This window comes from Platichthys flesus, chromosome 10, assembly GCF_949316205.1.
Source record: "Platichthys flesus chromosome 10, fPlaFle2.1, whole genome shotgun sequence".
Taxonomy (NCBI): domain Eukaryota; kingdom Metazoa; phylum Chordata; class Actinopteri; order Pleuronectiformes; family Pleuronectidae; genus Platichthys; species Platichthys flesus.
This window is the reverse complement of record NC_084954.1, coordinates 20,829,161-20,900,961: the sequence shown is the minus strand read 5'-3', so window position 1 is coordinate 20,900,961 and position 71,801 is coordinate 20,829,161. Positions and strand designations below refer to the sequence as shown.

General features: G+C 40.3%; 4 protein-coding genes and 1 pseudogene across 4 annotated transcripts; 1 reads left to right on the top strand and 4 right to left on the bottom strand.

Annotated features, from left to right (window-relative positions):
* Positions 1–12,943: 12,943 nt before the first annotated feature.
* eif4eb (eukaryotic translation initiation factor 4eb) lies at positions 12,944–21,752 on the bottom strand. The gene is given in 8 exon segments (XM_062396611.1): positions 12,944–13,577; positions 13,669–13,808; positions 15,229–15,342; positions 17,517–17,580; positions 17,744–17,839; positions 20,337–20,440; positions 21,577–21,606; positions 21,609–21,752. Coding segments are annotated over 8 exon segments (792 nt in total). The 5' UTR covers positions 21,738–21,752; the 3' UTR covers positions 12,944–13,462.
* metap1 (methionyl aminopeptidase 1) lies at positions 21,719–36,786 on the top strand. Its single transcript, XM_062396609.1, has 11 exons — positions 21,719–21,852; positions 23,321–23,372; positions 24,097–24,206; positions 24,548–24,608; positions 30,827–30,918; positions 31,008–31,091; positions 31,925–32,063; positions 33,681–33,812; positions 34,285–34,428; positions 34,524–34,589; positions 35,072–36,786. Exons 1-11 carry the CDS (start codon positions 21,736–21,738, stop codon positions 35,236–35,238), a joined length of 1,164 nt encoding a protein of 387 aa, XP_062252593.1. The 5' UTR covers positions 21,719–21,735; the 3' UTR covers positions 35,239–36,786.
* Positions 36,787–39,109: 2,323 nt separating this feature from the next.
* LOC133961487 (alcohol dehydrogenase class-3 chain L) lies at positions 39,110–49,480 on the bottom strand. Its single transcript, XM_062396610.1, has 9 exons — positions 48,349–49,480; positions 47,705–47,806; positions 46,414–46,555; positions 46,089–46,176; positions 45,769–45,988; positions 42,987–43,247; positions 42,141–42,276; positions 41,242–41,380; positions 39,110–39,205 (listed from the first exon to the last, which is right to left on the bottom strand). The coding sequence occupies exons 1-9, from the start codon at positions 48,364–48,366 to the stop codon at positions 39,181–39,183; spliced, it is 1,131 nt and encodes a 376-aa protein (XP_062252594.1). The 5' UTR covers positions 48,367–49,480; the 3' UTR covers positions 39,110–39,180.
* A 5,232-nt stretch (positions 49,481–54,712) lies between these two features.
* LOC133961643 (alcohol dehydrogenase 1-like) lies at positions 54,713–62,153 on the bottom strand (annotated as a pseudogene).
* Positions 62,154–63,780: 1,627 nt separating this feature from the next.
* Positions 63,781–69,817, bottom strand: LOC133961941 (alcohol dehydrogenase 1-like). Its single transcript, XM_062397354.1, has 9 exons — positions 69,663–69,817; positions 68,569–68,670; positions 67,922–68,063; positions 67,336–67,423; positions 66,370–66,589; positions 65,700–65,960; positions 65,381–65,513; positions 64,027–64,165; positions 63,781–63,945 (listed from the first exon to the last, which is right to left on the bottom strand). Exons 1-9 carry the CDS (start codon positions 69,678–69,680, stop codon positions 63,915–63,917), a joined length of 1,134 nt encoding a protein of 377 aa, XP_062253338.1. The 5' UTR covers positions 69,681–69,817; the 3' UTR covers positions 63,781–63,914.
* Positions 69,818–71,801: the final 1,984 nt, after the last annotated feature.

The following is a 71,801-nucleotide window of genomic DNA, read 5'->3' as shown; positions in this document are numbered from 1 at the left end:
TATTGGAAATTGATGCGCTTTGGAGAAGATTACTTATGTTCAGAAAAGAAAGAGTGAAATGGTTTGATCTGGGCTCCCTTTATACACTTTTTAAGTTCTGTTGATATCCCCTATGCATTATGGGAGGTCGACAGTGGGATATGAGGTTGCCTTTAAGGCCTGTTTTGAGGCCCCAGGCCTGTTTTGAGTGCCCCAGCTCCCCAGCGCTGCCCTGCAGTGGGAGCCGTGGGAGCTTGAGCTGGCGCAGCAGCAGCATCCTTCCACACTATTGAACCAACGTTTAGAGGTGTCCCGGGGGTCCCTTGTTTATGTGGCCACTTAAATGTCTGACGGTTAACGCTAGCCGGGCTCCACCTAGCTTGGGAGCTGGGCTCCCCTAGCCGGGGGTAGCCCCTAGGTAGGGGCTATCGTTAGCTTGCTCGTCCAAGGCCATGTAGCGAGACTCCCTACATGGGCATGGTGTTACTATGACGTTTATTTTGGTTGTAAACCTTTGACACACTCTAGCGTATCGTTTCTGACAAAGAGGAACCACAACAAATCGCGGGAGTTGTTTTTTTCCAGAGTTTTGGGGATGGTAGACATGCCTGATACCCAAATTAACGTGTAGAAGCACTACAAAAGTGGAATTTTCATAATATGTCCCCTTTAAGTGTACTTTATCCTGATGAATTTATTTATTATTATCAGGATTTTCATTTGCTGCTTTGCCTCATTTGTTCTTTCTTTTTTGTGTATATGTATGTTTGTGCATGTACAGGTATGTGTGTATATATATGTATGTGACTATATCTACATATGTATGTATATATATATATATATATACATATATATATGTGTGTGTCTGTCTGTGAATAAGTGTGATGTTTGCAGATGTCTACATGTATAGGTCTGTTGGTGTGTATATGAATATAGGTGTAGGTATATATACAGATTGGTGTATGTATATTATGTTCCTCCATGTAATACATTTTGACATTATGGTGAAAAAAAGTGGATGCTTTATATATGAAGAGCCATTTTAACAATGAGGCTATGTATGTTTAAATACATAGTAGTCTCCTGGTTGGGAAAACTGTGGGTGCTAACGTTGCTTTTGTTATAGTTCATGTGTTCTCTGTACATGTGTTTGGGGCTAGATTAACAGCATGATGTGCAGTGTCTGATAAACAGAAGGCGAAGATAACAGCGGAAGCACTTATTCAAATCCAAAGTTCTTACTGACTGAGGATGGAAAGAGAGCAAGGGCAAGGGCGAGATTAGCTAATCCTGGAATTCTTGAGAGAAGGGACGATACTAACAATGCAATGGATACTCCATTCACATTGGAGGAAATGAGGAGAGCAATGGAAAGATCTGGGCCAACATCTACAGGGAAGGATGAAATCTGTTATGCAATGCTAAATAAGTTAGGTATGGTAGCATCGCTGAAGCTGTTAGGTTTGTATAATAATGTATGGGAAGTAGGGAAGTTGCCAGTTGCTTAGCGAGAGGCAGTGAATGTTCCTATCAGGAACCATGGGAAGGATCCATGCAATCCAATGAACCGTAGGCCTAAAGCACTGACATCTAATTTAGGGGATATTATGGAATATATGTTTACGAAGAGATTAGAATTTTCTATGCAGAGCAGAGAATTCGTATCTCGCCGTAGGCATTGACTAATGAGGGGAAGAGGGACCATGATCATTTAATCCATCAGCATGGTGGGTCAAAGGTCACAACGTCATCGTCACAGTCACAGTCAACAAACCTTAATAAATGGTTCAACACTTCCACTTGCTCTTATACTGTACAATACAAACAAGACATTTGCATTGACAAAATTTCAACTTTAAGATAGTACAGTCTATCGTACTCTTTAATATCAAACCTGGGACCGTTCTTGTGGATGAGCTGATTACACCCCTTGGTCGTCACTGCTTTAACTGAGATGATGTCTTGTGGGAAGCATGGGATTTACAGCGCCTTCTTCATCCTTGTTTACACCTGACAACCCTTGCTGTCTGTCAGGCAGACCCCTGCATCACCTCTCCTCAATGCAACAGCACTCGTTCTTTTAATTGAAAAGTCTCATCACAACTCTGAAACTTGTCAATGTCTGTAATTATGTGTGGCTTTGGTCCCGTGTCAACCATAAGCCTCTTCATTTACAATCCATGGTCATGGGAGTCACTGGCCTTGAATGCAAACATGTGGACTTCAGCATCAGGGCGGTGGACTATTGGCGAGGCGGTGGATTAGTGATAGAACAATGTATCTATGGGCAGAAAATCCGACTGGATGGTCACTAGTTCGACTCCACAGAGGGTCAACAAAAACTTACCTGGATGGACAACAACTGGATCTGTTCAAAAGTCCAAGAGGACTCTCCCTACCCCACTGTCTAAGTGCCCCTGAGAAAGGCACCTGCTCCACGGGCGCCGTGCATGGCTGCCCACTGCTCTGTGTGTCCTCCTGTGTTCACCAGATGGGTCATAACCCATGTGGTAGTCTCTCAGTATCCGCAACAGCTTCCCCCCATCATCTGCTGCCTCCCTCATAATTAGCGAGAGACTTTTGTCTCACTTGAATTTATTCAGTGTAAGCTTGCTAGGTTTTTTTCATCATCGTCACTTTCCCCCTCCTTGCTGGGTTCAGGTGGCTCACACAGGATTGACTTTTTTAGACTCAGCAGCCGCAGCTGGCTGAGAAACTTTCACCCGAACTGTCTCGTACAACTCGTAGTTTTTCTCTTCTCCAATGAAACATAACCGGTACCATCGGCCTCTTGACACCCAGGACATAGTAAGGGTAGAAAAACACCTTACCTCACTTAACTAATGGAGAAAAAGAAACAAACACATCGGTGCCATTTGAACCGGTAGAGTACACTTTTATTTTGTGCATGCTCATTTAATACATGAGCGTGGTGGGTAAAAGGTCATGAGGTCATTATCCCAGTTAAGAGCGCATCCCAAACAAAATTGTTTCTTAATATAATATCGACAAACTTTCTCTTTTCTTCTATTTCAGAATAAGATCAGCGTAAACACTCAAATGTAACGTCATATTATTATTATATACTCACATGATCATACATGTATATAAAATTACATATAATGAAAAATACAAAAATATCATGGTAAAAGGCAGATATATTTCCAGTGTTTTTCCATTTTTCAGGTAAATAAGGGTTTGGCTTTTAACACGTTACATTTATGGCTAAAAGTAGCAGAAAACTAAATCTGAATTTTTAGAATTGACAAGACGTCTCAGTGTAGCCTTCGGCCAATCAGACTAGAGTTTTGACGTCACAGAAGTGTCAGCCCCAGGGTGCTCCAGGTGGAAGAGAGCAACTGCACGTTCTGACTGTGATCGGTTGTTTTCCTCTAAATCTCAGCCCTGGGATACGCTAGCAACATGCTAATTTCCAACGTGTGAAAGAGGCATCGATGACATGCTTCAACATGTTCCTATGATTTGCCAGAATGTGAAAAAAAATCACCTCCTGTAATTGTGTCAACAAGATGTGGTTATTGGCACCTCCTCACACCTCCTGTTAACAGAACAAACACGTTTCCCAACAATAGACACTTGGCCCCTCTGAACAGTAATACTTTACAATAGCACAGCACTGCCATTGAAACATGTAGGCAAAAAAAAGCCGATTTAAACAAGGCAAAGTTATCAATCAATCAATCACTTTATTTGTATAGCCCAAATTAACAAATCACAATTCATAGGGCTTAAAAATGTTCGACATCCTCTGCCCTACACCCTCAACAAGAGAAAGGCAAAGATTTAAATTAACAGGGGGAAAAACCAGTAGAAACCTCAAAGAGAAAAGCATGCAAGGATCCATCCTCCAAGACCCATAGAAGTCAGAAATGCAATAGATAAATAGCAATAACCATATTTAAAAAGTTCAGTAGAAAAGTCAGTGTCTAAAATACATGGAGAGGTAAATCATTATCTAACATATTGGTAAGGATGCTATTTGAGGCGGGGTGTAGAGGGTGGGCCCCCTCCTTCATGTGTTTATCAATGATATGTCAACAGCGACTCCAAAAGGCTCACCTGCAACATCTGACAGCCACGTTTTGCCCCCATCACTCTATGATGTGGACAGTGGGACGTGAGGAAGACTATAACTCGAGGTCTGGTCTGAGATGTTTTGTGCAGATCTCTCCTGGTAAGCATTGCATCTTGCTCCTTTCCACAGACAGCTTCCTTGTATCCCCCCCTCACTTGCCTGTTTGTGGCTTGGATGTATGGGCTTTGCTTTGCCTTGCATCTGCACTGACAAACTCTATTGCAGGTAGATCAACATGGTGGTAATGTTATTATTTGACCTAGACCTTGACATATACTTAATTATGTTAAGCTCTTCAGAGCTTACTCACAAGTGTTCAAACGTGTTCAACAAAGTCATCACTCGTCCGGTCATCACATATTTCTACATACAAGTAGTTCACTCACTAAAACCGTATAATTTTCTCGCCAAATATAGCTGCAGCCATTGGGGAAATAGCTAGCATGCAATCCTCTACTAAATTCAACTCATTAATTTCCCTCTGAAATATTTAAAACGTCTATTAACCCTATATACGAAATATGATTGACTAGCCGGTTGTTAATTAGTATTACCTTGCTAATGTTATCTGCAAAATAATCTGTCATCAGCTAAGTATGAAAATAAAGTAGCCAGTAGGAAAAAAACTGTTTGAAAGTTACTGACAATTATTTACTTTCTGGCCCCTCAGTTGTTGCTGTTTACACTCTCCCTCTTCTCCCCCTTTGTCCTTTGCGCACATAGTTTGGCATGGACAGATATAGTCAAGTTACAATAAAATAGTATTTGATTGCTTTACACCACAATCTTTTAATGTTTTTGCTGGTCATCAACAGTTAGTTACCCACATAATAGCTCCAGCTTATGTGAAAGTGAAATGAGACTAAATTAAAAGCTATGCTTACTGGATGCCATTCTGACAACTTGACTCACAACCCACATTGTGTTTTTCGCATATACTGCAGCTGGACTCTGAAGCACAGATAAAGAATAGACATTTTGGAGAATCTCTTATACTCTACAACACAGGTCAAATAAAATATTAAAGAGTTGGCTCTATGTTATATTAATGGCAGTATTTGCAACGACCCTAAAGCTTAACTATTTCTATGTTGCTCACTGTGATGAGTGTGTTTTTTCCTTCAGGGATGCAGTAAGAGATGCTGTACATTGGACAGTGGAGGATAAAGTGTGTGGTGGGCTCTGGAGGCAGCAGTATTAGTGAACCATTTTATCACTGGTCCAGAGCCCTGTGACTTGCAGCACCTGCAAAGAACACCACGGCCTCTCTTCATCTTCACTGAGCAGTGGGAGGAAAATTTGTCGGGAGACAACATAACCTAGTGAGTCAATATGTGTTATGAATTTATTTTGCCACCACCTGGTAAATGAGAACCCACAGAGAGGGATCAGAAGATGAGGATTACAGAGCTAAATAGTGGTCATTATCGTCATGGAGCTAGATGAAGCGAGTTTCACGTTAATAGACTTTCAAGGAATTTTGTGATTGTGTCTTTATAATTGCCACATTTTAAAAACAACCCTTGTTAATAGCCTTTTAATTCCTGAACAGTTTGTTATCCCGATTTATGCTCAAGAATAATGTATAATTTGAGCTCTAGCCATGTAACTCAAGCAAAATTCTGTACTGTAAACATCTTAGAGGCGCAATTAAATAGAAAATAAAGCCAATTTATTGTGCTCATTGAGTTCAAACAACCGGGTTCTTCATAAAGCCATGCTCAAATGCACTGGGAAATAACAACCATGGAAACGTGACGTGAACGATATCTCTTAGGTGGGTGAGGCTGCATCAGCGGTGAAAACTAGTTTAATAAGATAGCAACAGACTGCAAAGTACTTGAGGCAATAAAAACATGGAGCAAAACATCATCAAAACAGCACGTCTACAAGCATTATGAATAAAATGCCAATATAAATTCTCTTTCACTTATGCCAATAAGGGCAAACAAAGCTCGGTGTAACACTACCAGTGTGTCACAGAGAGGGCTTCCCCCTGGGGACACCCATTCTAAATATGTAGTCTGTGCACTCATGCAATGGTAAAAGCCTTCATTGACATACTGGTACTGGGGAGAAAACAAGCATCTACAAACAGAAAGGAAATGTTTTGAAAGCATATTCATGAGAGCAGCAATAATGTTGCTTCAGTCCTTATAAAGGACCAAGAGGTTAAATAATGCCTACAACTGTTCATGCAGCGTCGTCTTAATGACAGAAGAGGGCCTCTTCTTTTCTTTTTCAACCAAATGGAACATCTTTCTGTTTCTCTCAATGTTTTATTCACCAGAAGGAGGGGATCATTAGTAGAGGATTTATTCTGCTGGTTTAAAGGTCCAGTGAGACGAATGTCAGAAATGGAAAATATTATTTAAGTCCATTAGTGTACCTGAAACTAAGAATCCCTATGTGTCTGTTACGTCAGAACAGTGGTGTCAAACTCAATCACAGAGAGGGCCTAAATTAAAAAGTTGGACTACTTCGAGGGACAAACAGGGTCAACATTTAATAAACAGGCTGGACAGGTTGTTAGATAAAGAACAAAAAGAAAACATATTTAGGTGGGCTACAGCCTTCTTTTGTGTACATGTGCCAGAGCTAGATGTTTGGCGTCTTTTCTAGGCTGCCTGTTCGTAAGTTTGGGGTTAGATTCTGTGCTGTGGAAACTTGAGGCGACTCCTGTGTGGGTTTTTGTTCATCTTCATCACAGAGAAAAGCTGCTCACACAGTTATGCAGTGTTGTGCCAGTTCACACTTAAAATTAATTAGTTGTTCCATTTTTTTATAGGGATGATTTAGGTGACAAAACTTATGATTATGTGGTTGGTTATGAATCAATGGTGTTGGATCATGTCTGTGTCGCTCTACTCATTTTAACACTGAGTCCTGACTGTGAGCGTCACGTCTAGTGTTGGAAGATGTTAAATGTTGATGAGTCCTTTTTCATGATGTTTAAATACAGTCTCATAAACTCTGGAACAATTCAAACCAACACCAAGTTACTTCATATACTGATCAGGTCCTGATAACTAGTGATGAGTGTTTATTAGTTCAATTGAGAGCAGGTCAGAGTGGAGGAGGAAACAGAAACTCCAGCTCAGCTTCTGCTCTGATCACTGAGCAGCTGTGCCTGTGTGTTGTGCCAGTACGTGCCAATGTCTGGGAGCACACACACACACAGTACGTGCACGCTGCTGGTATTTCACATGATGGCCTGATACGATGATGATTTAAAAAATGAAAGTGAACGCTGGAGTGAACCACACTCACGTTCACGTTCATCATCTGTAAATGAGAGTCTGCCATGTTGCACCGCCATGTTTCTGTGTAAGCCCAGAGCGGAGAAACCAAGCAAACTGCCTGCTTTTATTCACACCAATTCTATACTGTAAACTAACTTTATACAGAATGCATGATAAATGAATTGTCATTGTATACTGTCTTTACTGGTTTCATACCAAAGAAGAAAAAAACATTTATTTATCATATCTCAGTTCACTGGAATCTTTCAACAATTATTACATATTTCTTTATTCCCAGATAACACATTTCTGCAGCTTTGTCATGACAACCCTTCATTTATTTCATCTCACTGAGCTGTGAGTGGCTACTCAAGCGGCTGTATTAATCAATATGTTCATATCAGCAAAGGATCAAATGAAGATGTGTTCACTGTGTTTACTGCTGCCAACTGGCCCAAACCACCTGCTGATTACAGCTTTAAGTCTTTGGGATTCGTAAAAACGTGCAGACCCTTATCAGTTATATATTGGAAGTGGAGTGTGGGTGTGGGATAACAAAATATTCACCTCAGTGAATCCAGATGACAAATTCAATGTGACTGCTGAGTCTCCCAAGCTCATTTGTCACAGCTGGATGACACAGGGGGAGCAGAGGGGCCTATTATTACCAGCCAGTTTAATACATAGCTGCAAGTGCAAACACCACGAAACTTCCCAAAAGGCTAAAAGCTAATTATCTCCAGTTTGTATAAACATGACTTCTAATGACCTCACCATCCGTTGAAAGTTAGTTGGAGGCAAAGTCGATGTTAATTGGAAATTCTGCTGATTGGAAATCTTCAAAATATGCTGAAAATGCTTGAATGAATTGATTGATGCCCTTGGTTTTGCAGAAAGAAGCTTTTAAGCTTAACTTTCTGGTCCAAGCAGTGGTCACCTACTGGTTTTCACTCCTTCTAATGAAGGGCTTAACTACCTGCCATGGTGAGTGTAATTTATCGTAATGAAGCACTTGGTAAGATAGATAATCAGCATCGTGGGTCCTGAGGACAGGAGTCAGAGCCACTGTATTAAAGAAACAAATCACTGTGGCCATTAAGACAATGCAAACTAAATGTCAATTTTTCAATTAGCAAAGGGAAGAAGAAAAGGGCAAAGTGATTTGTAGCAATGAGTTAATGAGTAAAAGTCAGAAAAGTGACCAGATACCAAAGGACAGCTCAGCAAAGGGAAATTACAAATGGCTTTTTCAAAGTCTGAGATTATGGACCTTCCCTCAGACGAAGGTTTGGTAAAGGTCCCTCCTCAACCTTCCCTTGTTTACTGTCCTCCAGTTTCACCCACATTTCTGGATGCCTATATTATCGTCCATCCATCCATTGGCTACACCACTTATCTGTTTGAGGGTAGCAGGGGGATGCAGGAGCCAATCCCAGCTGACATTGGGGGACTGTTGGGTAAACCTTTGACAGATCACCAGAGTCACACAGGGCTAACATGAAGAGACAACCATTCATGCTCACATTCAAACCTATGGTCAATTCAGACACCGGTGTGCATTTCTATGGACAGTGGGAGGAAGACTTCGGTAGAACCGCGGATTCAAAACTTCTTGCTGTGAGGCAACAGTGCTAACCACCACCACACCACTGTGCTATCCCCTGTGCCATCTTGACAATGTACTTTCGCTAGCTTACATTAGGCCCTCATACTGCTTTCTGACATATTTCTGATAGCACAAAAAACAAGTTTTGCCCGAAGGCATTTATTTCTTTCAGTCTCAAAGAAAGTGGCAAAACAAAAACTGTAAAAACTCCCCCGACAGACTTATTACTGACTTCAAACCAAATCTGATCTCCTTTTGATGACTAATGTAAAAGACCAAACAGATATTGTTATATATAGAATTTTCCTTGATAATGTTTGGAGCCTCGATCCCTGGGGAGACCCACCACGCCCTTTGAAAACATCCAGGAATCTTATGGCTTGACATTTTATACATTTTATCAAAAGATCAACGTTACCCTCCTTGTCATTAAATATGGTGAATGGTTTGTATTTATATACTGCTTTTTTAGTCTTGATGACCACTCAAAGTGCTTTACATTACAGTTTCCCATTCACCCAGTGCAGCTCTTTTTTGCAGATAACGAAGACTGGGGATCGAACTGCCCATCTGCTGGTTGGAGGACAAACACTCTACCACAACTGCCTCATTAGTGAGTCCTTCGCAAACAGTCTGACAACAAACTGTCACTTTTTATCGTTTGTGTGCTGGACGTTGTGTGCAGAGCTTTTTATAAGGAATGGAGCAAAGGGTTAGGGAACTATTTGTTCCTCCTACCTGGTTTAACTGCACTGAAGACTTTATTGTCAATGTTTTTCATAAACAAATGTGTGGCTTACATGAATGATTAACCTAACTGTTGTTATTTTTGTATACATTGCGTGTTGGTTATTTCAGAGGTCGGTTAAGCAACTGACACAATCTTCAGAGCCAAGTTCACAACTTTAACTTTAGCTCAAAATAAAAGTGCTGTAATTCCTCTCACTATATAGCAATACTGCAACAAAATGAACATGTCGGTTCACTTTGAAGACAGCTTGCTAAAGAAGAAGGGATTCTGTGTTGTTGAATGTTGATGCCATTAAGAAAGATCAGCATCCGCTACCCCTTGTGCATGTCTGTCTCAGTCCAACATGGTGAAATACAAATAATGAAATCATCAAAATGATCCGGCGTGATCCTGACCGGGGTTTTGACCCAGTTGCCAACCGCTTCTGCTGTAGTTTATCCAATGTCAAGTTTAACTCACGGACAAACGGCTGGCACACTGCCTCAACCCCAATGACCGAAGAGAAATAATAATAATAATAAATAGGTCCTCGTCTAAGATGTGCCTTAAATGTCATCAATACAATGTTCCAGTCAGTCGTCCTGCGTACTAGGAGCCCACAATGTTAAGCTAACACGGGAGCAATACGCTGTTTCTTCTTAGTTGGCTGTCAGGAGTCGGCTGAAGGCAGAGAAGGGTGCACAGGGAGTTTGGATCAATAATGGAGACACCACTATGTTTGCAATGACTGCTTTACGCTCCATGGATGGTGATCTGTGTTGATGTGCAGATGGAGTCTCAAGGGTCCCTCTGTATACATGTTAAGCATATGCAACTGGGCCGCAAAATGTAATCCAAGGATTCTAAGTTACAAAGCCACAAAGTAAGCTAATTGCGTCTCTCATTACCTCCTTCATACATTTAATCTGGGTTAACAAATCCTGCCATTGATCTCTGCGCTGGTGGGAGAGAAAAGAGCAACCGAGTGGGCCCTGGGGAAATTGATCAGCCATCTACCGAACGGAAAACTGATAAAGCATTAAGCTTCACAAATAGCCACGGCTTAGATGCTTCAGTTGTAATGGTATGACACATTGTAATGTCCTTATTATAACTGCTGGGAACGTACACTGTATGTTATAAAGATTTATTTGATGGCAAATGTGTAATTTCATTCCTGGGATTCACAACACCAAAGAGGTACACAAAAGAGAGAAAAGGTTCCTCTGATGTGTCACGCTTCTGATCATTTTTCTGGAATTTCCTCGTCACCTCTGTACACACAAGACATTTTCAGTTTATATTGCTGCCTTGGTTAATTACTTTTCCTGTTAATTGTGCGCTGCCACCATCAAAAGCACCTGACAGGAAACAGACGTCAGTGTAATCCACACCACACTGAGCTGTTAAATTGGTTAATCACGGCCTTTCGAAGATGAGAGCCTGCATCACACAGATTTATGGCAGTAAACAAATCCCTCCCTGGACTTTTTACTGGCCTAAGAAACACCAGTTTAAGGTTGAATGGGGTTGCAGCTCTCTCCAGTGTACACTGAAGGGCACCAATGAAATCATCACCTATTAAAAGCTGTCTGGAGCCACAGCATCAACAGAAATACCCAGAGCTGCTGAGTAAATATTCCACAGTAATAACATTTTATGTTTTTGCTCTTTGCGCTTTTTTGCTCAATTCAATAAGCTCTAAAACAAATTGCCTCAGCAAAAAAAAAAAATCCTGTTCGAAGGCTATTCTGATTTTGGACTTTATTTCGTATATTCCCCTGCTGCATTATCACCTTTCTGTCCCAATGATTCAACCCATTGTCTCGCGCTGGAGGCATTGGGGTTTTTTGAGAACTGCCTCTGATTGGAAAACAAGGAGGCCCTGCAGCTACAGGGGAGCCAACTGGAGACTGAGAAGCTGTTCTGAATTCAATTTGCCACATTGATTGCGTTCATTGCTGCCAAGGTTAGTCCGTAACCCCATTTAATAAAGTGCCCATGTCAGTGGCCGTGTGTTAACCTGTCTGCACACACTGGCACATTTGGTTTTATTACAATGCACAACAGACAGACTAAAAAATAACTGTCAACTGTGGACAGATTTCAATAGACGCATGTGGGAGAAAAAACTGGATTTAATTTTGATGGCAGTTGCAGAACAGATTTAATTAACACACCCTACTGAGGTTTTCAGGTGTTTGACTACTGTATTTATATTACATGATATTACCTCTATATCAAAGAGGTTAGGCTTTGGATGCTGTCTGCCTTGCAGCAGCTTTACTAAAAAAACACGGACTGGTTTCCCATATTGTGTGGAGGGTTGGGGCCTGCCCTAATGAGGAACTCATATTTAGGAGCAGATTTGGATTTTTTGTTCACATTCTTTCGGGCGTCTGCCCTGGCAGAGGTATGGCCTCCCTTTAGGTTCAAGGAATTTGCTGAGCGGTTGTTTGGGTTTTTCACAGTGCTGTGGATGTGGCACGCTCCCGTCAGTTACACTGGTGGGATTTGCCTGATTACAATCTGAAGTGACTGATTGATTGGACTTTTGGTCAGTGGAACGCTCATCGTGTGGTTTTTGTGCAGCTATCTTGTCTGCTTAGTGTCATTTTGGGGCACTTTATGATTTCTTCAGTGGAACGGGACAACAAAGACATATTTTACATTTGGCTTGCAAATGGTCCCACAAGATACATCAGCTGCCCTTTAACGGTTTCTACCACAACTATGTCGGAAACGTCCACAGGGACCTAATGAAGCTTCTCCACTCACTTAACGCTTCATCAGCTCAAGGAGGCTCCGGTTGTAGACGCTTCGCCTGCTGGCTTAAAGAATGCCAAACCTTGAGTATGTGATGACATTTGTCATGTGGAAGTGACATTTTTAAAGCCGCCCTGATGGCATGAAGTGAGATGGGAAGCCGTGTTGCCTAAAGTAACCTTTTCTTTCCAAGATCTATTCATTCTGACATTTTAAAGGATCTTGGGATGAGGTAGAGGGTGGAGTGGGGGGGTTGACTTTGTAGTTCCACACCAGCTCGGGCTAACAGTGAATGCTAAGATGCTATGGAAGCTTTGGGAAGGATTTTCATCTGTTTTGAGTTCCAATAACTCAGTTCAGAGTTATTGGATTATACAGTCAGAAGATGGGTTGGTTTTCAATCCAACCACCAAAAGTCTATATCCTACAATACAGCACCAATGCAAGTGTAAAAGCATTTCATTCATAACAGGAAATGTGCCGATGACAGGTTGCAAAAAAGCTTTCCACAATTTAAGAGTTAATAACTGCAAAACCAATGTTTTAATTATATTAACACTCCAATGAGTCATGATATACTTTAAAAGGTTGATTATGTTCAACAGTTCAAGGCAAAAAAGCAGAAAACAAAGGTCTAAAAATCTAATAATATGCAGGCAAATTAATAGAATAAATTAAAAGGGTTTAATGTCATTAAGGATTACAGCACACAACAATGCTGTAGAATATTTTTTTTTGCATTTTCAGGGTTCCCTGCCATAAAAAAAAAAAACTTTAGTAGAGTTTGCAGTACTCTAGTTACCATCGACTATTAATACCTCTCATGGTTAGTGTTTTGGAAGATTCATGTTTGTCATGTTTCTCTCCGTGGGTGTTTTTCCTGTGATTCACGTTCTGGGCAGTTGATGGAAACATTTGGCTTGTAGACATGGATTGAGTTTCCTTTCCTCATGATTGCATTCCGCACAGTCTTTGCAGCAAAGTAAACATATGCACCAATAACAAATAAGACAAGAAAATGTGAGAGGCACATAGGGCATTTCTCAAACAACAAATTTGTTCTTGGTGGTTGAGCCGCTCTTGGTGGCTGTGTCTGCGTGGGACTGGTAGCCAATGGTCATCTTCGTGGGCAGCCCCAGGCGCTCCTTGTACACTCTCCTGTTATGGAAAATGGCAGAATATGAGAATTTAGAGATCATCACCACCTGTGGGTGAAATACTTTCAACTGACACCAAACAGCCGTCTCACCCTATGTGTGTTACAGCTTCCCGGTTGTCATAGTCTGCGGTCCACACAGCTATTTTGTCTCCTTTTGTGCGGATGTTGACCACGGCTCCGCAGACATGATCGCTGTAGTCGTCAAAGGCCTCTCCGACTAAACACAGCAGCTGACGAAGGGACAGAGGGAAGAAAAGGGCTATTGAGATAACCTGATGAGTCACATCGTGACTTTAAATATAACTGCAAATCCACCACATTCTCACAAAAGAGGAAGGCCACAGACATTGTTGGATTTGTCACTGGGGGACTCCTGCACTCTTTCATTCAGGTCTACACAAATCCTTTTTCAGAGTGAGATGGGATTTTTTACAGTTCATGTTTGACCTTTCTAAGATCAGTGAGGGAGAAAGAGTATTTCCCAATGACATACATTTTTCGTTAATGAAAACTATCTCAGTTTGAGCTATAACATTTAAATACTATACTCGAAACACCGTATCCTTCAAGGGATGAGATGAATGGTTTGCATTAGTGTGTAGGTGTATTCGCAGCCCTTCTGCCTACAGTCTGTTAACATGTCCGTGACTTTTTACAATTAAAATATTGTCATGTCAGATATTCCGAATATCTCCTATTAATTTTTTTATAAGCTCCAAAATGTCAGCATTCTTCTCAAAGAGGGTTTTTCTCATTTAAGATTATAATTCGACAGCTTTATATCCATTTTTCTGGTAGGTGTGGTTTCAAGTATGTATTTGATCCTATAAACACAGGCTGCGACAACATGATTTAAGACAGAATTGTGATTGGCAGAGCATGTGAATCAGCAGAACCCTGATACCACTTCTCCACTCGACACTCAATAATGCCCAGACTCAGGCTTCAGATGATTTCTAAAGTGAAAGATGGCAGCACCCATGTCTGGGATATTTTCTGCAACGTAGCTTCTGGCAACTGGTGGCAGCACACCGCCTAGCATCAATCTTCGTATTATCTGCAAAGTATATTCAAAAAAATGTCCCATAACACCTTTTATGATCAGATCTGTGAGGGAAACGTCCAAGTTGTGGCAGCTCCGAGATCAGGACTAAGCGTCCCTCCACGACTCAATACGAGAGCCTAATAGGAGCTTATTTAAAACTGTCTGCAATCTTTATAGGTCTTGCTTCAAGCTCAACATATAGTCAAACATTTAGTGTGAACGTCATTAGAAAAATGTAGGTGATCCCTTTCAGCCCTCAAGAGTCTCAGTATTGACAGTACAGTAAGGGCTGGCGAGCTCAGGAGAGCTCACTACACTGTGTGGACTGGAGATTTAGCAGCGAGCAAGTCAAATTTCAATTGCACTCATCTGACCGCTCTGTGACTCATCATCAGCTCAGCTCATATCAGTATGGAAAGTTATAAAAGGAGGTAATAACCTGTATGAACATTGTTACAGATGTAAAGATAGAGTGGTCGACGAATAACATCTGACAGCAGGTAAAAAAGGCTCAGAGGAGCCACAAGGAAGGATTTAATTTATCACTTGTTTGAGTAACAGCACTGAAGACTTGACAAAGCACGACTGAAACACCCAAATCTTACTGTTTCCAGCCAGAAGCGGTCCAGGTCTGATCTCCTCATCTGCTTGTTGAGTGTCATCAGCCAGCGGCCGCCGCGCTTGTTCCTCTCGTCTTCCCACATGGGTTCAATGCCATCCTGCAGCGAGGGTTCAAACTGTCAATGCACATCCCACACCACTGCACCACAACTTCAACACAGCCTTAAAGAGTGAGGTAGGGACAGGATTCCCACATTGGTTGCAGGAAAAATATCTTTTGCAACCTTCAAACTATGACAGTGGAAAATGGCCTTAACCTCCTCAATTTTTTTTTCTTGTCTTTGATCTTAAAGTTTCAGATTTTGTACTGGTTTAACTCGAAACACTAGGCTCGCACTCAGACTCTGCGTGTGCTTTGATTGGCCCTGCTTGTGCTCAAACTGTGCGCTCGTACTCCGATATTTTGTTGCTTGGAAAGATTTCTTCTTCTCACCCTCTTGCTGCTTCACTATATGAGTGAAATACGTTTCCTTTGCTCTTGAATTTTAACTCCTGCAGCTGTAGAGATAATAAATGATATTGTCCCGCCCTTGTTGTGGCCGTGCTAGCTTTACTTTTGGAAAGTCCCAGGTCAACAATTAGGGGCAAATTGAAGGATCTTAAATAAGTGTTTCTATATTATATTACACTGTCAATGATAAAAAACTGAATCGACCTCGCCTTGTTTCTTTGTTTTCTTTGTATTCTACAGGAATAGTGCCAACAGCAGAAGTAACCAGATAGGCAATACACACCCCCCCCACAGGGGCACAGGGTTTTGTATTACAATATCTGAACGTGATATCAATACTGCTCTCAAACCAAAAGACCACGCTCATGAATTTAGATAAAGGAAAAAGATTGTGTAACTTTGTAAAAAGTTACACACTATGATTTCATATGTGAAATTTGTTCAACTTTAATTTTACAGGTGCTGATAAACCAGCTCCCCCGCAATGAAAACCGGTTCACTAATTAATCTTTGCCACAGGTGATACTGCCAGGGATTTACATAAAAAGCTTGCTGATCAAAGAGCGCAGCAATATTTGATGACTGCCTTTTCCATTTATTATTATTATCACCTACCTCAAATGCAGTATAATTAGTGGCTGCTCCTGCTTTTCCACCTACAAGAAACTTCCACCCACGCTTCTTATTTTCTATCAGCACTGTGGCTAAATGAGCTCTTTTAATCGGATGAGTTCTGAGACAGATTAAGTCAGACCAAAAAAAAAAAAAAAGCAAAACCTGCCCACTTCAGTCTTTGTTTGCCTACCCTCCTGTAATGATGCTGCCATTTGACTGGAATTCTTTGTGTCAACAATCATAATTTGAACATGCTGTCATAAAGAAATCTTGCAATTAGGCATTATTGGTATGCCAGCGATAGAAATAATTTGAATATGTTTCAGTTCAGAAACCTAGCTGTAGCATGACAGTTTATAGCTGCCTATCTAATGTCTACAAAAATAAATGCACAAAGTAAAAGCAAGATATTTCATGTCCATTTAAATGTGAACCAGCACCACTTTAGAAGAAATGGTTTTATAGTTATTAAAATGGTATCTCGGACAGAAAACACTGTAGTTCATTTTGATGAACACACAATACAGCAAGTGCAGACACTGGTGTATCTTACAAGAAGCCCTTTTCTCCGCACCAGGGAGAATAGAGCTCAATAGCCTGGTTTGAGTAGTAAAAATCCCATTCATTTACTAAAAGGTATTTTGATTATTAGAAATAATATTTAACCATACATGGCAGACTGCGCACATCCAATGAGACTGTGAAACAATGTTTTATGTTCCTGTAGAAGCCACAATACTGTATATCAACTAAATTGGAAGAAAAACCTGTCTTATTTGAAATGTCAAAGAGAATACTACACTATCGACAATGTGATGCATAGTTCCTTACTCTTAAAATAATTCAATTGAATTTGTATAACGACAAATCCTAACAGACATTATCTCAGGACACTAAATTCAATAATAAAGTACAAAATCTTCCACCTTTTACCTTTATTTTCGAATCCTTTTTTGCACAAAAATGTGTCTGCATCGAATCAAATATTTGATGGTCACAATTCAGCTGGTCGGCCTTAAAACTCTTTAAATTAAGATTTTCTGAAACTTCAATGGAGAAAACAAAAGGGAAATTTACTTCGGAAACCAGAGCTGTTCTAAACAGGGGTGGTCACTTTTACGCTTTAATACTGAGGAAGAAGGATTTTAAGATTTTCTCTGCACATTTACACAAATACAATTTTTTTATAAATGAACACAAACTTACCTTAAAAAGTGAGTAGTCGCAGCCTGACATGAGGTTGCTTGACACCTGGATGTGATTGTAGAGACTAGAAGTGACGAGAGCACAGCATTAACGAAACAAGCTAATTCATCGCTAACGCATGTAATGGTTATTCAAAAATGCAGTATCTGCTCAGAACATTTTACTGCTCCCTCCATAGTGGTGCAGAAAAACTAAAAGAAGACTCAGGGAAATGTGTAGCTCCTTACGCCCAGAAATCTTCAACCGTGTCAAATTTGGAGATGAGTCGCAGGTTGGCCTGCCACGTCTTGCTCTTGTCATTCTTGAAGAACCACAGAGACCAGCTGTTGGGCGAAATACAGACAAGGTGGAAATTTGAATATATGTCTCAAGCCCCTAATTAAACATGAGGTAAACAGCACTAACCAAAAGCCATTGAGCTGTGGAGCAACGTGTGGATGCACCTGGAGGCTGCTGACAACACCGCCCAACTGGTAAGTATGTCCCACGGTCACTCGCGTTGTCAAATTAATTGTGACACAGTGTCATATGTGTTCAACGCTAAATCCTCTCACAGCTCAGCAACTGCCTTAACCTCTCTAGGTTCAAGAAGAATAAATAATTGTGTGGCTGTTGACGCTACAATAAAACCATTAATGCCTATAGTCGGTCGGGGGCCACAGGTTCAACTGTATTTGCATACATACATAAATACATAAATATAAGTGGAGGCTTCGCCATATGTCACATCTGTGTATTCCTTGTTAAATTGTCCAGTACAATAATTCATTGTTTGACTATAGGTCATAATAGGAGGCGGTTTATATATTCCTCAGTCTTTTTGACTGGCAGGTTTAAAATGCATGATGGGATAACCTCCAGCACCCTATGAACCCTGTATCAAAACACAGGGATTGATAAAATGAATGAAAGCCAGACAGAAGGCTTGCCTATGTTGTGCTCTGTCATGACTGTAAATAAAGATGGACTACGCGTCTACAATTCCTCACGCCTTTTAACATTTAGCACGTTTGAAGCCACAGTCTGTATGGTAGTGATCAGGCGATGCAGCTGCTTCTCAAGGCCTCACCGATACATTCACACCAGTCATGAGTCTGTCTCAGCTGTTAAACATGACGTTTCACCCTGTTTTAATAATGTCAAATAACAAATTAAAACAAGCTCACTGGAAATTTTTACCTCGATCATTCAGATTGATAACAATAACCTAAAATATCGGAAAACCATCGTTGGCAAAAATGCATTTGATGACTTTGACTCTTCAGTTTTGTCCATGTCTCATGAACTGACATGGAGGAGGCAGGATTTATCACCTCCACTGCCACCAGGGGAGCGATTGAGACGTTTTGGCCTCAACTTCGAGGAGCTGTCATGATATCCATCTTTATGTACAGTCTATGTGCTTTGGGCACTGGTGTTTTTAAGCCAGTACATAAAAATAATAGTCATGACAATTATAATGTAATTTTTCATCATTTTAATAATCAATACTTATTGAGCCATTCATCTTGAAACAACAGTCAGGGGGTTTCTGACTCTCTGTTCAATCAGTTTTTTTTATTTGTACCTTTTGGGCATAATTAACTTTATGGATTTTAAACATTTATAAAATATTAATACATTGCTTGTTTGTATTTAAGCACCAAGAGGAGCTGAGTATGGATTCGGAGGAAAACACTGAAAGCCTTTTAACCGTTCACAAGAGCATAACAGTCAATCACAGTCTTGCTGGGGGGGGGGGATAAAAGACCCGAAACCCAGCAGACAGTATTTGTTTGGAATATGACAGATCTACTTTAGCACATGAACCACATAACCACCCACATGGTATATATACATGAATTGAGAAACAGCTCAGTAATTTCTCATCTATGTGCAATGAACAAGGAATTCACTGTTTTCAGTAAATGGTCAGTCTTACTTTCAATTCTGTATCGGAGAACCCATTCAGTGGCGAGGAGGAGGGGTCATTCAGTTTCTGAACCACACGTAGAGCTCAAACAATTGTGTGACGCAGAAGAAGTCACTAATTGTAGTCTATGAAGCTGGTAATGCACCAGATTGCATCTGAATACCACGTGGTAACACATGCCATGTGTGTAATTCTCTGATTCACATTCAAACGCAAACTTTAACCAAATAACGTATTATTCTCGTTGTTTACTTTCAACCACTTTTTTTTATTTAAACCGAGTATATGCCACAAGAAAACAAAAGATTTAAGCCTGATTTTAAAGCTGCAATCACAAGTTAATCAGCTGATTGACAGACAATTTTTAATGTTGATACCATTCAAGTAATTGGTCTTCTGTGATTTACAAAAATTGATAACTATAGTCAATATATAAATAACTAATTAACCGTTTAAACAAAAGCATATGTCTGTATTACTGAAAATCGTCAAAGCCATGTAGTGAATAATGCAACGTCCACACTGATGCAGATATTTTGCAAACCCAACTTTTTCCTGTGTTGGGCCCGTCCACATGCAAACTGCGTTTGAAGATTTTTTACAAATGCCTTCCAAAGTGCAGATTTTCAAAGACTACATTTTGTCTGTATCTGTGTGCAAATGTAAAACAGTGTTTGGGAAACGATGATGTCACAGCTTACTTCAGGCATGCTCACTGTTGCTTTATATCAACAGTGCCACAAAGTTCTTGGATAAGGTGACAAAACAGATGTCAATTAACAATAAGCAAAGATAAAGGTAAATAAAACAGAATGAGATGCTTTCGTTTAAGTTAGAGAATGCTGTTTTTTTGAAGTAACGTAAAAGGTAGTAGTATGGATGTTGATGGCTGTTTCAAATCATCTTACCTGTTCTGGAGGGGGTGTTTGATGTAGGCCTCTGGGCTCACAATCTCCAGTCCCGACTCCTCAGCTCCATCTTCCTCAGGCAGCGTCGGACTTGCGCTGGTTTCCTACAAGGCAGTGAGGCAGAAGTGAGGCACAAAATCTCTGGTGGTGATCTTACTGGAGAAAGGACCCTGTACCAGCTACCACCAATAACTGTCCATTTCATAAGTGGACCCTTTTACATTATATCGAATTGCATTTAGCTGACGCTTTTATCCAAAGCGATTTACAATAAGTGAATTCCACCATGAGGGTACAATCCCAGAACAACAAGAATCAAGAAAGTACAATTTCTTCAAAAAAGGAAAACTACAACGTGCTCTAAGTAAGTGTCATTTGATTAGATGGTGGTGGTACCATAACTAAAGACAACATTTACCCACAGTGCTGATTGTGATCTCATAAATCTGCTGAAGAATCTTACCTATGTAACAAGAAAAATAAGAATCTGTGAGCGCTCACTTCTGAACCCTGATGTGAACATCTGGCAGACATTTCACTGCGATGTGAACCTGGTGTTTGGCGAGCGACCATTAACTCGTGAACACCACGACATTTCTATTCATTATACAGGGTTACACACCCACTATAACCACATTAGAACATTTCAGCTAAACTCAACATTCGGTATACATTTTTTAACAGCAATCCTGATCAATGAGGTGACAAATCGTGTGGACATTCACCCCACGCTGCTCCACTATGTACGTTTAGACACTAAAATAGTCAATGAAATCAGCAGAGAGCAGCGTCAACTAATTTTGAAGGTCGAAAATGTAACTTCAAAAACACAACTATTTTACATTTTTCATGTAATTCAACAGGCCGAATTCATCATTAATCTATAACAGTTATAAATGATTTGGAATCAACACACTTCCTTCACGCATTTGACCAGATTACTCAATCGAGTACTGAAGTGAGTTGTTCTGTAATGGAGGTCTGTCTGGCCAAAGTTAACGGCACGTTGGTAACGTCAGCCTTAAAGTTGGGAGACACACGAGTGCTGCTCCTGGATCGTGGCACGGAACACAAACTTTAAACCGGGCCAAAACAACGCGAGTGCTAACAGCGACAGCCACTTTCCGCGTGAGGGCAGATTCTAACAGTTGTTCCTGAACTATTGAAATGTTCTCGGCCCGTAATTAAAGCAAGAAGCCCCCCCGAAAAGAGTGTTTAGTTCTCTGGAGAGAGTGCTCACCGGTTCGGCGGTCGCCATCTTATAATTCTCTGAGTGGGAAAGTCTTCGCGGATTGGACGGGAGCCGCGCCACGTGACGCCGCCGCCTCGGACATGCGCAGCGCGACGCCGCTGGCTGCGCTGCTCGCCGCCGGCTCCACCCTCTCCCGCAGACGAAGGCATGGCGAGCACCGAGACCAGGAGGGAGTGTGAGACCGAGGGCTGCAGCCAGGACGCCAAGCTCCAGTGTCCCACATGTATCAAGCTCGGTATTCAAGGCTCCTATTTCTGTTCTCAGGTACGGCTGCCTCCCCGGCTCGCCCCGCTGCAATGCCGCTTGTGGCTGCGCTCAGGCCCCCCTGTCTCCTCACGAGGCTGCTAACGCTAAGTGTCATGCTAGGTAGACATGTGTACGTGCCCGGTAAAGCGCTCATAACGCATTCGCTGAACTTGAACGAATGCCTCCTGCCTGAGTTACCGCCACACCGATCGCTGAGGATGTAACGTTGCAGCCGGTAGCCGATATTATATCCCTGCAACAGCAGGCCGAGGGAAACCTGCGAACCGTTTAGCTAGCTTACGGTTCGCAGGTTCGCAGAAAGTGACTCCAGGTAGAATCTAAACTGTGCAGAGTGGAGTGTGAAATAATTAATGCCGAGTAGGAACCGGGTACCAGTGTAATGTAACACAACACAAGTCGTGATACTTGAGTGTAAAGTGTTGCAGAGTTAATGTGGCGTGACAGATGACCTGGTGCCACGATGTGTGATCCTCATCCTGGTTCTCCTCAGGGGGGCAGAACTCAACTCACAGATCAGACAGTGTAGATATGAACTCATTATGGACCAGACCTCAAACTGGCCTCGGTAATGACTGGGAATGGAAGATGTTCTCCAATTCGCATACAGAAGATCGGCTGAGCAGACGTTGATTGAACTGTATGAAAACTTTTAGTTTGGGCACATCTCAGCACTAGTCTCTCACTAACATATGGAAGGGACTTGAAACACGTCTAGAGGGACCTCAGAGAGTTGGTATAACATCGATGAAGTTAGTAAATTCTGCCTTGTGGCATTTTACAACTGTACAATCTAAAGATAGGGTTCAATAACAAACAATATAATACCATTGAACTGCTATGATGTGATTTAAAAACAACTTAAAGACACAGAAAAACCTGTGCCCATGATGGTCTTCAGTTAGTCTTAAAGATATTGAAGAAAGGAGATCCCTTCATTGAAATAAGACGATTGTTACGAAACTTTAGGGCAGCTACAGCGAGCGCACCATCACCCACTGCATTTATTTGTCTCCATTTTGAATAGATTGTATGTCGTGTTCCTTGATTTCAAAGTTTTATAAATAGTTAGGCCGGGGGACAGCGTACAGGCTCCCTTGGTGTCGTGGTATTTGACCCGGGAGGTCTTGCTGTCAGTGCAGTTTTGGCTGTGCAACCTGACTCTGATCTCTGTACCCCCCCCCCCCCCCCTCGCTCTCTCTTAATTGTTCACTTATCGCACACACACACACATACACACACCATTGAAATAAAGAGCATGGCAGAGTGTCTGTGTCTATCCAAGTAAAACCGTAACCTTTTCTTAAATAGGTTGATCACCAGCACAAGTTCAGTGACCATGCTTGGGATTATTACATGTTAGTTACTAGTTTTAATATAGCATCATTCAGCCCAGTTCGCTCTGTATCAATGATAGTTTGTCTGTCCATCCTCATTTAGATGTTTTTGTTTGTGTTTTCTCTTCCAGGAATGTTTCAAAGGGAGCTGGGTGTCTCACAAGTTCCTGCACAAGAAAGCAAGTAGGTATCACGGGGTCACTGACTGCCTTCACATGTTCACTTATACCCCAGTTATGATCACGGTTTTGAAGTAACCCATTTTTGGGTTTAAGCATGTAAACATCATATTCCAATATCAGTATCCTGGATACTGTCCGGGTCTTGAGAAATACGATTTTACTAGCTTGGGTGCTCCATAAGTAACTGGGATACTGATGCATGTAAACGTCTCCAAGTACAACTGCCCTGTTTGTACAACACAATAGGCACTCATCAGTATCGGAACTGCTTGGACGTTTGTTTCCTCTGGTCTCATGAAGGATTTAACTGTGACACAAAGCATGCAAAAGGATAAGTCAAAGTGGAGGCCTTAGCCACCGTACTTGAGTCCAACTGCTGATAGCCAGTGCTGTTGTTACTATGGTGATGTTAAACATCTAAGGCAGCTGCGCAAACAGCACACAGTTATGAGTATTTTATCATGAAATAGGGCAAGTTAACCTGGTTTTTCAATGTCTAATGTAAACACCATATCCCGAATATGATAACCAGAAAAGTCCTTATAAAGGGATACTAGCTCACATTTAACAAGTCACATACATTCTTTGCATTTTAGAAGCATCTGTACTCATACATGGTATTTTATTTAGAACCTGTAACAAAAGTCCTGAGTAGATGATATTTCTGGGCAGAACTGACATTGTGGTGCCACATGCTTTATAGGCCATGTGTTACATTTTTTCAGAGGAGGACAAGAACCAGACTGAACCCAATAATTGTGTGGAGAAGGACATCAACATAGACCCATGGCCGGGCTACCGCTACACAGGCCTACTACACCCTCACTACCCTCTGGTTGGTTATTTTTTGTCTGCAGTTTTTTCTTTTCAGTGGTGATAAATCCATTTTAACATTCTTGTCATATGTTATCAATATTTACCACTAACCACTGTAACAATTGGAGCAACTAGGAGGACAAGGTTTAGGAAAAAAATATTAAAAAAATGTTTTAAATGTCAATTGTTCCTTTTATACACATTTCTGCACTGTGTTAGGTGAGAGAATGTCAGCTAACTCAATGGTCTCATGCTCTATTATATACATCTGTGCACTTACATTCAAATGTTTTGTATAAAAGTACTGGTGTTTGTGAATTCCATAATGTGACATTTCTATCGTATTGGCCCCTGGTGTAGACTCCCATGAGGCTTGTACCTGGTGACATCCAGAGACCTGACTATGCTGATCATCCCAGAGGTAACTATCCTTCTTTCTCCCAGTATTTCCTGTGTTGACCGTATTGGCTAATTGTCCACCTTGGTAAGCCTGGTATGGGGTTGCAGCAACGTAGGGCTGCTCGATTATGGAAAAAATCCTAGTCAAGATTATTTTGGACAATATCCAAATCACGATTATTCAACTGATTATTAATATGTGCCCTTATTCTGAAGTCTATGCTTTTATTTGTTTAATCACTTCCGGTTCCGGTAAACACAGAGGACGGCTGCGTGTCTTATTCCTCTGTGAAACCAGGATATTGGTGCCCGGTTATTCAAACCCTTAATGATGACAACCCTAACACTCTCTGACCGGTGTGAACAGCCAGGCGGGAGCGCGCTTGAGAATAGCGGTGCGCTGTGCAGCCGCTACATGGTCTGCTGCTGCCCTCCCTGCTTTTCCACTCGCACTGTTTTTTTCACCGCCGGTCACCACCAGTGTTAATTTTGGCAGCTATTTTTGATTTAGTCTTAGTCTTAGTCTTTTGACGAAAATGCAAATTAGTTTTAGTCACATTTAGTCATTTTTATCCTTCTTAGTTGTAGTCTAGTTTTAGTCAACGAAAACGAATGACATTTTAGTCTAGTTTTAGTCATATTTAATAGCCACATTAAACTCCTTTTCTGTAAAAACATATAGCTGCAGCCTAATAGCTTAAAAATATATATTTAGTTTTAAATGTGAAAACAAAAAGTGAGAGCAGGTCAGACTGGACGCGAACACAGAAACTGCAGCTCGGTACAAACCAACTGCAGCTTCTGCTCTGATCAAGAAGCTGAGGCGCTGATCTCTGATCAGCTGAGACCAGAGAAACTCTGTGTTTTCACTGTTTTCATAGTTAAGAAGCAGTCAGTCACTGAGCGGCTGCTCAACGAGAACGAGCTCTGCTTTCAGAACCTGGGGGCGGAGCTACGGACCGGTGCGCTATCTAGGAGCGAGCAGGCACACACACACACACACACACACACACACACACACACACACACACACACACAGACTCACTCGCCCACTCCTGATACTTCATGACGGCCTGATACGATGTTGTTTTAATAATTATTGTGACTTAGTCAACACCAACATTTTCATCTCGTCTCGTCAACGAAAGTTAAAATAGATTTAGTCATAGTTTTTATTTTCAAAGATCCGTTTTCGTTACGTCTTGGTCTCGTCTTCGTCATGGAAAAAAGTTTGTTAATGAATATATTTCGTTATAGTTTTCGTCAACGAAATTAACACTGGTCACCACACACACAACTCGCCTCCGTCACTTTACTGCTGCTTGAGAGTGAGAGCCAGTCAGCTGGGCCGCTGAATTGTGCATACACGCCTCTTTTGAAAAATATGCCAAATAATCATTTCAACTCGATTATAGTAGTTTGGAGATCGTTTGACCCCATAATCACGATTAAATTTCGATTAATCGAGCAGCCCTACAGCAACGGTATGAAAAAACAATGTCACCGACGAAATTCTTAATGATCAATAATCAATCGTCGATTAATTATGCCCATCCCTAGTATGAATTGTTGGATTTCTTGTCTGATGAAGAAGGCAGCACTTCAAACATGATCTGCCATATTCCAGAACACCATTTTTCCTTGTTGTGTCCCTTGTAGTGTTATGAGTCTCGTTAATAAATGTAATCCCTATGGATGTGTGTGATCATTTAAATGACAGACTAAATGATGCACTGTTGAAATAGTCTGTATCTGTGAAGACACAGTGACCCTGAATTCACCCCATTAGGAAACAAGTGCAAACTTTTCTAGTTGTGCTGACACAAGTCTGAGGGTGTGAAAGGTTCAGACAGGATTCGTCTATTTTAGGGCTGAAATGGATTCCAGAACCTTCTGTTTTTTTTTAACAGCTAATAAATGCTAACATCTACTGTTGCCAAGTATAATGCATATAAGAAAAGCTGATATTTTGTCAGTTGCAATCAGAAATATTCAACCCCCTCACCTCAATAGACATTATAGTGATGTGGATGACAGATAATGACAATAAATGACAAAAAAACCTCATCAAACAACAAAAGATATTTATTGATGCGTATTTTAGTTATTTTGACAACAGAAGTTGACTTAACTTTGAAGTTCAAATGAAAAATGTAACTCTTTCAACACATGTGCATGTGCAGTATTATTTAACACCCCAGCTTCAGTACTTTGTGGCGCATCCTCTAGCTTTTATAACTTCTAAAAAATGTTTTCGGTAAGTGCGGACAAGCTTCTTACACCTCTCGATTGGAATCTTTGCCCATTTTTCAAGTGCAAAAGCCTCTAGATCAGTGATGTTTGATGGCTTCCATGCTGCAACTGCCTTCTTTAAATCCCACCAAAGATTTTCAATCAAATTTGAATCTGGTGACTGTGAATGCAACTCCAGGACGTTCCAGGATCTTTTTCTCAACCAAGCTTTGGTGGACTTGGAGATTTTCCTTTGGATCATTGTCTTGCTGGAAAGTCCAATGATCACCAAGGTTCAATTTGTCAACAGAAGGAATCACATTCCTCTTTAAAATAGCCTGGTATTTCTGTGAATCCATGATGCCATGTACACAATAAAGATTGCTAGTTCCTGCCGCAGAAAAACAGCCAAACATCATCTTTGACCAATCCCATGCCGGACTATGGGGATGGTATTCTTCTGGTCATAAGCCTGTCCTTTCACACGCCAGACATACCGCTGGTCCATACGTCCAAACATTTCCAGTTTGGTTTCATCAGTCCATAGAACTGTCACCCAAACCTCTGTAGGCTTATCCAAATTCCTCCTGGCATATTCTAGTCGACTTTTGATGTTGCTTGTGGTCAAGAGCTGAGTGCGTCTTGGAGCCGGCCATTAAGTCCTTTATTATTCAGTGCACGTCTTATAGTTGCCACTGCAGCACTTGTACCAGCCTTCATCAGGTCATCTTGTAGGTGTCTTGCAGTCACACAGGGATTTATCTGAGTTGTTCTGACTAAATTGCTGAGGGTCCTTGATGAAATGCTGGGCTTTCTTCCACGGCCAGGCACGTTTGAAGCTGCTCCATCAGTTGTAAACTTCCTTATAATGTTCCCAATTGTGTCTCTTGGAATATAATTTTTTGGGGAATTCTTCTTCTACCCAAGGCCTTTCAGGTGTGACGAAATAATCTCTTCTCTCAGCTTTTGTGTAAGCTCCTTTGTCTTTCCCATGATTGCAACTCACCTTGAATACCTTCATGGGTGGGGTTTATATATGCATCACAGCTGAAGCAAATGAAGGATCAGTATAGAGTTCCCAAAGGCTTAATAATGTTTCAACTCAACTTAAGGACAAAAAAAACTGTCAGACAGCTTTAAAAACAATATTATATAGGGGTTGAGTAATTGTGACATGGCTATCTTAACAGAATATACTGCTACACACAAATACTACATCATGCATTTTCCGTTTTGATTTTCTTTATCACTCAACTCATGAAGAAGGCATCCGAAGCAGAATCTTGATCAAAGAACAAGATTCTGTCTACTTTAATTGATAAATCCTTAACATTTCAAATGTTATCAAACTCAAGCAGGCGGATTTTCTGACCAAATCACAACGACTATTTCAATGAGTGTGAGCTACACACTGAATAGTGGGTCGGACAGCATGTGGTATAATCTGGTCTGAGGGGTATGAATTGGCCTAGGCCAATTTTTATCCTGGATTATAATTTGGCCTAGGCCATAATATACCCGGGGTATAATCTAGCCTAGGGCCCTTTAACCCTAGCTATAGTCCGGACTGGGGGCATACTATGGCCTCTCACACCGTTACCGAATTTAACAGTGATGAATAAGCTCGGTTCTAGATAAATCCAAACAATACCCAACCCTAATAGCTATTACCAAAAGGTCATAACTAATACTTTGAGATCTCTGAAGTATTGGATCACAACATCATACATCAGACAAAAGTGATGACACAAGTGCACATACGGAGCTCCAAAATAGTGAGGTCCTGTTGTAGTGTGCTACAATAATCCACACACAATGTGCTCGTCCATGCATGCATTGTACATCATTTGACCATCATTTTTGCATGAATGCATGAGTGTGGTTTGGAAAACTCCATAGCAGCAGAATGGTTTGGGTAACCTGCAGCCCTGTGGGCAATGCTCAAGACAGAGAAGTGAATAAAGAACAAAACTTTTTATAACTTTGTTGCAATTAACAGGGAAATTACTTACTAATTACTACGTTTTCAAATGACACTCATCAGTAGTATTTTTCAGTCTAATGCCGTATTGATCCTTTTTTAATAGTTTCTTCTAAAATATGCAGATTAGTATTTGAATCATTGTGATTTTAGAGGCTGAAATCTGTTTACAGCTGCAAAGCTCCCAACAGGTCTGCTGTCACACTTTCTCCCCATTTTGCGTCTTTTGTGTTATCAGACAGTCATAATTGTAACCATCCTTATTTACGTCCATTTCTCTGGGAAAGTCATTCATTGTGCAACCATGGCAACCACCCCATCCTTGTCACCTGACTGCATAGATCCATACTCAGGTAGTCATGGCTACCATCTCCTTTCATTCCCTTGTGATGCCTATTCAGGGACTGAGGCACAGTCGTTACAGGCTAATGTTTCACACAGATCTTTCAGCGCGGTTTAATTTTATATTCTTACATTTTGAATATGCATTTTGACATTGTTTCCACTATTGAACCTATAAGCATAAACCCAGTAGACACAGTAATGTGCACACTGTGGTTTGTCTCTTATCCTGTGCCTTCTTTGAGCAGCTGTATCAGAGCGTAAGTAATACTAAATGAATGTTGCACTCACGCTATAGGCTCTTGGGGTCAACAGGAGGCTGTATTTGAATTGTACACAAACCTGTCTAAAGTCTGTGTTGCTAGGCAACTGTTCACGTTCATCCAGCAGTCATCTTGTTGAGTTAATAAATTATAGATCAGTGAATTGTTGATGACTCCAGTGCTTTCCCCAACACACATTTAAATACTCCATTAAAATGTTTACTGTCTAGAAAAGAAAGAATGGAATATGTTGTGATGCCGTTTTTTCTGCAGCTGAATTGCTGGTAGTCTAATTTATTGTGGGGCTGAAAGCACTGGCTGCTGTGCTTCTGTCTTCTGTACCACAGAAAAGGACCTGCTCTGCTCCTCTGAGTCCACAGTGTGCGTGTCATTAGAGTCTCCCTCTGTTCAGGAGCTGATACTGTTGTGTGTTCTCTGTAGGAGCAGCTAGTTGTCCATAGCACCGCAGCTCTGCACAACCCTTTTGTTTTTGGAGATTTGGGAATTTAAGTACATAGTATAAAGACTATGCATTGTATATTCATAATTTATGCAATTATTTTAATAGATAAAATTATAAAAACTGACTGACATGGCCGAGAACAATGCCAGTGTGCAAAGCTATGCTAGCACACATGCTACAGAGAAACATGAAATTAATGCAGTGTAGTTATTTGCAATCTGTTGCTATTGCTACATAGCCAGCATTAGCAATTACAGCTATCTCCAGAGGTGGAAAGTAGCACTAATGTTTTTGATTAGCTTCTACCGAAGATAGCATGCTAACTAGATAGCCCCGTCTAAGATGGCCCATGTAGTTGCATTACAATATTCCAGTCTGACCATAAGCGCTGCTCAGAAGACTTCAATGTAACCAGTTGACTTGTAAATTGAAATATGGTGGAGGTATTTTGATGAATTGTCAGCACCATCCATTCCTGATGTTATGTTATGTTTTAAGTCCTGATTTAAGATGGATGTAAAAATTGGAATTCATAACTATTCACCCTCCCGTTCTTGGAGTAAATGTTATGCCTGAGAGAAATCAACAAAACCCAGCACTGACAGTAAAGGTAGATCCATATTTCTGCTAAGAAGCTACGCTGTAGGTACGCATATAGTTGTGCGTAGGTTTGCATGAACCAGGCTGCAATTAAACAGCCGAAACACTAGTTATTTCGCAAACAAAAACAATTAAAGTACGAATAATGATAATGATACCTTATACCTTCTAACCAGAATACGAATTTGGCTGATTCCTTTTTTTTTCATTTAAGAACTGATCAGGACACTGTAAATCCAGCTGTTATGGTCAAGTGGAGGCTGGCTCTGAAATTTGATAGACAGATGACTGCTGCTTTTCCAGGTCCTATCTAAGTGAGCTGACCATGCCTGTTGTTTCTCCTTGTTGCCATCCAACAGGTATGTCTGAGTCTGAGCAGACCCTTAAGGGGACATCACAGATCAAGGTCCTTTGTCCTGAGGACATTGAAGGCATGAGAGTTGTGTGCAAGGTAAGTAATTGACATGTCGTCACTGGTGCCATAGTTTATGTTCATAATTTTCCATTGATCATGCATTGTTTTTTTACACATGTTTGCAGCTGGCAAGAGAGGTCCTGGACATCGCAGCCGTGATGGTGAAACCAGGTGTCACAACAGAAGAAATTGACCATGCTGTGCATCTGGTACGCATGCACACACAGTTCAAGACGTAGTTATGAAATGAAACTCGTAAAAAAGCATAGATCATTAAGGTTGTGTACAATGTAGGGCTGTAACGTTCTCGAGACACGAAGACGGAACTGCGGCATGTCTCCCTACCCAATCCTACTGATATTAGTAATAATATCAGGATTAGATAAAATAAAAAAAATAAAAAAAAAATTAGATAAAATAAAAGACTCCCTGTCAGAGTAGGTAGGAGATGCTACATTTGTAAGGCAGTTTTATTTCGTTTAGGGATGAGAGTACATTGACTCACTGTCGCCTCATGAGGTACAAAGTGGTATTACAAGCCAGGGCTAGCTAATAGGATAACAAACTAATGGCATGCCCGTCAGCTGTACTTTGTGTCTTATGAGGCAAGTACTATCATGCTAACATACTAAAGTAGGATTACAGTCATATAAACATAATCTGCTGTATATTAGCGTGTTAGCATTGTCTTTGTGATCATTGTCTGATGTATTTAGCTCAAACCACTGCAGCCTCACAGATCTGTTAGCATGACTAGCAATTGTAGAACTGACTCTGCTGATGAATAATGCAAGAATGTATATATACAGACCCGCTGCTGTGGAACAGCAATTTAAACTTCAGTAAAACGTATACTCTATGCTGACACCAATACTGACGCACTGTCATGTCGTATATAAAACACACTGAACATTCCTGTTAAATTACTATGTGCAGATACAGAGACCACACTGCCACTGATCTTTATAATGTGTTGTCCATTCTTGGTTTTGTAACATGATGCTTTTCTTCTTCCTATAACCGACATGACTTATCTGTTCAGGCCTGTATAGCGAAGAACTGCTACCCATCCCCTCTCAACTACTACAACTTTCCCAAATCCTGTTGCACGTCTGTCAATGAAGTCATCTGTCACGGCATCCCCGACAGAAGACAGCTACAAGACGGGGATATCCTCAACGGTATGATCATTGTTTAAGTTTAATAACACAGCTTTCAGACATGCACTAAACTCCGGATCACCTTATGAATTAACGACTGAATAATCAAATCAACTACATAGTGAGATCAGAGCTGGTTCACGCGAAGCAGCCGGTCAGTGACTTTCTTTAAGAACAGTAGGGTCATTTACTCCATGTTTTAAGCCTAAATGTCCGCAGATATCATCTGAAGAGGTACAATCAGTGATTTAGAGGAGATTTCATAGCCTAAAAATATAGCAATATTATATTTGTTTTCGGCCATATGGCCCAGCCCTCTGCTTAATTAGGGTGTTTGTCTTACTGCTTTGGGTTTGCTGCTAACATAGAACCCATACAGGGATCTATGAAGAAAGATTTCACTTATTAAAAAAAAGTATTGATCATTATGTGGTGATCGGTGTTAATATTGTGGCGTCATTTCAAATCAACGTCTAAACTGTAGCAGGTCAGACACGTCAGCTGTGTGCGCGCGCGTGCGTGTGCGTGTGTGTGTGTGTGTGTGTCAGCACCAGAGAGAAGGGGGCGAGCAGGGAAATGTGTAATTGAAGATAATTTAGTGGTGGAGTAGAGTGGGGGGTATATATATATAAAATTAACCTAATAAATGCAAGTTTGTGGGTTCATTTATACAACTCAGGCGTCGAGACGTCGACGTATGTGGGGACGTAATGATGTGGCTCATCGTAAAGTAATCTGGTTCTTGAAAAGCTTTGCAGGTTGAATCTATTCTGAACCATCACTTTAGTTGAAAGGGGGCACAATATATTCTAGAGCTTTTGGTGGAAAAGGCTAGTGTTTGTAAGTAATTTTATGCCCCCTGTAAGTTATATAATGCTCCCTGCAGGTTGTTCCACCTCTGAATTGACGCTCTGCAGATTTAGTTGTTGTGAACGTGTCTGACTAGAGAATTTCCTGCTGCGTTCTTCATATATGAAAGGCGAAGTCTGGACAAAGTCTTAACCACATTGTGAGGACATTCTCGGGAGTTCATGTCTGAAAACGGCTTAGGATTGTCAACCACCCAAATAGTCTCACTGTTGTCATCTTCATACAACGAAGTCCAATGAAGAGTTAAGCTAAGTTTCGATGTTGGGAAATGTTTAATTGAAGAGAATTGAGGGGTGGAGGAGGGTGGGGGGGCTTCAGGAAGATGACAAATGGTTTTAGCAGCATGCTGAAATGGTGCCAGCAGGAGTTTGACAATTTTTAGCCTCTTTATGAATTTTTCTGCTATGAAGATGTCTTCAGTCCGCCACTCCCCTCAGTGCAACTGATGGAGCAACTCGTCTCTCACTGCATGGACCGACAAGACAAATAGTTCCATTAACCTTTTCCAGCTTTTCTCTTAAGATCGTCCAATCTCTTTTTTTCATCTTAAACGAGACTGGTTGACCGATCTGAGAGTTCCAAGTTCATCAGAAGTTTTAAAAGCTTGGTCATTTTGTTTGGCCTTGCAACTTCCATGTTTACCTTCCATTATTAACTGTATCAGATAGATTACTCATAACAGCCCTTTCTCTGTGTTGAACATAATAGACTCTAGTCTGTCATGCGACACAGTGGCTCTGACATTTTCATTGTTTCTCTCTGACACAGTGGACATCACCGTCTACCACAACGGTTTCCATGGTGACCTGAATGAAACCTTCTATGTCGGAGAGGTGGATGAAGGAGCAAAGACGCTGGTTCAGACCACATATGAATGCCTTATGCAATCCATCGACTCTGGTAGGAACCTCACTGTTATTTTCATTCACTCACGATCTTTGGAGATTGCAGTAACTTCACTTTTACTTTTCACTGCAATGGCACATTTAAACCATGTCAATTCTTTTTGTATTTGACTAGAAATGTTACATTAAGGCTTAAGCAATAAAAAATGTGCACACAGATGACATGGAATAAATAAGTGAAGTATAGCTGTACATATTTACTTTTTAAAGATATATCTTTGTCATTATGTGCCGTATGAGCCAAAATCTTACCAAAAAAAGCAGACCAATATTAGTGTTGCCATTACATATTTTTTACACCAGAGAGAACACACAATTGTATAGGGAGCTTAAATTGTATTTATTAAACTCTAAAATACTGGTTATTGACTTTTTTAGATTCCAGTATTGTTTTGGTCATTAACCACAGTTAAATTGTCAAAGGCCTGTCACCCTGATGCTCTTCGTCTTTGCCTCCTTTTCCACAGTGAAGCCTGGTATTCGTTACAGAGAGCTGGGTAACATCATCCAGAAGCACGCTCAGGCCAGCAGCTTCTCTGTGGTGCGGAGCTACTGCGGCCACGGCATCCACAGACTGTTCCACACTGCTCCCAATGTGCCACATTATGCCAGTGGGTAGTCACGTCCTTAACTCTGAAAGTTGCTGTTTAATTCCCGAATGTTCAATCACAGCACAGCATGATTTCCGTATTTACTTGTTTCCCAGAAAACAAAGCAGTTGGAGTTATGAAGCCGGGCCATGTGTTTACCATTGAGCCCATGATATGTGAAGGTGAGTGGAACTGCCTATGTTTTAATAGTTTGAGCAATATTAAGGCTAATATTATTTATAATCATAAAATGAATAATATATAATAATTATATGATAATGATGATGAACATGATAGATGTATATTTTAAATGCAGTTCTAGCAGTAATAAAACAGATGTTTCTCAGGTCAGAGAGGTTCACTTAATTTTTTCTTTGTATCACTTAAAATATAAATAACTTAATAAGTACATATGTGGTTTTCACAGGAATGTGATCATATTTATTTGTAATAATTGATAATTATTCAATTCAAGCTGCAAGAATGAGGTCTTTGACTGTGTCTCAGGAATAAACCATGTGTCTTGCAGCTGGTCATTAAACACAGTATACCTCGTGGGTGTCCAATGAGTCAATGCCAGACTTTGAGTGTTTGTTTACACAGCTCTCTTTAATTGATGGCTGTGTGTGTGTGTGTGTGTGTGTGTGTGTGTGTGATATTTCAGGTGGCTGGCAAGATGAGACGTGGCCAGACGGCTGGACAGCGGTGACCAGAGACGGCAAGCGCTCTGCTCAGTTCGAACACACCCTGCTGGTGACGGAGACCGGCTGCGAGATCCTCACCCGCCGCCTGGAGGAGGATGGCCGCGCTCATTTCCTGAGCCAAGTGTAGGCCAAACCAGAACACACCTTGGGACTGGACTTTGTGGACACAGAAACACCCATCACATCTGGGTCTCACACACAGACACTCACACATCTCAAACAAGAGGCACCACTCCTGGAGCCCAGTGTAACTGTGGCTCTCATTGTTCTGTGCATTAAATATGGGTTCCTCAAACTAAATGGAAGTACTTGAATGTGTCTTATATCAAATGTGGACTGCTTATTAGTGAAAACTGTCTCTTTAGAAGGACATAGGAGTATTCATGAGATTATGCTTTGCCTCTTTTCTGTCATCCTCTGCAAACTTGATCAGACTTCTTCTGAATTTACCAGAGAGATTGAGAAGAAACAGCAGCGGTAGAGTCCCAGGAAACAGGGTCAGCAAGTGATACATGCTCAATAAATCAAAACTTATTTTAGAGTTGGAACAAAAACCTAGAGGCTGAAAACCCTACTTAACATTTATAGCCAGCACAGCATACATAATTGATAACACACTGTGGTGGAGTTGTAAGCAGATGTAAGTATTTATGAATGTGTTCATCAACAACTACAACTCCTCCCTCTTGTGATTGTTGACAAATACTGTACATTAATAAACTGTTGTTTAATAAGGTCAAGTGTTTCCACAATTAAGATGTAAGTCAACAACTTTCAACAAGTTTGAATATATAAGAAAGGCGTGCAAGTTTTCAAATAGGCCATCATAACAGAACAATGCTGGAAAGTTTGTCATTTTAGGGAATAGACTTTTTGCCTTCATGCTGAAGAATGACACTCTTATCTGTTTGTTAAATATGAAACTAGAGCCAGGAGATGGTAAGCCTAGCCTAGCATAAAGACAGGAAATAGGGGAAAGTGCTGGCTGCGCTGTCCAAAACTTAAAAAAACACACCAGGCTAAATCTTGTAAAGTGGAAAAGATACTGCAATCTGTGGTCTTATTGGAGCTCATGTGCAGGTAACCTCTCGTAGAAACAATGAGTCTTTTAAAAAAAGCACCTCTACAACTCACTTATATAAAATTTAATACTGTATCTGCGTTATTGTGTCACATGCAGAAATGACAATTTGTGATTGTATTATAGTAAATTGATGTATTTATGAACTCTGGTCTATGGGATGCTAGCAGTTTTTTCCACTTCCTGTCTTATTCTAAGTTAGGCTCAACAAAGTTTGCTGTCTCTTTGGTCAATATTTAAGGAACTGATGTGAGTGCGATCAAACTGATGCAGATTTTACAGAATAGGAATAAAACCAAGTTGAGCTCAGACTTTGAAGTGTTGAACTTGTTTCTCTGCTTTGTTGTCTGTTGTTGTTTCTGAACAGCCCTGGTGTAGCAAATCGAGCCTTAATGTGTAAATCTAGGAATGAAAATTTGTCAGATGTGTCTCGGCACATTTACTGATGTTTCCCCTTATATCTCGAAAGTCCCCGTTTTCCTGGTGTGAGCAGAATTCATTATTTCTACATTTTCAGAGGACTTATGTGATCACAGCCTCTGTTATCTTTGTATTTCTTCTGAAGGAGTAATAAATGACTCTTCTGTAGCTCTGTATGGGCGAGTTTGTCCTTGATTAGATTAGTGATCTAAAATCCCCAAAGTGGTTTATTCTACTTGAAATAACCCTCTGGATGCCTGTCGGCCTTAATACGGTTTTACCTCTGTGGAGGACAATGTTGGACCTTAACTCCTATGGTACTACTACTGTACAGGTAAAGATTTCAGTCACTAGAGTTACACTGGATGTTTTTTATGCAACGTAACTATAGCTCCACAAATCAGACTTCATAGAAAACTTGGCAAACAATTTTTTTGCAGTGAAAAAAGAATAATATCATGCAAGTTGTTTTGAAACAGTGATTTCCCAGTTTCAGTGCACAATGAAACTAAATTCAGAACAAGAACATTATCAAACGCTGGTACAGACTAGACTAAGTCTGTTACATGGTTGTCGTGTCAGCACCTCTGCAGCTCGCTTATCAACATGTTACAGCTCACTTTTTTAAATCGGACTGTTGCTTTTTATACAGTCGTTTTGCCTCGTATGACTAATGGTTTTACTGTCAGATTCTAAATGTTTGTTATCTCCATTAATAACTGATTTAGAGAATCAATATAAAGACGAATGGATCAGAAATAGTCAATCCCCATCAGATGTCATTGTTCAAAAAATATTCCAGGTCGCTCTGCATTTTATTGGACTACAGACGAGACCTAAAGCTTATATCGATTGAGAAAACGATTGACTGATATGGTAGGAATGACGTCATCATGATGACACTGTGGGGTCAGATAATAATGTCATCACACATTGATTATTGCAACCTTTAACATTAAAGACTGGAAACAGTTCATTAGATTAACCAATCTTGCATTGTCATATGTCTCCAGACAGGAATCAAACCAGAGACATTGTATTTATAATAAATATCATTACAATTACGCCTAAATGTTAATTTCTACTGTATATTTACATTAATGCAGAATATTCCATTTTCAAAAGCGATGTTGAGTCTACAAGTCAATCTCGAATACCGAAATATGCAGAAATTGCACGTTGTTAATAATAGTTATATGACAATTATACGAAGAATCATATTTATTTTTAATTGAATTATTGAAGACCAAGCATTTTAATATTTAATATTAGGAGACGTATGAATCTATCAAGGTATGAACAGGAATAATTGAAAAGTAAAACCAAGATAAAAGTCAGGTTAAGAGGCAAAGACACAGAAAAGTACACATGTGTGAGACCAAAGGTTAAATCCAAACAGATGTGTTTTGATCTGAGATTTGAACTGTCCAATGCATTCCAGCTGGTGGATGCGAGGTGGCAGAGAGTTCCAGTGTCGTGGAGGCGAGCATGTGAGTTTAAATGTGAGTTGGAGAGAAGAGAAGCTGACGAATAGAACAGGACAGGGGACGGGTTGTAGGGATGGAGAGAGATATGGTGGGGAATTTTGCAGTGTACTATCTGTTGGACTGGAAACCAGTGAAGCTGGATGAGGAGTGGGGTGATGATCCTGACTGCAGAGGTTTGGAGTCGTAAGAGAGAACAGCGTAACAGTAGTCAATATATTCCCATATTATTGTTTGTATAATCATAAGAGAAGAACAGCTTTGTTGTGATTACCGTTGTCTCTTATTATTTTAAAATGACAAAATCTGATTAGATGAATCTTCAGCATATTACTGAAAGTTTCCTGCCAATGTTGGTGGTGAAAAAAAGGCCTTTTGAAGCATAAACGGCCCACAATCCTTGGAGCCATCCTTTTCGCTGTATTGTGTTCTCATCAGGCACAAAAAATAGAAGAGGGAAAAGTTCAGTTTTGCGTTTCGGCTGTAGAGCAGGAACGGAGCTGCTGGGGAAACATTGTTTACCTAATTTGGATTGGCATAGCGGAGTACAAGGCATTGTAGAATCCTCTCTAGTCGGTTACACTTTGAGTCAACTTTTTGAAGTGGAAATGCTTTCCCCGAGACCGGAGACACTTAGATTCACAGGCAGAAGTTTGTGTACCCGTTACATGTCTGTGTGCTCCAATCCTACAGGGACAATAATCAAAGGATGTTCTTGCAAGTATTTAAAAAGGCTGGATTTCATCTGCAGTAAAAGGACTTCGTCATCAGGCCTCCGTGTCTGTGCTGCTCGGACTCAGCTATCCTTATCGATTAACAACCTGCCAACATCGACGTCTGTTTGACTGTTTGTTGTTGCATTTGTTATTTATTTAGTCTAGATCAAAGGATGTTTCTCATTATTTATGAATAATCTTGTTTTGGTTCCTGCTTCTCTCACATGTGTTCCTTCAGGGGGGTTGATCAAAGAGATGACTGACTGTGAATTGTTCAAATAATTCAGACTCAGGAAGTGAATTTAAGGATTATTTATTTGACTCAGCACAACATGGACTTCCATTGTGTTTTCAGTGCTCCTCTGCATCTAGAACTGGAGGACCACACGGATGCTGAAAGAGAAAAATGGGATTTAATTCTGAATATTGGGTTAGTTTTTTTAGTTTAAAGATTTAATTTACAATATTTAATTTTGCAAATTTTGTAAACTTAAAAAGAATGGTATAAAGAGTTTAGTTAAATTTAGGTCATTTCAGGTTCTTATCCCACTGATGTATGTTCAAGCATTTTTCTGGTAAGTCTGGTATAGGTCGGGATTTACAGGTAAGACTGACTCGTGGTTGGTCGGCTGGGACCCTGCTACCACGACTACATCCCCACATTCTAAAGCAGACTGTGCTGTGCGTTCAATTTCAAAATATTTTGGTTTCACTTCTTGACAGTTTTACGTAGTTAAGACACATCCATCTTTAGATACATTCTAGGGTGTATACATGAAAGTCACCAAACCTACCCTGCTAGCTGCCATGCCGACAGGTGAAATGTGTTTCGTTGGCACAATGGAGTGAGACATGTCGAGCCATAAATATGAGCTTGAATTTATAACAGGCTTTGTTCACCTTTACAGCCCCAAGCACGGTACGGTTACAGCAGGTCTGCACGGGGATGGTAGGCAGCTAGCAGGCTAAATTTGATTTAAACAATCCATACAATCTTCAGACCTTCAAACATTTCAGTTCAAACATTTTCAAAATAAAAGCTTGCAAGCTAAAGACAAACTTTGTGTATTATTTTGTAGACAAATTGCTACAGAGGAAGTGATTCTACGAATGTTGTTGCCATTACATAGATCCGCACCAGTCAGTCTGATATGGTGAAATAAAAAAAAATAAAAATGATTTGATGAGCCAGATATTATTGGTTTTGGCCCATGGTTTGCCAGTTGCCAAACACTGACGTAGAAGAAGGAATGCTCAACTCGGTTTGATGACTGTTAAAGCTGCCCCCGCCCCAACTGACTGCAAGACACCGTTTGCCTGTGTATTAAAATTGACTCTGCACCCTCTTGGTTCTTTAAGAATACACATACCATGTGTGAAACCGATAAGATGAACAGCTGGAGAGATATGCATTCCACAAACAGACATTGGTGGAATTCAGTAGGTATGAGAGGATAGTAAGGTGCAGCTGCGGAAATTCTGGTTTAACGGGAGCGTGAAACAGCACTGAATAAACTATGTTCACATAGATGTCATGTTTCCATCAACGCTTAGATCAGAGCTGACATGTTCTCACCTTATAGACGTGGGAACAATTTCAAAAGGAAGGAAACACATGCAGTGACATGAATGTGTGCCCACGCTGGCAAGAAAACAAGGAAGAAAGAAGCTGGGTTCGCACTCTCACATACACACATTGACACACACAGGGAGTGTGACTCTATTTTCTAATCAGGATGCCATTACACCACTAGATTTTTACATTGAAAACACTTACTGGATTATTTTTTAATGTTGACAATCTCATATATATATATATATATATATATATATATATATATATATATATGACCTTTAAAATACATTACTGATAGAGGCTGCTTGTATTTGAATGAAAGCCTCTCAAGGTCTCAGTATGTCCTTAACATAGGGATGAGTGATGCATAACTTCCTAACTATAGACTGTATTTAAAGATGGACGACACGTCTCCACTTCCTCCCACTGTCCAAAAATAAAGTTAAAATATCCTGCATACGGATGCTGCACATTTGGAGCTTGAGTCTGTGCGGTAGTGATAGGGGGATGTAGCCGGAGGAAAAACGTTCTGCCGATATAAGCGCTAGACCAATCACAATTTAGTCTCAGCTGTCAAATATGACATTTCATTGCGTTTTATAGCATTGAATAACTAACTACAACTAAAGTTACCATACACACAAAACACATGCACTGTTGCTTTGCTTTCTAAATTTGGACCATGTCCCACCTGTTAACAAGGAAGAGGTGGAATTGATGGCCTATTCTGCAACCAGCCACCAGGTGGCGAGATGGTCATTCTCGTGCAATCTTTGGTCAGTTAAAACCCAGAGGGACACACATTAACGTAACAAAACAAAAACTTTGGTATGTATGTCAAATCGAGGCTCACCACTTCCCAGCATGCATGAGATCGAAACCATCCTTGATCTTCTCAAAGGGCAAAGTGTGAGTTACAAATTCATCCACTTTCAGCTTCTTGTTCATGTACTCGTCCACCAGTTTGGGAACACTGTCCACACTCTTGTATCCTAAGGATAGAGTAAAAGGGCCTCAAGTGAACAAAACAGGACTCATACACAAGCAGAGCATACACTTTTTATCTATATGAAAAGCAAATAAGTGATCCTGTTAACAGACGTTACACAACTGTTTCCACAAAGTTCCAACCTGGGGGATATTTGCTGTGAACCTCCACCTACACACCTTTGTGAGTGTGTGCATTAGTCAGTGTAAACGTCTGTGTAACAGCTTGGCTCGGAGCCAGACCCACAAAGTATTATTGTAGCGAATGAATGATGAGCTTGTTTTGTGCAGTTTGTGCTCATTGTTTGCTTGGAATGAGAGCTGGGAGTAAAGAGATGGAGTGGGTGAGTGGAATGGAGACCATTCATGCAGGGAACACGAACACAATGTTGTTTCCCCATCATTGATAATGTTGATTAAGTTCATTAACTGGCTGCAGCTGAATCTGATTGTCCGCTGTAGTGCCCTGGTTACTAACAAATATAACAAGATATAATAAGAATATTTATTTTCTAAGCATACACGGCGTACACAGACAAGGCTTTTTCCCCAAAATAAATTAAATGATGTGGCTTTGAATCAAAGCTAGAAGAGCAAACAGTAAACAAGGAATGTATGTTGCACATATAATTGGTCCCTCTGTGAAAATTGTGGCCCCTGCTTAAGAAAAATCCTAGATCTGACACTGTATTGATATTGAATGAGTCAGATTCTGTTCGTTTGAGAAACGTCCCTGAATTGAGGCCTCGACAACAATGTAGTTACCTCCGAAGGCAGTGCCTTTCCAGGTGCGTCCAGTCACCAGCTGAAAGGGTCGGGTGGAGATCTCCTGGCCGGCAGCTGCCACCCCGATGATTATGCTTGTGCCCCATCCTTTATGGCATGCCTCCAGAGCTGCTCTCTGCCACCAGGGAACAAGGTCAGGACAATAAAAACCTCTGTCGGATCCAAACAGCACCTGCCTTCAAACTCAAACATTGTTCAGTTGTGTTTTTCTCTTTATGTGTTCTTCTCTGAAGGCCTGACAGGAGGAGGAGGTTTGTCATGTAAGACTCAGTATTAGGGCCATGTTGGATCAAGTTTTTTAAACTCCAAGAATAAAGTCTTAATGGTATGAGAATAAAGTCATCAAATTATTTGAATAAAGTTGTAATATTACGAGAATATAGTTGTAATTTTACAAGAAGTCAAAATATTATGAAAATAAAGTTGAAATATTGATAAAAAAAAGTGTAATAATATTACCAGAATAAATTGATTAATTTCAGTTGACAACTAACAAACACTTCAGATCCAAGTCTGGGTGGCTCCTTCTTTGGAATAGACAGTTTCTTAAAGACCTTTTTCTCCCTGAACCTCATGATAATGTGATGCTGATGTGACACAATATTAGGTTTAATGTTTTTTTAACATATACTGAAGCATAACTTAACAAGACAGATTTCCTGATAACCTGCCTATAACATTACACCCATTTTTCTTCTTGTAATATTACAGCTTCATTCTTAAAAGCCATCGTGGTTATTCGGCAACCACAGTTTAGTTATTACGGTTCTGTAATATGGTAATTCATATAATATATATATATATATTATTATTTCCCTCCCTCACCATGATTGCCACATTGCCCACACATTCGAAGGAGTAGTCCACGCCTCCGTCCGTCATCTCCACCAGCACCTCTTGGATTGGCTTGCTGTGCTCCTTCGGGTTCACCATGTCCGTGGCCCCGAACTCTTGAGCAGTGGGGAACTTGTCAGGGTTTAGATCGACGCCAATAATCCGAGCGGCCCCGGCTGCTTTACAGCCCATTATGGCTGCGAGGCCCAGTGCCCCCAGGCCAAACACTGCACAGGTCGACCCAGCCTCCACCTGCGGGGTGAGAAACACCAGAGGCAGATACAGGTCAGCACATCTCTGTGGCTTTGAATGATACCGCAGTGCACAGCAGGGGGAAGAAATAATGATGCTGGTGAGAATATAAAGCAACTTTACTGCCTCAAATGAATGCTACATAATGATTCGAAATAGAGCCAATACATTTTGACTGTGCTGTTTCTTCCCTCTGGCATCATGTAAATACTGCTATATTGCTAATAATCAATAAACTGCAACAGATAGTCATCATTAAAATCATTACAGAGGCTCTGCTGTGCTTTGACCTATACTCAATGCTTATGTCAAGAGGCTAACCATTCCCAATGGCAACGCTTACATGGTGATGTTGAACAGGAATAAAGTTTTCCATGTTCACCACATTAGTGTGTTAGCAAGTCAGCTCGAAGAGTGTTTGTCCCAAACTTCATGGAAGCCAACAGTTGCTGAGACACTTCACTGAAAAGCACAAATGTCAGAAAGACCTGACACTAAAGGAAATTGATAAATGACCAAAGTGTTTTTTTTTATAAATAATTATAGTCAAAGGCAATGCAAAAAAATCTGGATATTGACCTGGATAATATATCAATATTCAAGATGGCTGCCTTTTTCAAAATAGCCGCCTAATTAGGCACAGACTAAGGCTGTGTCCAAAACCACTCACTAATTACTATAGAGCCAGCAATATAGTGACTTTGCCATTTTGTAATGCTGTCCAATTGTTTAGTGACTTTTTTTATACCCTATATAGTGCACTCATTGTTTCCCACAATGCACCGTTAAAAGTAGTGTTGAACAGATGGTCGCTGACTGAGCAATACCATCATGCATTGTGCCTGCGGAGGAGAGAAGATGGAGAGAAGGTAGCAATAACAGCTCGACCTGTCGTATAAGTGTAAATAGGAGCAGAGCAGAGCATCACAGCACAAACTGAGACAAACACGTTTAAATCTGTATTTGAAGATGATCATTCACTGTGTTTTTCACCTAAATGTATTAATATAGACTATAAAGCTGGCTTTGTTGTTGTTGAAAGTCAGAATCCTGTGACAATTAAGTAATTGCCGGCAGAGTGAAAATGTGCCAAGTAGTGTGAAAGTTTGTATCTTCTTATTTTCTTGTATAGTCCTTTACATAGAAGTCACTACACAGTAAACTCAGGGTTAATGAATGAGTGGTTGATTTCAGACACAGCTCAAATCTACCCATCTAACCATCTTGAAAAAAAGGCAGCCATCTTGAATTTTAAATGACTTCCATCCAAATGGCAGTTCACACAAACTATGTATGGTACTAATGAATTATGTACATATTCAACTAAGTATGTCCTTAATATCACATTTTTATGATATTATTATTATATTATTGTCATTATACTTTACTGATAAACATAATTGATCTGAAAACAGTTGCCTCTGACGGCCATTTTGAACATGGTTGCCATAGCTTCTGTATTTAAAATTCATCATGGCTCAATATCCAAACTTGCCTGTCACCAAATTTGATGCTTTTATCCCCAAATGTTGTCGAAATTTTTTGTTAAGTTGCATCAACATAAGGATCATTAAAAACCAGTAGGATCATCTGGGAGATATTGTCCTTCAGGACCAGAGTGGTGGACTTACCGACTGACATTGTCATAATTACCAGAGTGGCTTAAATAATATACACCAACACTAAAAAGCTTTACAGAAATGAAGGAACCTGAGCTCCCACCAGAATCAACGAAGCTCTTCTGCCTGACAGGCTTTGCAAGGTACTGAGGAGACAATCCCATAAATACAACAATAAACTTCTGCAAACTCTATTTAATTATGTATGCACCTAGTTTCACAAGGTGATAAATGATGTATATCAACATTCCAGTATCAGCAAATCATACTAGTATTTACTGTAGTCTCATATTCATTCTTTTCACATGTATGGAGTATAAAAAATGGATGATCAGGGATTTAATATTTGAGCGTGAGAGTGGGGAAGAAAACAGTTTGAATAAAAATGACAACTGAAATACTCAATAAGCAATGTTAAAATGAAAATGTGCTCTCTGTCATGTCAAGTATTATTTATTATTCATAAGCTCTGCCAAGAAGGTTATGTTTCGATTGTTGCTTCTCTGTCTGTTTTTCAGCAGGATTATGGGAAAACAACAGAACCGATTCATCTTGAACCTCATTGGACCACAAAATAATTCATTACATGTTAATTTAAGGCACCTTCTTTAACACTGCAATATCTCTACTATTTTTACATAGTCACTGATTTACCGGGGAATATTTGTGTATCTTTAGAAAAAAAGTCATATTTATGGGACTGATGTCTCTGAGTGTGTGTAATTTGGTGTTGCTTGACTGAATTAGAGGGATTTGGGCCTCGGTAGAGATAGTCAATCTACTGAGCGCAGTTCTAGTCGTCTTTCGATTTGGTTTCTGTACACATCCCACAGTGACTATTACTGCCTGGTTGTGATGGGCGATCGAAGCACAGTGGTGCTAGGGGAGGAAAGCTGACTTGCCTTGGCCGTATTTATAGCAGCTCCATATCCGGTGGTGATGCCACAGCCCAGCAGACAAACCTTGTCCAGCGGGGCCCTGTGGTCCACTTTGGCCAGAGAGATCTCGGCCACCACAGTGTACTCAGAGAACGTGCTGCAGCCCATGAAGTGGAAGAGGCTTTTGCCTTTGCAGGAGAATCGAGTCGTCCCATCTGGCATCAAGCCTTTGCCCTGAGTGAGCCTAGAGAACAAGACATGGATCAAACCGTTTCAAGGCACTGCACAAGGAACGACTGTAGCTGCTACTCTGTGGTGCTGCACAGAGGAGTTTCAACACTTACCTGATCTTTTGGCAGAGGTTGGTTTTGGGATTTTTGCAGAACTTGCACTCTCCACATTGTGGGACATATAACGGTATGACCGTGTCCCCTAAAATACAAGCACACTGTTTTACAGGGGTCACGTCTCTTCGTAATCATCAGATTCAAGGATTTATCACTTGTTCTAAAAAAAAAAACTACATTTATTTTCTCAAATTAACGACCTTAAAGATCCATGGCAACCTGGGCTATATTTAAGCCAGTGATAGAATATATTTTCTATATTTCACAACATACCAGGCACTTTGCATTGTAATGTCAAGACCGTACTATATAAGAAGAGAACCTGGTTGAAACTTGACGACTCCATCTCCGACACTCTCCACGATACCAGCTCCCTCGTGGCCCAGCACCGAGGGGAAAACTCCCTCAGGGTCCGAGCCACTCAGGGTGTAGGAGTCAGTGTGGCAGATCCCTGTGGCCACAACCTGAAAAGACGGAACAGCATCGGAACGCAGGATGATTTAAATCTAAAGACGTGTTTTATAGGCAAACATCCGCTACACATTAAAACTTTAAATTTGCTCATCACTCTGCCTTAAAATTCCTCCCTGGTGATGCTAATGAAACTCATCATTTTAATTCTCCAGGTATTTATTTTTCTAAAAAAGCTGTCAAAATGTTGGACATTCTATAAACATTACTCCGACAACCAGATGGACTTAGTCAGCACCATAAATTAATTTAGGTCCCGAGAGTTTGCCCTGAACTTGGAGAATCTGCCTTTTCTTGTAGTGCACCTGGCTCGTGAAACACAATTCAGCCTATCTTTGAATTAAGTACACTTCTACCCTATGGATATTTTTTCGAAATTTGATCCTAAACTTTCCAACTTCAAGTTGCAATTGTTTTATGTAATGCATATTTGTATTTTATATATATATGTAACTATTTTTGGACCTAGTTATTATAACTGTAATTCCACATGTAACACTTTTTTATAATTTGTTTCTTAGCACTTTGATAATCTTCTTGCTCTTATTGCCCTAATCCAATTGTTTTTAAATGGCTTTTATTTGGGTAAAATGTGAAAATGTTTATTGCTTAACCCCTATGCTGTTGGTTTTGCTGTTTTTCTGTCTCTGTAATTTAACACCAAATCATTGTAATATCAGGACCATGAGCTTGTATTGAATTTAATATCTGCTGAAATCAGAGGAAATCAATCAATTATATCTTACTTATACTTTAAAGAGCATCTCTTTACAGTTAAACAGATATTTATACATCATTATTCACTCGTGGGAAGTTTCTATCAAAATAAACGGCTGTGCTTTTTTAGTCAACCTTAAATATCAGCAAAGGAGAGTCCTACAACATATATACCCTATATATAGACTCTTACAACATATAGGGTGGGGGCAAAGTACACTGTAGTGTTGGAGAATCAATACAGTAAATGACGAGACCTGACTGGATAAGAGGCTGTTAAGTTATAAACAGTGTGTATATAGCTGTTATCAGCGGTGTGTGATGTGAAGGCTTTGTCCCAACAGCTTGCAGCCCCACCCCACCCCCACCCCACTGCAGACCTTATTAATAAAGGTGAGTGTAGATGTCAAACTCTGAGTCTTTACCTTGAGCCGAACCTCCCCTGCTTTAGGAGGCGCCACCTCCACCTCCTCCATCACAAGAGGTTTCCCGGCCTCCCATGCTACTGCAGCTCTGCAGCGGATCACCTACAACACAACACAACATCCAAGAGCTTCAGCTGGTCTGGAATCTTACATTGCATCAAGTCGCTGGACACGTCACCCAGTCAGTGCAACACAGGAAATCATCCAATTAAATGACTGAAAGGGGATAAATCCCAGCTGGCTTGTTCTTGCTGGCAGACAACAGGATGTTGGACTGGCTGAAAGTTCTTCTACTCTGTTCTCTGCCACAATCTTACTTTAACTGAACCCACAAAAACATGAGTCTGAACGAGCTATCTCAGAACCAAGTCTGAGCTGGACACACACAAACCTCTTCAATGACTCATCGTCTTTCTTTACATTACATTACATAGATTGTGAAAGAGTGCAGCAGAGAGTCAGTTCAGATTCAGAGCCACCTCTCACGTCCCTCAACTGTAAACAATCCCTCTGCTCCATAAACATGAGACTGAGCCATGGCAATCCCAAACGTTTTTTTGTGTGTGTAGACTCACTTGAATCCATTCAAACCCTCAGTGAAGTTCACTGAGCGAATATATGTGAGGAGAGGTCAGCATGCTTACCTTCTCTGCAGTGGCCATGCTGTTTAATAAGCTGAGCCTTGCTCACAGGGGGAGATGCGGAAACTTATCAGAGTGTGGACCAATCACAAGGCACGGCCCTGCCTCAGAGGGCTGAGCGTTGTGTTGGAGCATTTGCTGCAGTTCTTCCCACAATGCCCATTTCCTTCCTCATCTCAGTTATTAGGACGGATATAACATTTCTTCTCTGTTCTTTCTCTGCATGTCACTTGGTGGATTTAGGGTTTAGGATCTGGAAATTCAGTTAAATAATTTATTTTAACTACAGTTTACCTTAAACTGGAGTATTTCAATAGTTCTTACATTATTTTAAGAACGCAGATCACAAATTAAGTAAATACCTAAGTTTTGTTCTTTATATTTTGATAAATACTGTATACAACAGCAAGGCAGTTGAGTCAAATTCAGTCTTCAAATCCCTCTCGTTGAGAGGCAGAATGAAAGTTGAGCACTTACCTCCACCAAGACCCTTCATTTTTCAATTTCAATCAAACACTGTAAAATTTGTAGATATCCGTTCTGTAAATGTACCTGACTCAACATATGGGAATACTTATGTGCAAACTCACATTATGAAAAGAATTTGACTGGAAATGAAATATCTGAATGGTAATGGTTTTGTATCTGTATAGCGCTTTTCTAGTCTTGATGACCACTCAAAGCGCTTTACAGTACAGGTTTACATTCACCCATCCACACAAACATTCATACAGTGCATCTTATTCTATAGGGGGGGCATTCGGGGTTCAGCATCTTGCCCAAGGACACTTCGGCTTGCAGATGGGTCAAACTGGGGATCAAACTGCCGACCTTCAGGTTCGAGGACGACCACTCTACCCCCTCAGCCACAGCCGCCCACTTTAACACACCTCTTATCTTGCCCACATATGTACGTATATATGTTTTGTTGGGAGCTACACGTAAAGACCAGTATAACATATGCCAGAGATACGTATTAAGGATTCCTTTGCTGACTGCCAAGAAAATGATTACTGTGAGCTGGAAGGATGTCAAACCACCAACCGGCTAAAAGCAGTCTTTTATAGAAAGATGGAACTGGCTGAACTAATAGATGGATGCTGCTAATTGAGATGGGTTCCATTAATGGCTAAGACATGTTTCATGTGTTGCAGGGATCTCGTCTTGGGTAAAGATCTGCCTTTGCTGATTTTACTATATATCTATATCTATATCTATGTCAAGGAATGTTGAAGTTAAAAACATTTTTAAGGAGTTGGCTCTTTCCTGATCCATACTGCATCCTTCCATCAAATTACGTGGTAATCCACCCACTGATTTTTACCTAATCCAGTCAACAATCGTACAAACAAACATGGATGAAAACATAACCTCCTTGGTAAAGACATGGCACAAATTGAAGGAAAGGTGCAGATTACATGTTGCTATAAGACATGGACTCAAATATCATGCAAATGAGAACAAGGCTTTAACAGGATTGATGTAATTTCCTTTTTAAACCTGTTTGCTTTTGCTTTGGAAAGGGCTTTTTGCTTGGCCTGTGGTAAGGCTGTTCCGAAACTGTAATAGTGACCTGCTGTAATTAAGCAGCGGAAAGGAAAGACCGGCTGCAGGACTCAGTCCACAGAACCCAGTAACTGCAGCACAGAGAGCTGCTCACTATGCGTTCAAGTTATCCCAAATTCCACAGCACACTTTCTTGGGCCCCTAACAATAAACATTCAAGGGTAAAGCCAAGATGATGAACTGTTCTTTAGATGTGAGTTCAACAAAGAGAAAGACTTCTGAATCGTTAGACAGATGCTGCACATTATTACCTCGGCCAAGGAGGCTATTTTCATTTTGTGTGTCTGAATCAGAGCCAAAACTTTTTGACTGACATTTTAAATGTAACACAGTATTCAGAGACATTGTTACTCCGGCACACAGCACAAACAAAGCAGAAGACCACAAAGCCCTTCGGTTTAGCTTTACAGATGTTTTTTACAGTGTCAATCTGTGTGGAATCCACTCAATACTGAAACAGAAAATTGTATTGTGTTTATTATGTGTATGAATAATATGCTGAAATTCTACATAATATGGTAAATTACTGAATGACTTGAAAGCAACACAGTGGTGTTATGGTGCGTTCACATGTGATGGGAACGAATATTGCAGGTCAAAGTTCATCAAAGTTGAGCTCCACGTAAAGCCACGCTTGGAGGTTCTATTTGGGAGACTAAGTTTCGCCACCGAGAAGTTCCCATATGTGTGACAGGGCCCTTAATGTGGAGAAATACTCTACACTGCACCTATAAATCTTCCACTGGCAGTGCTTCATCGGTTCAGTGGTGTCATTGACCTTGGTCACAGTTATTTTGTGAGTGATAAACTCATCCAGCTACAGCTTCTTGTCCAACTTCTTACCAGCTAGATGAAGAATTGTAGAATATCATTTAGGCTCTAGAGATTAATTTGTCCGTGGTCACACGTCTAATCAGAGAGAACTTTCATGTGTAAGTGTAAGACACTGTGCAAGCTGAGGAGAATCAGTGCATTGTCTTGGCACAACCAGTGAAATGTGAGTTATGTAACTAAATAAACGACACTCACCTCTCATTCACTAACTGCTGGAAAAGAGCAAGTGATCTGAACCCAAGTTCATCACCTGGAGGTCCCCCGGGGGTCACAGTTATATAAGTAATACACTGCAGAGAATGATGCAGACCAATCACGTCCCCTTTTTTGCATCCTCCCTTATATTTTTTTCCATATTAAGGATCCCTGGCTTAGAATACAGGTTATTATGTAATAGTGACATGAATGTGTTGACCAAATGAAATCAAATACCACAAGTTCTTTTCCAGAGAGTAGTCCACTCCTCCATCATCTCAGCCACAACTTGACTGATGGTGTTATTATGAACCCTGTTGTTCACAGAGTCGTGCCGAACACCTTCAGGTCCCCTCCAACTTCACTGAATCAATGTCAGTTGTTAAAATTCTGTTGGCTCCTGCACTCACAGCTCCCAGGCCAAAGACAACACACATGGAGCCTGATTCCACATAAATCGTTTGTGTTTAGTCAGTGTGTCTCTTAAGGTTTGAGGGTTTTGTGTTCTCTAAAGAGTGCGGATTTCCTTTCAGAGCAGCAATCTTAACAGAAAACATCTTTCTTTTGTTTTGTTTTCTTTTGTTTCAATCTAATACATGTATCAGAAGTGAAACATGCACAGCAGAGCAGTATTAACTGTTTTCATATATAGTGCAAATCCCATCGCTGAGGAGACAGCGTGTGCCCAGGGGCTGTGCATGAAGTATAGACAATGGAATATGGTTTTACTTTGTCCCCTGGATTTCAAAACCAATGTTGTGTGATTTTCAAAACGATTCTACTCAAACCTTTAGAATGGGGTAAATAAAGAATAAGACAGGCTTCAAAGTGCCATTTTCACAATGACATTTCATCACAGTAAATAAGATACAACATATCATTAGTGACCTTTAGGCCTGATGGATACCTTGTTTGGATTACTGAGAAACATAACCCGATAGTGTAATGTCATTACTTTGTATGGCGTCTTAGTCATCCACAGTGTAAAACCCAAAGCACTCCAACAGATGCTTCAATCCAATTTGTAAAGATTGGCTCATTAGTGGCTGCTGCCATCGTGTCTACCCCCCCCAAGGTGGTTGTGTTGATTGTCTGTCTGCAGATAACTGCAAACCTACTGAGCTGATTTTTTTGAGCTGATATGGTGGGATTGATATTAACGACCGCAGGCCAACCACTGCTATAGTTCACTTAAGGACGTAGAAGAAGACAACTTGGTCCAGAGACTGAGACCAGGCAGACTGCCCCGACACCTCTGACTGATACAGAGCAACGGACACCTGTTTGCTCAATTAAATCTAATTACTTAATAAAACAGTTAATATTCCAGCTATTTCATGTCCAATTCACACCAAACTCAGCACTGCTAATCTGTAAAGTCAGAGTTACTTGGCCAACATGACTTTCATTCCCATAGTACAAATGTATGTAGTATTAGCAACCATTACAATAGTCAACTGTGTAAAAACGTACAACAGAACAAGCTGATGTATTGCATAAGAGTTACATATGTTATTACACTAACGGTTATCATTTTTTTTACCTACATATCTGTATATTTATATTGACCAATTCAAATGCTGCAATGAAGGCAGCCAAATATGTATAGTAACATTAGTTTTGAGTATGTGAGTAAGTCACATGTCTATTAAACATGTCTGCAATATGCAGATGTATTGCAACCACTCAAGCAGATAATACTTTCCTCAACCAGCTGAGGCCAGCAACCACAACCCAGAGAAGACTGAAGCTGCAGGGCAGGTATGGGGGGGGGGGGGAACCACAGCAGCTCCTCAACTGTATGGTAACCTTTTGACCCTAGGTTTATTGCCACAGTATACAACTGTTTGGCAATCATTGAAATTGGCAGAGACTGCAGCCATGTTCCCAGTTACCGAGATGTAGATGTGGAGACTATGTGAAATAAACAAGCAGCAATCGAGCCACCATTAATGTTCATCAGCAACATACTCTAAGTTGATGAGCAGATTGATGCAATGCTTGTTCTGAGGGTCTTCAGTCCGACAGTATTAAAGCACACATTTTAAATACTCTTGCTAAGAAGTTGACTATAGACAATTTTCACAACCCACCCTCCAGGCTGTACATGTCTAATGATACAGAAGGTCCAACAATTCCTAAATACAAAGTGTGCCTAGGATGTGCGAGCACTGAGCCAAGAGTCATTACCGCCCAAAACAGGTGGTGAAACCTCAGAGGAGGAATTTGGGAAGGAGCCTTGTTGCTGCTACAGAACTGTAAGAACCAGTGAAATTGTTCAAAGCCTCCTCCGACAACTGAATATTCTGGTGAGTAACCAAAACCCCTCAGGCATCTGGCGAGCGGTTTCAGGATATAAAAATAAACAAAAGGAACTGGACAAACAGTCCAGCTGAGGTTGTCCATCTTCATGTACAGTCTCTGTGTGATGTGCCTCTGTGTTTCTCTGAAGTAACAAGAGAGAAGTTTTATAAAATCAAAGAATTCACACTTACTTTGTTAGAGTGGGAAAATAGATATAAATGGAAATGGGAAACATTTCCATTTCTATTTATTACAAAAATTTATGAGAGCTGGATCGACTGCAAAATTATGCATAGGTTATACCATAACTATGGTATGGGTTATACCATAATTTGGCCCTTACAGACAATATTTACAAATATAAAAGGTTCCTAAATCAAATTACAAAGTAAATACATATAGGTAATTTCAACCCATGGCAGTAATTTGGATGTTCTAACACAAATCCTATTATTGTTCAGAAAAATTTAAATAAATAATGATTTGTGGTTTTTAAATACATACCTGGAGTATTAAACGATAATATAAAACAGGAAATTAATATGGATTTTTTTTTTCCATTATTTTTTTTATGACAAAAAGGAAAACATTTAATAAGAATTGGTAATGATCTTATACAAGTGAATACACAGAATTTTGAATAACAAAATGTATTCCAAATAAAAAAACAAAACTCAGTTGCTTCACTTTTAATACGTCTTGTGCATAAAAAGGGTTACATTAGTTGGGTTTCACTGAAAGGAAAAAAAAAAACTTGCTCTGACCACACTCAGAGCAAGAAAATGGTTTCTCCCCTGTATGAATCCTCATATGTCTTGTTAAAGAGGACTTTTGGCGAAATCTTTTACCACACTCAGAGCAAGAAAATGGTTTCTCTCCTGTATGAGTTGTCTAAGTTTCGTTAAACCAGACTTTTGGCTAAATCTTGTACCACACTCAGAGCAACTAAATGGTTTCTCTCCTGTATGAGTCATCATATGTTTCGTTAAAACAGACTTTTGGCTAAATCTTGTACCACACTCAGAGCAACAAAATGGTTTCTCTCCTGTATGAGTCATCATATGTTCATCCATATGGATCTTTTTTCTAAATCTTGTACCACACTCAGAGCAAGAAAATGGTTTCTCCCATGTATGAATCCTCATATGTCTCGTTAAAGAGGACTTTTGGCGAAATCTTTTACCACACTCAGAGCAAGAAAATGGTTTCTTTCCTGTATGAGTCGTCATATGTTTCGTTAAACCAGACTTTTGGCTAAATCTTGTACCACACTCAGAGCAACTAAATGGTTTCTCTCCTGTATGAGTCATCATATGTACATCCATATGGTACTTTTCTCTAAATCTTTTACCACACTCAGAGCAACTAAATGGTTTCTCTCCTGTATGAGTCATCATATGTACATCCATATGGTACTTTTCTCTAAATCTTGTACCACACTCAGAGCAACTAAATAGTTTCTCTCCTGTATGAGTCATCATATGTACATCCATATGGATCTTTATTCTAAATCTTTTACCACACTCAGAGCAACAAAATGGTTTCTCTTCTGTATGAGTCATCATATGTTCATCCATATGGATCTTTTTTCTAAATCTTTAACCACACTTAGAGCAACTAAATGGTTTCTCTCCTGTATGAGTCATCATATGTTCATCCATATGGATCTTTTTGCTAAATCTTTTACCACACTCAGAGCAACAAAATGGTTTCTCTCCTGTATGAGTCATCATAATTTCATCCATATGGATCTTTTTTCTAAATCTTTTACCACACTCAGAGCAATTCATTGGTCTCTCTCCTTTATGAGTCATCATGTGTTTCGTTAAAGCGGACTTTTGCCTAAATCTTTTACCACACTCAGAGCAACTAAATGGTTTCTTAACAGGTTTACATCTCATATCCCTTAAAGGGTGTTTGTTGGTTCTTATATTCAAACCAGACAGACGCTCGCTGGTCTCCATCCAATCATCCTCACTGTCTTCAGTCTCAGAAGAGTCTTCAGTGTTGTCCTCAGAACCTGGTTGTAAATATTCATCAGGACCTGAGATCCTGGATGGTTCTTGTCTTCCACCAGCCGCTCTGTTCTCCTCATTCTGACTCTGATGAAGCTGTGACGACTGATGTTTCTCTTCGTCTTCTTCACTCTTCACAGCGAAAGGAGTCAATGTGACCTTGATATCAGCCTCCTTCAGTTGTTGAAGCTGCTCTCCCTCCAAATTGGTCCAAGGTTCCTCTCTGGTTCTCTTTAATGTGGAGGGGCTCTCGGTCCTCTTGGTCCGCCAGAGGGCTCCACTGCTGCTGCTCAGGGGGAACCTCTTCTTTACTCAAGACCAATTCCAGCAAGTCTGCATGGAGTTTCTTATCAGTTTTACATCTCATATGCCTTAAAGGCTGTTTGTTGGTTCTTATATTCAAACCAGACTGAGGCTCCCTGGTCTCCATCCAATCATCCTCACTGTCTTTAGTCACAGAAGAGTCTTCAGTGTTGTCTTCAGAAGCTAAAAGTTAAATATTCATCAGGACTTGAGTTCCTGGCTGGTTCTGGTCTTCCAACATTCTCCTCATTCTGACTCTGATGAAGCTGTGACGACTGAGGTTTCTCTTCGTCTTCTTCACTCTTCAAAGTGAATGGAGTCAATGTGAACTTGATATCAGCCTCCTCTGGTTGTTGAAGCTGCTCTCCCTCCGTATTGGTCCAAGGTTCCTCCTGTTCCTCTTTAATGTGGAGGGGCTCTGGGTCCTCCTGGTCCGCCAGAGGGCTCCACTGCTGCTGCTCAGGGGGAACCTCTTCTTTACTCACCACCAATTCCAGAAAGTCTGCACGGAGTTTCCTATCAGTTTTACATCTCATATGCTTTAAAGGCTGTTTGTTGGTTCTTATATTCAAACCAGACTGAAGCTCCCTGGTCTCCATCCAATCATCCTCACTGTCTTCAGTCTCAGAAGAGTCTTCAGTGTTATCTTCAGAAGCTGGTTGCAAATATTCATCAGGACCTGAGTTCCTGGCTGGTTCTGGTCTTCCACCATTCTCCTCATTCTGACTCTGATGAAGCTGTGACGACTGAGGTTTCTCTTCGTCTTCTTCACTCTTCAAAGCGAATGGAGTCATTGTGACCTTGATATCAGCCTCCTCTGGTTGTTGAAGCTGCACTCCCTCTGTATTGGTCCAAGGTTCCTCCTGTTCCTCTTTAATGTGGAGGGGCTCAGGGTCCTCCTGGTCTGCCAGAGGGCTCCACTGCTGCTGCTCAGGGGGAACCTCTTCTTTACTCTTGACCAATTCCAGGAAGTCTGCATGGATAGTAGAGAGGTATGGTGTATTTTGGTCTCAAATAGTGTCACAATGCAAACAATGTGTCAATACCGACGCTTTATTAATACTTTTCCAAAAGAGGGAGTGGCTCTATCTGAGCCAGTGGAACCAGACTTCTGTAGTTTGATAATATAGAATGTAGTTTGTGAGGCTACAGTTGTGTGCGGGTTAATCCTGGGTTGGAAATGCCAGAATTACAGTGTCATGTTCATTATTACATGCTCAATAATGTTTTGTTTATCTGTTGAGTGTTTTCTTGTTTGCAATTATGTATTAACCCCCAAAACTAAAATACAGAGATGTGTTTTTAGTGTGCGTCGCAGGATGTATAAACTTCCTGCTGTTCTGATGTCATTGGGGAGCTCATTCCACCATTCAGAAGCCAGGACAGCAAACATTTGCGAAGGAACATTGTTTTAGGTGAACGAGGAGCTCCGACACAAATCTTCTATTGATACATATAAGAAATGCCTTTTGTTGCCAGTTGGCAAGAAAGGAACGCTGGCCTCACCTGAAACCTGGATAACTACCTTTTTGTTGTTACTTTATTCCCTTTAGCATTGGCAACAGCTTAATCTTACGCAAATATTTTCTTATTCTGTTATGAATCTATATCTCCTTTCATGTACTCGCTCCTCATGTAAGGTAAGGACCATCTTCTTGAGACAGACTACTTGACCAGAATAACAGTGAAGGTCGTGTTTGAATTAGTGTGGATGGTCATGTCTGACTGAGAGGTGTCTCACCTCCAAACAGAGAACCCTTCCAAGTGCGTCCAGCGATAAGCTGAATGGGTCGGACAGCAACGTCATACATGTCAGTCCAGCCAACCAGCACACTGACACCCCAGCCTTTCACACACGACTCGAAAGCACTTATCTAGATGGAAAAATAGAAAAAAGTCAGAGGGCCAGTATCAATGGTTGTTGAAATTCTCAGAGTAGAAATGCTGACAAAATGTGGGCTTTAATAAAACTTAAACTTGTAATGCTAGAGTTAAAGTTCTAAAGATATACTCTTGAATATAATGATCCTTCCTGATCCAGTCATACATCATATCTGTATCTCTCTGCCTCACCATGACTCCCACATTCCCAACACATTCCAGAGAGAAGTCCACTCCTCCATCAGTCATCTCAGCGAGAACTTGGCTGATAGGTTTATCTTGGTCGTTGGGATTCACGCAGTCAGTCGCTCCAAACACTTTGGCCTTCTCGAACTTCTCTGGATTGATGTCAACAGCAAAAATTCTCTTTGCTCCATCAGCTTTGCAGCCCATGACTGCAGCCAACCCCACAGCTCCCAGGCCAAACACAGCACACGTGGAGCCTGGTTCCACCTAAAGTGGCAAAAATTCTGGTAAACATGGTAGCCCTGAATGCAGTGGAGCAACATTTTATTAATTCCATTTCCACTGTCATTTGTAATAGTTTGGAAGGATTACATGTCCATGTTAGCCTGTAAAACATACAGACACCTTAGCAGTATTAACTGCTGCTCCAAATCCTGTGCAGACTTCACATCCGAGGAGCCAGACTTTCTCCCGAGGGGCAGCAGGGTCGATCTTAGCCACAGCCACCTGGTTCACCACAGTGTACTCTGAGCAGGTGCTGGTTCCAATAAACTGCAGAATCTTCTTTCCCTTACAGGTAAACCTGGAGTCTTCAACTGCCATCACGTCATGATGACCATTAGCATTGAATAGAGAAATTCTGATTTTGAATTTGTGCCCTGCTTCTGGGACTAAGAAGTATTGACTAAATGAGCAATAAGGCAAAAAACAAAACAAAAAATAAATGTTCTGTCATCACATAGCATTTTCTGTCGTGCCAACATAATGTGAGAGTGAAAATGTGTCAACATGATTGTTAGTGATGAGCAAGTACACCATTATCTGTATCTCTACCAACTAAATTATCCGTAGCCGTACTCTGACTAAAACCGGAAGTGGTCTGGCGTAAACAGGAAATTGGTATTTTAAGCCTGACATGGATATGGGGTTGATTAGAAGTTGCTATATTTATTGTTTCTTAGAAAACTATTTACAGAACAGCTTGGATTGAGCTTCAGGTCAAGTTTTTGATTACAAGAGTAAGAGAACTATTTAGAACAAGTTTTTGATAAACTTCATTGAATAAACACATGCAGTATTTTAAAATGCCTGTGTGCGTGTGTATGAGAGAGAGAGGAGCGCCGGGCTTTGTTGAACACGTTTTACTCAGATGTTACTCCTGCTCTGTAAAACTACATTATTCATACTGGAAACTCCCGTCATCCAATTATTGGGCGAAACCCTAGCAAATACAGATTTGTGTTACTGCGTAAACAAATGGATATTTTGTTGTATTGCTTGTATTATTCTGTTTGCAAAGTTATGCTCACCATCCTTTTACACACTGGTTGGTCTTGGGACTCTTACAGAAGCGACATTCTCTACACTGGGATATGGACAAAGGAATCACCTTGTCTCCTGAAATCAGAAATACATTTGTCATGTCAAATACATTCTAGGTCAGCACACAAAATAAACAAGATGTAAAAAAAATTGTATCCTAATAATGGACATAAATTGATGAATTTTTGAATGTCACCTCAGGGACTTATGAAAATCTAACCGTGTTTTTATCAACTAGAAAAAAGGGTTATGTGAAGCATAATACACATATTTGTACAGACACAAAAGCAAAAAAAAACATTACACGGTGCTGGTGGGTATTCACCGAAGTATTTCATAATGTAGAATCCAATAATCCTTATTTTCGCCATTCTAGCAAAACACATTCTAAGAACCCATTGCCTTCAAGACATGACAACAATGCTTTGACCAAAGTATTGCTACTAGTAAGTCTAGCAGGTATCGAAACCTGACTTAGTGGACAAATAAAAATTGAGAATGCACGCTTCAACTGACCTGTCTGGAATTCACTCACTCCAGGCCCAATGCTCTCAACAATGCCAGTGACCTCATGTCCAAGGATGACTGGGAAGCCATCTTTATGCATGCCCTCAAACAGGTGGTAAAGGTTTGAATGGCACGACCCGGTTGTCACAATCTGCACAAAGAAGAATTTACAAAAAAAGGAAACATGCTTCTTTGATTGACCAGAAAGGTTAGGTTTTTCTTAATAGATGCCATTGCAATCGAGTTCACATAAGTGTGCATTGGACCTCTGGGGTTTCATAATACTGGACTACTTGGATTAAGGGTAAGTTTATTCTTTAAATAAGCCTCTCTTCTAGAATACTAGTGTATCTGCTGTCTTAGGTTAACTATATTGCTAGTTTGTACTGTTTTGTCTTACGCTGAATTGTATAATTGTAGGATTTTTTTTCACTCAAGTGTTTGAGAGTTAAAGAGAACCAGTTAGAGTTAAGGGCTTGACTTTTATTACAATTCTGTTAAGGACTAAGTTCTAACCTTATAGTACTCGCGTACAGGGCTGTGAACGGATCGGTTCCAGTCTACATCCAGGAAATTATCAAACCTTAAACCCCAGCCCTAAGTGGATATATATATAGATATTTATATATAGATACATATAGATATATATGTATAGATATAGATATATATATAGATATAAAGATAGCACTTTAGTCGCACTTATATGGCACTTACATTTAGGACTTTGTAGTTTAGCTTTCTTGAAGAAAATTGTACTTTCTTGACTCTTGTTGTTCCGGGTTTGTGTGTCGCTTTGGATAAAAGCGTCAGCTAAATGAAATGTAATGTTACATAACTGCTACGCTGAATACAGAAAGGGTGGGATCATATACGAGGTTCAGACCTGATATTAGCTTAATTACATAAATGTTTCACATTGGCATGTTATTTGGTATACACTCTTTTAGCTCTGTGAAAACAAATGTGTCCCAGTCACAATGCAGAACCACCTGCTCAGCTGCCATCCTCTGACATACACACACATGCAACAATGGATCAATCTGTTTGGTGTGATTGGCTAAAAAGCTGTTTGATCTTCTTGAACAGAAATGACGTATGTGTTTATTGGCACTAGTTCATCTTCTAAACATTCCTGTTTGGAATGGATAGACCTCTTGGTCTGTGTTAGTGCTCCGCAGCAAGTTCAGAATTATTCCCTGTTATTTGTGAGTCCTCCTCTAATAGACCTACATGTACTGTCACTTTTTTATTGTTTGGGTCCTGGACATTGTGTCCTTCCTACCGTGTTCATCTGCAATGAAGATGTTTTTTATCAAATGTATTTATAAAAAAAACATTTTCTTTATAACTGTTCACGTGTGTGGTTTAAACATATGAATTTTAATGATTATATTTGAATGATGTTATACCTGATGGGGCACTTCAAACTTACTCACTGCTGTAGGTTATCAGAGGCCGTAGAATGAGACATGTTCAAGTCAGTCCACACAGTAACTGTTAAAGCCCCCTAAAAGATTTATTGTTGGAAAGGAATGTATTCCACATTCATACAAATGTTTGTGGAGACAGGTTCAGACACGTTCAGGATATACAAAGAAGTGTTACAAGACAAGCTTAGAGCTGTACACTTGCAATCGGACAGTAGGTCTGAATACACTCTGGTCTTAGTCGTTCCAAAAGCACATACGAGTGCTCAAGTGTCAGGAAAGTCCAATGAGTATTTATCTGTACGTGTGTCTTAATACTGGATGTTTCTCACCTTGATGCGGACCTCGTCGGCCTGGGGTGGGGCTACTTCTATCTCCTCAATCACCAGGGGCTTGTTGGGCTCCCAGGCAACTGCTGCCTTGCATTTGATGACCTAGAGGACAGTGACCCCGCATAAACTAACCAGCAAATACGCACAGCCTGTCTTAGCCTGTCTATATATAAATATATCATATCATGAGAATTGTAGTTGGTATAATATTATGTATACACCACCAGTATATTTTACCTTTCTATACCAGTGAAAGTAATAATTCTGAGTGGATTCAATTCAATAATTCATGAATCAGCAAAGATAATGACATTAAAACACTGCACACGAGAGCACTACAGTTTACACCATTCCAATTAACAGCTTCTGACTTATCACATACACAGAGATAAAAGGCACAGTGACACAATATTCCATAAATGTATGAATGTAAGGTTTGCTGCATTCTTTTCTTATGTTTGTTTTCTTGCCTGACTTGACAATGCTTTGAAAAATTCATGAAAACATCACAGTTGAACCTCAAAGTCCCATATAGAATAGTGTACCTACCTTGCCAGCTGTGTCCATTTCTGCAAAGAGTTAGAGAGAATTGGTGAAGAGTAAAGACAACTGCAGCCCAGCAGGAGAGACACACTGGGCTGGAACATGACCTGTTGTTAGCTTGGACTTTGAATGTTGCTGATTCTACATCGTCCATGGTCAATAACCATCAAGACAAATAAGAACCAGCATAATAGCAGTTCCATACACCCAAAATCTGGACACCACATGTTAAGACCCTGAGGACAATAAAGACAGGTTTCTTATTCATTAGATAAGAATTGTATGTGTAATACATTATAATCAGCGTAGCTAAATATGAAACAATCATTATGGATAGAGTTTAACTCTTAGATGTACATAGTCCAAGTCTGTTAGCCAAGGGGGTAGAGCAGGCGTTCTCTAACATGAAGGTTGCTGGTTCAAATCCCACTCTTCCCCATCTGCATGCCGAAGTGTCCTTGGCAAGATACTGAACCCCTAAATGGCCCCTCATAAAGGTTGAGTGTACAAAAAATGTAAGTGTACGAAAGTGTCAGCTAAATGACATGTAATGAAAAGTGAAATAGGCTGGTGAATGATAATTCTTACTAAAACGTTCTATAAGAATACTGCAAACAAAAACATTGACACAGTGTGTAGGGGATTGTAGAAGAGATCGAAGGGCGCATATGTTTTTATTTAGTTTGCCTCAATCAAAAAGACGAACAAATATATAAACAGTTTATCTACCAAAGCACATTTGAGTACTGAGGAGTATGTTTGTGTAACCCACAGTAGTAATGTTGCATTACTTCCAAAGCCGAGGAGCCTGGACCTTACAATACATGTCATTTAGCTGACGCTTTTGTCCAAAGCGGCTTACAATTTTATTACACTCAACATTTATGAGGGGCCATTTAGGGGTTCAGTATCTTGCCAAGGACAGTTAGGCATGCAGATTGGAAAGAGCGGGATTCGAACCAGCAACCTTCTTGTTGCAGAATACCCACTCTATTCCCTAGGCCACCTTGCCTCCAGCTTATTATTCTATCAACCAACTAGAGTATTGGGGCTTCAGGTTACGTTTTTAAAGAGCCTGTCTGTTAATGTCTAACACATTCACCATACCAGTCCCATTCTGTGTGTAGAGTGACATTAGCAATTCTGTATTGTAATTCATCAGATTTGCAGAAGTTTCTCTCCAGCAACAGCAGCCTTAGTGAAATGACCAGGAAGTGTTTCAGCGGCCGTGTAGGGCCTTGTTCACCTGCTGGTCCTGTTCTACCTGCTGCTACTTTGTCATTAGTTCAGTTCGTATTTAAGTTAACTGGTCAGTTCAGTTTTTGTTGAATATTCTGCGTTGTCTTTGTCACTACCTACTTTTTCCCCTGATTCAGTATCATTGCCTTCTGTGCCTGCCCCTTGTTTATTTTATTTTCAGTAAATTCAGTTTTTGTCGGCTTGGATCTGCCTCACTCCTGCCTTTGGGTTCACCTGCTCAACACTTCCTGTTGGGGGGCTACGTATTCTCCATATAGGCTTGAGTCGAGAATACGTAATTTACCCTCGAAACCCGACATTTTACGGAGCAAACGGTGGAGAAGTTCTTCAACATGGATGACATTAAATTAATAATTGAAGTGGAGAAGTACAGTGAGTTGTATGATCCTCGGAACATGTTGTATAAAGACAACACCAAAAAAGACAAATGTTTGGACGCTGTTGCCTAATGTTGGAGCAACAAGTAAGTATATGCTTTTATACTACTGGATCAACGGGTGATATTATTAGCGCCCGTATTACTTTTGTGGAGGGGTGGAAATTTAAAATGAAGTTCAGACGTACTGCTCTTTCTCACCAAGGTGACCTCAACCGATTTATAAATATGTACAGTTATTACTTTTCTTGTGGGTAATAATCCTAACATGCATCAGATGTGTAAATGCAAATGTGTTGAGTTTTGAAATGTGTAGCTGGTGAATAGTTGTCTGTTGTTTACAGCAAACATTTTCATAACAATAAAAAAGCCATACACATGGGTCAATTCATATTACTTTTATTCAAAATAAAAGCAAAGAAAAATGGATAATAAGAAGTTTTGATGAAGTTAAAGACAAATCCATGGAATACTGGAACGTGAATTATTTTGGTGTCCCAGAAACACAGTGGTCTTATTAAGCAGAAAAACTCAAAACTGTCCGGATGCTGTGGAGCAAAATCAAAACAGACACTTGTTAAATTCTTATTTCTGTGACTAGGAGAATATAGAGGAAAGTATAAACATACCATTTGCCATGCTTCATAAGTTCAATGGCGTCATTGATCTGGTCCAAGGTCATCTTGTGAGTGATAAACTCATCCAGCTTCACCTTCTTGTCCATGTAGGCTTTAACCATCTCAGGCACACCATCCTTACTCTTAAATCCTGAGCCACAGAGAACACACACATTATGCATTAAGAACCAATAGAGTCAAATGTTAAAAGTCCAGTGTGTAGAATGTAGGAGAATCTATCGGTAGGAACTGAAAATAATGTAAATGTAAGTATAATGTAAGTGTAGAATCACCTGGAACTAAGAATCCTACTGTTTTTTCCCCTTTAGGATGACATTCTTATACCTATATTAGAGGTGGATCCTATTTCCTCTGTGCTGCACAGTAGCTCCACAGCCAAAGGCTGTAGGGAGGGCCTTTGGTGTTTTTTTACGTTACTGAGGGTGACCATAGGAAGCAAGATGTAACAATCTGCATTACTCACAACTGGCACACTACATAGCTTTTAAATAAATAAGTGTGTTTGTGCTCAGAGGAGACCAGTGTATTTTAGTCCATGATGTACTCTGCCTTAAAATGGAGACAAAAAACGAGCATTGTCTGTATATCTTTATATGTGGGTGAATTAGCTAGATATCAGCTGCATATCCAGGTACTGTACTAGATACTGCTGACAAGCATGATTGGATGAAAAGACATCACGTCAATACAGACATAATCCATATTTTACAATTCTGATTGCAACTGATTTTACAAAGTGTAACGAAATTATCAAATTATCGTACATCCTAAATTGTTGATCATACATTGTACAGAGGGCAAACTTATCGTACATCTGCGATAATTATTGTACATCTGCCAACACTGATAGACCCCGGCTCACCTTTCACCAGCTATCTTGCACCAATTTTTCTACTGCAAAGGTTCACAAATTTTAATATAAGGCCATCCTCCAAGGAGTAACTTACTTCTTTAAAAGGCATTAGGAGCTAAGAGAGCTGTCATCAATAAATACAAAAACTGCCTTCGGTTGCCAGTTGGAAACAAAAGAATGCTGGCCTTACCTGAAATCTTCATGAACTCCCTTAATTTAAATTTTTGTTCCATTTGTTCCCTTCAGCATTAACAATAGATGGAAACTTGTGAAACAAATAGGGGATAAGACTCAGAATGTATTTTCCTATGATCTTAACTCATATTTTCCTTTTGCATTGACGCCTCTTGTGAATCTATATCGTCTTTCGTGTTCTCGCTCCTCATGTAAGGTAAGGACCACCTTCTTGAGACAGACTACTTGTCCAAAATGACAGTGAAGGTCGTGTTTGAATTAGTGTGAATGGTCATGTCTGACTGAGATGTGTCTCACCTCCAAACAGAGAACCCTTCCAAGTGCGTCCAGCGATAAGCTGAATGGGTCGGACAGCAACGTCATACAGGTCAGTCCAGCCAACCAGCACACTGACACCCCAGCCTTTCACACTAGACTCCAAAGCACTTCGCTAGATGGAAAAATATAACAAAGTCAGAGGGCAAGTATCCATGAGGGTGGAAATCCCCGACAAAATATGGGCTTTAATAAAACTTAAACTTTGTAATGCTTAAGTTAAAGTTCTAAAGAAATACTCTTGAATATAATGATCCTTCCTGATCCAGTCATAAATCATATCTGTATCTGTCTAGCTCACCATGACTGCCACATTCCCAACACATTCCAGAGAGAAGTCCACTCCTCCATCAGTCATCTCAGCTAGAACTTGGCTGATAGGTTTATCTTGATCGTTGGGGTTCACGCAGTCAGTCGCTCCAAACACTTTGGCCTTCTCGAATTTCTCTGGATTGATGTCAACAGCAAAAATCCTCTTGGCTCCAGCAGCTTTGCAGCCCATGACTGCAGCCAACCCCACAGCTCCCAGGCCAAACACAGCACACGTGGAGCCTGGTTCCACCTAAAGTGACAAAAACTCTGGTAAACATGGTACTTTACACAGCACTTCTTGATATGCCATATAATAATTAGCACCAGTTAGCACTGAATACAGTGGAACCACATTTCGTTTTTGTATGTCTTGAGCTACTAAGGATGTAATAAATACAAGCTGCTTTCAGATATGACCTGTGGCTAAAGTACGAAGAATTAGCTACAGAGTTTTTGCCTTTGACACAACGCAGCAAGAGGTTTCCCGCACAGACGTGTTCATAACAGCATCAAATCCTCTGCATTATTGAGGTGAGAGGCGGAGCAGCCAGGTGCAGCAAGGGCAGGAAATTACGTATAGCCTCTGAATCAGACATTCACATTCGCTAACGCAGGATCTGCGGAGTTCAATGCATGTCTGAAAGCAGTTATACACACACCTTGGCAGTATTAACTGCTGCTCCGAATCCTGTGCAGACTCCACATCCAAGGAGACAGACTTTGTCCAGAGGGGCAGCAGGGTCGATCTTAGCCACAGACACCTGGTGTACCACAGTGTACTCTGAGAAGGTGCTGGTTCCCATAAACTGCAGAATCTTCTTCCCCTTACAGGTAAACCTGGAGTCTAGAGATGCCATCACGTCATGACGACCATTAGCCCTGAACAGAGAATTTGTTAAGATGTAAATTCAATCACCAAATTTGCACAGATATCTGTAAAACAAGCTAAATGCAAACAAATTAAATGTTCTGTATCTTTAATGTATATTTCATTTCTTTCATTAAACAATAACCTGTAACTTATATTTTTGTATCAGTTGAGCAAGGGGTTATTGCTCAGGCAGCTCATGGCAGTTTTTAAGAGGAGTGAGCAGGCGGAGCAGAGAGTTTTTGAGGAATATATGAAAGTGTAATGACTTGATCTCTGTTTATTTAAACCCTCAGTGTGTAAGATTTAGGTGAAGGAATCAATTGGCAAAAATTGAACATAAATGTGTGTTTCAAATTGTACAAATTGTTGTTTTCGTTACCCAAGAATGGGGCCTTTACATTTAAATACATTATATTTACATTGGGATGGGTTCCTCTCTACGGAGGCCGCCATGTGTTTTACAGTGGCCCAGACTGGACAAATTAAACACCTTTTAATGAGAACTGAAGGCTACCACAGGTTCTATTTCATGTTTGGAAGGGGAGGGTGAGTTGAGAGGTATTCATTTGCAAAATGCAACTTCACCACTAGACGTCACTAAATTCTACACACTGAACCTTTAAGTTTCCAGGAAAATCAAGAATGTGTTATTCTCTCTCACCAACAATAGTTATAATATTGAAGCATATGACACGGGCCTGTACCTTGATATAAACAGGATAAATAAAACATGAGGAGAAAAGGATAAGCTCACCATCCGCTTTCACACTGGTTGGTCTTGGGACTTTTACAAAAACGACATTCTCTACACTGGGATATGAATAGAGGAATCACCTTGTCTCCTGAAAATCACAAAACAAATGAATTTGTGAATTGGTTCCCAATGGCTTTTTAGAGATTACTGTTGACTTTTGGATTAAAGTAGAAATCTGTAACAAACAAAACTCACACTAAATTAACTCACAAATTTTGAACAGCAATTTAATCTTATATTTAAAACCGCCAGTGATAAAAAGCTAATGTTATGCTATAATGTTTACGCCTGTGTCGATGTAATTACCACAATGGTAATTATAAGACATCTTTCGCCTCCTGCATGCTCCTCCTAGCTGCCTCTCCTCACCTGAATGCTGCGGACAATCTCCTGCTGTGTTCTTCATATGTGAATGGCAAAATGTCCAGAAAATCTGGTCCGCCTGGAGTTCATGTTGGAGAACGGCTTTAAATGCAACTTATTTCTGTTGTTCTAACTCATTGCTCTAGAACTCTGTATGCTTTGATCTAATTCTTGCTACCAATAGGTTGGGGAAAGAAAATTGATAACGCATGCTTAAACTCACCTGGCTGGAATTCAGTCACTCCAGGCCCTACGCTCTCAACCGTACCCGCTCCCTCATGTCCAAGGACGATTGGGAAGCCATCTGCATGCATGCCCTCAAACAAGTGGTAAAGGTCCGTGTGGCAAAGCCCGGTTGCCAAAATCTGCACAAAAGAAAGATACACAAAATGCTATTGAAATATAATGAAACAGTTATTCTGAACACTAAGGAATTTTGAAGGTGAAGTCTCTTAGATAACACAAATACAAAGGAATGGTTTAAACTATGTTTATCTGCATTGCCTCCAGGTACAAGGAGCATAGAGCTTAGAGAACCTTATGCTGCTGTACAAAAAATTCTGTATGTTTACTTCTGCAACAAACTGTCTCTTGTACTGTTTGCACTTTATCACTTAAATCACTACATTTACACTTTTAGAGAACCTTATGCTGCTGTACTTAAAAAATTCTGTATGTTTACTTAGTATTAGGAAATGTCTTGTGTCTTCTGTTGTGCCTGTGCACTTTATATGTCTCACTGTGGGAGAGTGGGAAACGTTGTATCGATTCCTTGTATGTTCTGAACATGTAAGAAATTGACAATAAAGTTACTTTAACTTTAACTTTAACATATATTTGAACATTATTTGAAAAAAGAACGTTTCTCACCTTGATGCGGACCTCGCCTGCCTGGGGCGGGGCTACCTCTATCTCCTCTATCACCATAGGCTTGTTGGGCTCCCAGGCCACTGCTGCCTTGCATTTGATAACCTAGAGGACAGTGACCCAACATGAAATACCTGGCATGAAAGGTTACACTCCTGCATGCTGTCCCAGGTGAACTTCACTTGTACGGGTTCCTGGTAAATTGCCAAAGGGCAATTTCCCAAAAAAAACTCAAGCTTCTGACCCAGAATTTGTATCAATTTCAAGTCTCTTTGCATTTTATTCTGTCAATGTTTAGTTGAACGGTGGATACAATGTTTAGTTGTGTGATTTCAAGTCAAACACCTGAAGGTGTCACTGCTTTATATCAATATGCATTTTTTTGGATTAGGTTATCACAGCAGAGTGGAGTGGTGTCAATGCCTCTGACACAGCAGCTGTTGTAGAGTTATAGTTACATAGATTTGATTTGAATGCTACATTTATGTGTATCATTGATAATAATAATAATGTATAATAGACAGTATTTCAGAATGTTATAATCAAATAAATGTAGGCTTGGTACATTTAGTATTAATAAACTTTTTTTTTCAGGATCAAAGTGGTAGCGATGAGTCCTTGAACCCTTGTCAGCCTACCCCCCCCGCTCAGACGTGCCAATATCCACAGTTGTGTAAAACTGTCTGGAAAGTTTCTGACTATGTGCCAAGTCAAATCCCAACGAGATATTTCACTGACGTAGAGGGGACAGAAAGAACTAATTCTAATTTTTATCAAAATCTTTACTAAGACTATTATAAATTAATAATAGCAGTAAAAATAATAATTCTCAGCTGATAATTCACATATCGTCAAAGAGAATCATATTAAAACTCTGCACATGAAAACACCGCAACTGTTTACACCCATCCACACGACAGAAATGATCTTAATGAAGTTAAATGATCCCCGAAGAATTACAGTATATTAAAGTAAAATACATTTATGTTAGTTGCATTATTTTCTAATGTTTGTAATATTACCTATCGGCTTTACCACACTGTGAAGAATTCATTCAAACTTAGACATGATATTTACATATTGAATAATGCACCTACCTTGCCAGCTGTAGCCATTTCTGCAGCGAGTGAGAGAGAAGTTGATGAAGAGTTCTGACAACTGCAGCCCAGCCAGAGAGACACACTGTACTAGAGTAAGCTTTATAAGGCTGCAATGAGAAGCAGTTATGTAATCACTCAGATGGGCTGGGACTTAGAATGTAGTTGATTCTATTGGTTCTATATGTTTTTTTTTTAATTAAGGACATAGTGTTTCGAAAAGGTTTTTGATTTCAGACTTCAGCTGTATGGCAGATTCCCTCATATTCTCTTATGGTTAGGGAAAGGCTAGTGACTTTCTTTTTTGTGTGTGTGTTGTGTTACAACTCAATGTCACCACTTCAACAAGTGCAAAAAATCCAAAGTTTGCCATGCTGAGTAATGCATAACCAGCAAAGAGCAATGCTGGGGGTGGCAGTAGGGGCGGCTGTGGCTGAGGGCAAGAGCGGTCGTCCTCGAGCCACAAGGTTGGCAGTTTGATCCTTAGTCTCCCCATCTGCATGCCGAAGTGACCCCGGACAAGATACTGAACCCCTAGATGGCCCCTTACAGATGTTGAATGCACTAATTGTAAGTCGCTTTGAATAAAAGCGTCTGCCAAATGATATGTTATGTAATGAAGAGAAAGCTAATTAGTGAAAATAGAAAGAAATCCTGACCTAATCAAAATACATTCATACTGTTTACACTGTGTGAGACACCACTGAGTGTATTGCTTTAAAAAACTGTTCTCAAAATCCTGCAGGAAGCCGTCACCAGCACAGGAGCTACAGTTGTCGTTGTTGCATATCAGCCCAACCCTGATAAGCAGCCCTCTGATAGTGCTGTACGGTTACAAGTACGGTGTCAACAGAGGTAAAGCACTTAAATAACAGAGTTGCTCCAAACTTGTCACACCCACAGCAAAATAAAACCGGATTTTCTTGACAAGTGGGACATGAGCCTCTTGCTGGATTATACAGTAGACTGTTGTGAATTCAGAGAAACTCAGCAGATTTTTTATTCTAAATAAAAAATGATCTTGTTAATTCAGAAAAACAACTGTGTTTATAGAAGTTAACATGACAATTTTCATCATTACTTCAACAAAAACAGCAGATTTTCTTTTTCTCAAGTGAGTGCAATATGTCTCTGTAAGTAAAGCATGTGCCGGGTGAGACTGCAGTGAAGTGTTCCCTCTTATTTTATTTTTTTTTATTATCCAGCAACAGAATTCTGGATAGGTTTCAACCACTCAATGGATTTTTTTAAGGAGACCAGTCATAAGCTGCATTGCAGTCTTTTTGTTTTATTGAGATGAAAGCATGAATATTAACATGTGACTATATGAATCGGGAGCCTCCATTCAGAATTGGTCTCTTGTTGAGGTAGGATGCAAATATTTGTACCTTCAAGGGCCTATGATTATCTTAATGACTTCTGACTTTGCATCTTTTTATGAAAGAACTTTATTGTCCTTTCATGATTGATGTGAGCATGCTTGACAGCCTCTTAAAAATTTACCATTTTTATCATCATGATACTCCTTTTTCTGTTACATATATGAAGCAATCCCTTGGGCCAGGTGGGACACCACAAAAGAAACGATAACGGTGTGTGTGTGTGTGTGTGTGTGTGTGTGTGTGGGGGGGGGTAAAGTCTATCGTTGACAGGGCACAGACAGATAAAGCAGTCAGCATCCCATTCCCACAAAATAGTTCTTACGTCCCTCAACATGATGATCCCCCTAGATGAACCATGCAGAGGGGCAGAGGGGCAAGGCAGCTCCCTTGTGCAATTCCAGACGTGATGTCATGTTTCTCTGACACTCAGGCCAAAAGATGAAGACAAAATCATATTTCTGTAATGTTTGTGCGGAACCAGTTTCAAACTATTCAGAGAGGCCAACCCAAAACTCAGTGGGTCCTAGGTGTCTCAAATCACCAATCATCTTTTGAGGGAGCAGCCTCAAATGGTATACAGGGTGTAAAATGGAAGATTTAATATGGGCCTATTGTTGCTGAGGTTCAACCAGACTAAAATTGGATTGAACATCTTCAATAGAGGTTTCTCAAGAGCAGAATTGAAACAAATATTTTTTGCACAGAAGTTTGGGGAGAAAGAGTAGAGAAGGGATCAGGTCAAGACAGCAGGGCGATA

What these genes read in the sequence shown, in the direction of transcription:
- metap1 (XM_062396609.1), top strand. Translation starts at nt 21,736, where the DNA reads ATGGCGAGCACCGAGACCAGGAGGGAGTGTGAGACCGAGGGCTGCAGC. An exon ending in AGACGGGGATATCCTCAACG is followed by an intron (nt 32,064 to 33,680) that starts GTATGATCATTG and finishes TCTCTGACACAG; the next exon opens with TGGACATCACCGTCTACCAC. An exon ending in TATGCAATCCATCGACTCTG is followed by an intron (nt 33,813 to 34,284) that starts GTAGGAACCTCA and finishes CCTTTTCCACAG; the next exon opens with TGAAGCCTGGTATTCGTTAC.
- LOC133961941 (XM_062397354.1), bottom strand. An exon ending in CAGGCGAGGTCCGCATCAAG is followed by an intron (nt 68,064 to 68,568) that starts GTGAGAAACGTT and finishes TCTTTTGTGCAG; the next exon opens with ATTTTGGCAACCGGGCTTTG. An exon ending in CAGCAGTTAATACTGCCAAG is followed by an intron (nt 65,961 to 66,369) that starts GTGTGTGTATAA and finishes TTGTCACTTTAG; the next exon opens with GTGGAACCAGGCTCCACGTG.
- LOC133961487 (XM_062396610.1), bottom strand. An exon ending in AGTCGTCAAGTTTCAACCAG is followed by an intron (nt 46,177 to 46,413) that starts GTTCTCTTCTTA and finishes CTTGTATTTTAG; the next exon opens with GGGACACGGTCATACCGTTA. An exon ending in TGGGCAATGTGGCAATCATG is followed by an intron (nt 42,277 to 42,986) that starts GTGAGGGAGGGA and finishes CCCTGGTGGCAG; the next exon opens with AGAGCAGCTCTGGAGGCATG.